This window comes from Acomys minous (genome assembly GCF_964271855.1).
Source record: "Acomys minous genome assembly, chromosome: 11".
Taxonomy (NCBI): domain Eukaryota; kingdom Metazoa; phylum Chordata; class Mammalia; order Rodentia; family Muridae; genus Acomys; species Acomys minous.
The window spans coordinates 26,427,011-26,499,099 of NC_140492.1; the positions used below are offsets into that span (position 1 = coordinate 26,427,011).

A 72,089-nucleotide genomic window follows, 5' to 3' on the forward strand; every position below is an offset into this window, starting at 1 on the left:
GAGTTTATACTAGGATGTTTATCAGGAGGCTAAGATCACACCTCCTAAAGAGGCGGTTCCTCTTCTAGAGTACACATACCATGTGTACTCTCACAAGTTTGTTTACAGTGAACAATTACCACATACCCTCACACAAGTCTGTTTCACATCCCACACTTGTGATCAAAACAAAAACATGTTTACATCCTCACTACAATGATAGGTCCATGTAAGTGCCACCTGAGAATATTCCCATGGTTTTAGCATCCCAAGATTCACTGACATCATGATAAGGAGAGATACAGTGCACTTGAGGGACAAAAATCTTAAAGGTCGTGGATTTAAGAGACAATTGCTGTAAGGGGGAAGAAAAATTTCTGTAAGAAGGAGAAAGAGATTTTTTACCTTGTTTTCAAGATGAAACATGAAACACACATTTTAGAACATGGGATGCTCTAAAAGGAGAGGTGAAAATGTAAGTTTCAGAAGGAGCAATTTTGGAAGTCGTCCTCAGGTAGGGTAGCACAGGGTGTCTATTGTACCTGTGGTGGCAAAAGCTTTAGTAATCAATGTTTAATAATCAACACATTCAAAAAAGTAAAGAATGTTAGGACTTAAAGATTTTGGCTTCTTGTAGATGTTGTATTCTATTTTGTTCCAGTTTGGATGTGATTCATGCCCCACACTCCTGAAGAGTCAGAAGGATTTTGAAATCTTACCCTTCAGTGGGTGACATTGTCCTTCGCTGGTGCCATAGTTTGAATAGGACCCTTGGGCCCAGATCTGCCCATCATAATGTTCTTCTTGTAGGTTTCTAGGACCCTCTGGATCCTTCTGTTTCCCCATTCTCCCATGCTTCTCTCACCTAGAGTCCCAATAGGATGTCCTCCCCTCTGTCCCACTTTCCTGGTAAGGGAAGACTTTCATGCGACATAGCCCTTGGTCTAGTGTCCAGATATAAGTGAGTATATACCATTTGAGTCTTTCTGCTTCTGGGTTAACTCACTCATTATGATAGTTTCTAGTTCAATCCATTTGTCCACAAATTGCGGGAATTCCTTGTTTTTAATAGTTGAGTAGTATTCCATACTGTAAATGTACCACAGTTTCTGTATCCATTCTTCTACTGAGGGACACTTAGGCTGTTTCCAGGCTCTGGCTATTATGAATAAGGCTGCTATGAACATGGTTGAGCAAATGTTCTTGTTGTGTGCTGGAGCATCTTCTGGGTATATTGCAAAGACTGGAATAGCTGGGTCTTGAGGAAGCCCTATTCCCAATTTTCTGAGATAGTGCCAGACAGATTTCCAAAGTGGCTGTACTAGTTTGCATTCCCACCAACAATGAAGGAGTGTTCCTCTCTCTCCACATCCTCACCAGCATGTGGTGTCACTTGAATTTTTTATCTTAGCCATTCTGATGGGTGTAAGATGGAATCTCAGATTTGTTTTGATTTGCATTTCCCTGATGACTAAAGAGGTTGAACATTGTTTCTCAGCCATTTGATATTCCTGTTGAGAATTCTCTGTTTAGTTCTGAGCCCCATTTCTCAATTGGATTATTTGGTTTGATGGTGTTTAATTTCTTGATTTCTTTATATATTTTGGATATTAGACCTTTGTCAGATGCAGCATTAGTGAAGATCTTTTCCCAGTCTGTAGGCTGTTGCTTTGTTCTCTTGACACTGTCTCCTGCCTTACAGAAGCTTTTCAGCCTCATGAGGTCCCATTTATTAATTGTTGGCCTTAAGGCCTGAGCTGTTGGTGTTCTTTTCAGCAAGTTGTCTCCTGTGCCAATGTGTTCCAGGATCTTCCCCACTTTTTCTTCTAACCAGTTTAGTGTCTATGGTTTTATGTTGAGGTCTTTGATCTACTTGGATTTGAGTTTTGTGCTTGGTGACAAATATGAGTCCAATCACATTTTTTAATACATAGACATCCAATTAGACCAGCACCATTTGTTGAAGATGCTATCCTTTTTCCATTGAATGGATTTGGCTTCTTTGTTAAAAATCAAGTGACCATATGTGTTTGGATTCATATCGGGGTCTTCGATTCAATTCCACTGATCAACCAGCCTATTGTTGTGCTAGTACCATGCTGTTTTAATTACTGTTGCTTTATAATACAGCTTGAGATCAGGTATGGAGATTCCTCTGAAGGATCTTTTATCATACAAGATTGTTTTAGTTATGGTGAGTTTTTTGTTTTTCCATATGAAGTTGAGAATTGACCTTTCAATGTCTTTAAAAAATTGTTTAGGTATTTTGATAGGGATTGCATTGAATCTGTAAATTGCTTTTGGTAAGATGGTCATTTTTACTGTGTTAATTCTCCAGATCCATGAGCAAGGAAGATCATTCCATCTTCTGATGTCATCTTCAATCTCTTTCTCCAGAGTTTTGAAATATTTTTCAAACAAGTTCTTCATTTGCTTGGTTAGAGTAACTCCTAAATATTTTATGTTGCTTGTGGCTATTGTGAAGGGTGTGGTTTTCCTAATTACTTCCTCTGCATGATTGTCATTTGTATGTAGGAAGGCTACTGACTTTATTGAGTTAACTTTGTATCCAGCCAATTTGCTGATGGTGTTTACGGGCTGCACTAGTTCTCTGGTAGAATTTTGGGGATCACTTATGTACACTATCATATCATCTGGAATATGGGATAATTTGATTTCTCCTTTCCCATTTGGATCCCCTTGATCTCCTTTTGTTGTCTTATTGCTCTGGCTAGAACTTCCAGTACTATATTGAAGAGATATGGAGAGAGTGGGCAGCCTTGCCTTGTTCCTTCCCAATTTTAGAGGAATTTCCTTGAGTATCTCACCATTTAACTTGATATTGGCTAATGGCCTACTGTCTCAAGGCCAGGATCGACCGCGAAGCTCAGCCAGGGACTCTGGACCCAAACTGCACACCAAATTCAGTTAGGGACTCTGGGCCCAATCCATGAACAGAGTCCAGCCAAAGTCTCAGGGCCGGGACCACGCATCAAGCTCAGCTAGAGTCTCTGAGCCCAACCTCCTGCCAAGTCTAGTTAGGTTCTCTGGGCCTAAACCACCTGCTGAGTTCAGCTAGGTTCTCTAGACCCAAATTGCCGCCCCCCCAAGCTCAGCCAAGGACTCTAGGCCCAAAACCAGGTGCTGAGCTCAGCTAGATTCTCAGGGGCTGAACTGTGCTCTGAGTCCAGTTTGGATCTTAGGGCATGAGCTGCATGCCGAGTTGAGCTTGGGTCACGGGGCCCAAACCATGTGCTGAGTTCAGCTAGGGTCGAGGCACCCAAATCTTGCACTGAGGCCCCTTTCCTGCAGCAATTCCCACTGGTTACCACACCAATCACCTCTGCTGGAGGGTTCCCAGCTGTAAACCTCAGCCACCGCTGTTCCAAGAAATCCGAGCTCCTCCCGTGTGCAGGGTTATGCAGGTTTTCTGTATTTTGGTCCTTTCAAACTGTGGAGTACTCCTGCTGTAGTGGGGTGGGGAGCTCGGTGTTTCTGGTTCAGAATTCTGTGCAATTCCCTGAATCATTTACTAGAGCTTCTAAACACGGTCCACGCTGCTCGCCACCATCTTGGATCTGCACTCTTTGCTTCTTAAATGCTATGAGCTGAGCAGGTTTTTTATGTCACACCCTTCTACCTTGATGTTTCTTCTTTGACACAGGCATGAAAGAAATGTAGTCAAACTATTTTGTTCTGAAGCATGAATACAAAGGTCAAAACAAAGTTTTCATCACTTGAGTTGATTTACTCAATTGTGTTCTCACAGTCACAAAGGTGAGCAGAATATAATCATTTAACTTTTATAATTTAAACAAGAAAGAACTGATGAAAAAGGTGAGGAGCGTTTTTAGAAATACTTAGAGTATTTAGGAATGTCAAGAATGACTTAATGTCCATTTGCTAGGCCTCTTCTCAAAGACCTATCACCTTGCAAATGTGACACAGGTTGGCAACAAAGCTTTTATGAATTCATGAGACTGGAGGATGGTTCATATCCAAACCACACTAAGAACTTCTTAGTGATACAAAAAATATGAAAAAGATGTCATAGGATGTGTGTTTGTGGTCTCAAGGCATATAGTAATGGTAATACCATGGAGGAGATGGGAGAAGGAGAGGGTAATTAAGAATACCAGTTTGCATTTGTGAAAGTTAGTAGCTAATACAGGCTACAGAAACTTTTATTTTGAGGTTGTAGGCATTGCTGTTGACCAGGCAGATGGTGGTTTGAAGAGAATATTATATCATGGAGTGTTTAAATTTTTAAGGCTCATTCTTGATACTTGTGGATTGGTAATGCTCTTAGTCTAAATGAGAAAGGCTTTTTCTTCCCTCAGCCTTAGGATATATTGAGTGAAAAGACTGAATGTGTTTGTATATTTTCTTTTTGTTTCTCTTTATTATATACGTATGTTTCTTTTTCTATAAAACATAGGCAGGGTAGCTCATGTCTATAATCCCAGCACACAGGGAGGCAGAGGCAGGGAGAGCGCTGTGAGTTCAAGGGAATTCTGGTTTACAAAATGGGTCCAGGACAGGACAGGCTACACAGGGAAACCCTGTCTCAAAACTAAAAAGGAAAAAACTCGTGTGTGTGTGTGTGTGTGTGTGTGTGTGTGTGTGTGTGTGTGTGTCTGTATACATACATATTTCATCAGGGTCATAGATATTGAAATCTTAAAAATGATATCACATGAGCTGATTTTATAGCTTAAACACATATACTTGAGTGCCTTTCATGTTTCCTAAAATAAATTCCTATAATTAGAAAGCCTTTTTATCTGAGGAAGATTCTAAGAAAGATTACATTTATTGTTTATATGGGTCTATAATTAATAAATACTTGTTGAACTAATAATAGCATTTTAATATTTATTATGGATGTTCCATAATTATGAGAAGTTGGGCTATTTATATTTCTCATTAGTGACAATACTTTTAAACAAGTTTTAGAAAAACAAGGAATTATTATTTTGTTTTTAAGGAATAGAAAGGATAGGTAAAGTTATCACAGCTGGTTTTCTGTTAAAATTTATAATGTGTAATTTAACTAGAAGAGAGTAATTTTAAATTTACTAGAGTGATTTAAATAATTACATGGAGACAGGCAGGTATTCCTCTGTAAGATAAGTGTGTGTTGTTAGAAAACAGTGAGAATGATTTAAAGAAAATTCACCAGTCCACAATAGGAAATTTAAATCAGCATTTCAATAATTGAAGAGGATTTAATGTAAAACAGTGAGCCTTTCTGAAATAAGCAATCAAAATAATTCATTAAAGCAGCAATCACGAGAAAGCTTGGCTGTTGCTCTACTGGATATGTAAACAAAAATGGTAAATATTGTTGAAATAAAACCTCAGGTACTTCAAGTTCCTTTATTATTGGAGGGGAAATGTAGTTTATTATCACCTTGAATTTGTATTCCCAAAATTGGAAAATTGAAGTAACAAATAGCTGACAAAGTTATAACTATAGACATGCTAAATCTCCCATCTATTATTCAAAGAAGACTCCCTAAACTTATTAAGACCCAACTTCTCAAAATTTCAAAAATTAATTAAATGAAAATCATAGTTTCTACAAGTTTAGAAAAATTCATTGAGGCATGTAAACTTATTTAAATTATTAATTGTATTGAATATGTTCTTTGATAACTTGATACATTTCAATTATTAACCTCTTTTAATGACTTCCTGAATCTACTGCCCCACTCTTCCAATCTACAAGTTCTTTTTTCTGTATTGGTTTATTTTGTTTGTGGATTGTTTTGAGACCCATTGAATTTAACCTGGAATGTGAAATCAATGCCTAGCCCAACCCAAGACCTACACTCATGGAAGGGAGCCAACCCCGACACTATTATTAATGATCCTCTGCTATGCTTGCAGATAAGAGCCTGTCAGAGTTGTTCTATGAGAGGCTCCATGCAGCAGTGGTTTGAAACAAATGCTGAGACTCACAGCCAAACATTGGGTGAAGCATAGGGAGTCTTGTGGGAAAGTGAGATGAAGGATAAAATGACGTAGAGGTAACAGGAGCTTCACCAACAAAGCCAACTAACCAGGGCTCAGAGGCCCTGTGGAGACTGAAACACCAACCAAGGACTATGTATGGACTGGACCTAGGTCCCTTAAATAGAGGTACCTGATGGGCAGCTCAGGTTTCATGTGGTTCCTCTAGTAAGGGACACAGGGGCTGTCTCTGACATGGACTCTGTTGTTTGGTCTTCGATCACTTGCTCCTGAATGGACTGCTTTGTCAGGCCACAGGAGAAAGGACAAGCTCAGTCCTGATGAAACTTCATGAGATGGGATGTGTAGTTATGGGGCTCCCCTTTTTGGAGGAATAGTGGGGGGGGGGAGGTAGAGGAAAAAGGAGAGATGGTGGGTCTGGGAGGAGAGGAGAGAAGGTGCTAAGACCTTGAACTTAAGTGAATAAATAAATAATAATAAAAAAGAGTTGATAATTGAAAAAATTGGAAAAAATGAAAACAACAAGAGCAAAAGCAAGGGATTAATTTAGGCTAGTAAACAGAGAGAAAGATGATAGTTTGTGGGGGCAGAGCTTCAAATACAAGATAGTTGATGTGGAAAATGAAGAAGACAGGAGAGGCAAAGTCAATCAGGTACAGTCTATGTTCCAGTTTATACAACCTAAATAGAGTGAACTCAATACTCCTCTGATACCTCAGGAGACTAGATGTTGCCTGCCCTCCCTGAGGAGGATCATCTGTTTATGTAATCCACCGATTCAAACTCTACTGTTTTCCAGAAATGCCTCTGTACACATACCCACAAGACACACTTCAGTAGCTGCCCGGCACCCTTTAGGTTAACCACATGGGCACCTAGTAATACATGTTTAAATTCTCTCCAGATTTTTGCCCCCCAAGATTAATTTACTTTCTTAATGGTGAATTATATTCTATTATGTGAAAAGGCTGTAGTCTACGTGTTCACCTAGTGAAGGACATATTCTTGTTTTCAATTCAAGTTAATAATAAAGCTGATATAAACAGGCATGCACAAGTTTTTGTATAAACATACATTTTCAATTCATTTTGTGTAAATACCACAAAGTACAATTACTGAGACATAGAGCAAAGGGCATGTTTAGTTTTTATAAGAAACTGCCAAATCATCTCTCAAAATGGATGTAACATTTTTCAGTAAAGAAGAGTTTTATTTCATATTCTCATTCATAATTTATGCTGTTGAGATTTTGGACTTTATATACTATGATAGGTATACAGTAGTGTCTCATGTTTTATTTGTATGTCCTAATTGCATGATTTTGATTATATAGTATGTTCTTACTGGCTAGGTGGGTCTTCTTTAGTGAGATATGTCTGTTTAGATATTTTGCACAATTTTAAATTCAGTTGTTCACATTTGTATTGTTGATGTGTAATAATTCTTTACATAAACAGATGGAAATCACTCATCAACTGAATATTTTGTAAATATTTTCCAAATCTAGGATTTATTTGCCTCCTAACTCTGTAATAATATATCTTTAAAGGAAATTTAATGCTCTCTAAAAACCACCCTCTTTCTCCCTGTCTCCTCTTTATCTTTGGTGATACTTTTGTGTATTTTAAATAGGAATTTAGGTAAATAGGCAATAATAAAAAATAGACTTTACCATATTATTTGATAATATTATCTTTTAACTGCAGAATAAGATAGAGTACAGTTATGTTACTTGGGCAAATGTTACATGATTTGGATCGTAGAAGTTGTATTATTAAGGCATAATACAATAAATAAAATGTTTTTGTAGAATGTCTGGATAATTCATATTTTAGTTACCTATTCACCTACTAAAGTATGTATTGTTAGCCTACAATTTTAAATAATTAAAATATATCTGATCTGGCACTCATCTTCTTTTTTGCTTTTAACTTTTCAAGTCCCTAAACACAAAGGTGAGAAAATGTTGTAGGAAAAGGAAACAACAGATATTTTGACAAATAACCATCGTTCCCCTCAACCTATGTAGAGGGACATGGCATGTGTATAAACTGCCCACTGAAGGAGCCTGAGTCATCATAAATCAGGGAGCAGTTTAGAAGCATAGCCCTACAGACACTAGAAAATGACTCAAGGAAATACTCGGAGGGTTTTGTTTTCCAATGTGTTTGGGAAACTCATAGAAACATTAGAAAACAATTACTTATTTTAACAATTGCTCAGCTGTAACCTCAGGACAGATCTATAGGGAATGGTTCCCTGGATAGTTCTTTGTTTCTTAAAATCTTTTACTAACTAGGATATGATTTGTTCATAGTAGTTTTAATGTTGTATCTTGACTATTTCTCTTTTTTTGATAAAAAGGTGTTGCAATTAAAAGATAACTTGAAACCAAAGCTTTAAAGAATTTTCCAGCTTCCCAATTGAACTTTTTTACCTGATGACCATTTAGAGTTTTTTAATTTAATCATCTTTTAAAATCAAGTTTTAACATTACCAAAGAGATTAAATTGAACTACTATTTCAATCATGGCTTGATTTTCCTGTCTTCAGTTTCTCAAAAGCCTATTCAATGTAATGTATGCTGTGTTATTACTGGCAATAATTAACTCTTCAAAAGCAATTAATTAACATTTTAAGTAGGTATAGAATAATTTTGAATTAGTTATTTAAATCCCATACTTTTTTATTATAATATGTAATTGGTGCCTTACTTGTATATGCCCTCTTGTTATAAAGAATTTTCACATAATATATCAAGAAATGTTAGGCTTGGTCACCTGTTGAAACATAACTTAGAAATTCCATTAACATACATTTTGAGAGATTATAATGCTAGGAGAGTAATTTTTCCAATCTGGGAATTATTAAATTTTTGTAATATATCTGGATTAGCAAGATAAGGAGCATGCCTTTGTGTCTTGAGAGTGTCTTTTCCTCTGTGTGCCTGAATATAATATATATCACGTGTGTGTGTGTGTGTGTGTGTGTGTGTGTATGTGTGTGTGTGTGTGTGTGTGTGTGTGTGTGTGTGCCATGCATGCATACATAAGTGTATGGAGGATAGTACTAAATGTTAGGCTTTTTTCTTAATTGTTTTCCACATTATTATTATTGTTATTGTTGTTGTTATCTTGATAGAGGCAGCTGATGATTTATTTTGAAAAATACAATTGAATTGGCTTTGGGCAGAAGGCAGGGGATAGAGGGGCACCTCAGATGGGAGATTCCTCCCAAGGTTGGCCAGAGGGTTAAGGCTGACCCTCCAGTTGGTCTCGTTCCCTGTACTCTGCCATGCAGCTGTCTCCCGTGAGCCCTGAGCAGGTGCAGGAGCACAGGCTGGCAATGGCTTCAGTGGATATTAACTTGGGCAGAACATTCAAAGACTGGGACAAACTCTATGTCGGGTTTCAATGGTCTTCACAACCACAGTCTTGGTGCAAGTAATAGTGCTCGGGCCGGACTGGAAGGAGCCCAGCAGGAATGAGCGCACTCCTTAGCTGGAGCCAGGGCAATTGAGCCCCCCACGGGTTGAGCTCAGTCCTGAGTAGTCACTGATGGTCTTTGTGTGGATGCTCAAGATCTGCATCCCAGGCTGCAGCCTGCTGTCCTCCATCTGCTCTCTCCAGCCTCTCCCTGCACCTCCCTTCTTCCCCAGAGCCACTCCCCTTCTTACCCTTCATTCACTTTTCAGAAAAGAGCAGGCCTCCAAGAGAAAGATTTGGATTATTTTTAAATTCATTATGTTACTTCTTAAATTCACTATGTCATTCTTCATTTTAGATACTTTCTGAGGTCCATTTATAGTCTTCTTCTTCTTCTTCTTCTTCTTCTTCTTCTTCTTCTTCTTCTTCTTCTTCTTCTTCTTTTTCTTCTTCATTTTTAAATATTTATGCCAGTTGTATGGAACATGTATCACTAAATAATAAAATTGATTAGTGAGAGACTTGACACAGAGATATCATGTAAATATCACCATATTGTCCCATGGATCTCAGTCTGCTGTCTTCCCCACATATCTCAGATAAGGTAATTTCTATTGAAAGAATAAAGACAATAATCCCAGCACTTGGGAGGCAGAGGCTGGTGGATCTCTGTGAGTTCGAGGCCAGCCTGTACTATGCAGGGAGTTCCAGGACAGCCAGAGCTGTTATACAGAGAAACCCTGTCTTTAAAAACAACAAAACAAAACAAAGAAAAAAAAAGACAAGACCCAAAGAGCATGGTATAGAAGACAGGCAGAGTTTATTTCAGTGTTGCAAAGGGAATGCACTTTCAAGGGGCAAGGACAGACAAGATCTGAGGAGACAGTCATTTTAATCCACACTTTCCACACAGCTCATATTTTCTAAGTTTTCTAGAAAGTACAGCTTTGATCCTTTCCAGGTGCTTGACAGGCCTGTTTGGGGTAACTCTTTCGGGAGCAAGCATGGTGGTGCACCACACAGGCTGTATGCTTTGCTCCTTTGCAGAAAGCATCTTGTCTATACTGCACCTGTGAAAAAGCCTAGAGCCAGATTTAGAGCTGCCTGCCAGTGGCCCCAGCAGCAGCCCAGAGCATTCTGACTCTTGCCAGAAATGTGGCTGAGGCTTCATTCTTCTGACCTGTAATTAACATCCTGCTGGGCCAGGACTTTGTTTTGTAGCTACTGATTATGAAGGAAATGTCTGGCTCCAATGTCCTCCAAACTTGCTAATATCTAAGAGCTACCTAATAGGATGCACTCAATATACTTAATTAAATCTGCTATTGAAATGTTATTATATTTCTAAGTTTCAGATCTAGAGGTTAACTTTTATTTGACTTTGTCCTCAAACTCTGAAAGACTTTATGCACTCAGGCACTTCCTCTAATGATATTTAAGAAGCTCTTCAAATCTAAGATTACATGAAATCGTTTACCTTATTTCACAAGGCAAAATATTGAGGAATTATCTTCTAAGAAACAAGTCATAAGTCATAGTTACAGTTAATGAGTTGATATTGAATTTGTACAGACAAATCAAAGGCCTTCTCTTTTACAGCTCAAAATGCTGATCTCATCTGCTGTGGTAGTTGGCCATTGATATCTTAATCTTATTGACAAAAATGTAAAAGAGCAAAACATCTTTTTAGCTCTGTGTTGAGTCCACTGAATGGTTGCAATGTGAAAGGGAAAGACTCTGTAGTTCTGCTCCTTTCTTTATACTGGTCACTTGCTGCTTTGGCTTTTAAAAAAAATTCTGCAAAATCTTGTTTAACTCTCTTAGGAAGAGTCAATCCTTTGTATGCTTAATGTGTTTACTGATGGGATTTTGTTTTGAATTTCTACTAAATAGAGAATATTGGTTTGGGTCTGCTTGATCAATTCCTTCAAGTAGGATTACCTTTTAATTGCAATATTGATTGTAGCAGGTATAACAGGGCCTGTGACTTCATGTAGCAGACATGACATCCTTGAGAGGGAGCACAAACTTCAAAAAACAAACATCTCAGGTTACTACTTATCTCCTGACCCCATGAAAGTTGACATGTGTTGTCAGTAGTGACAGGCCAAAGATTTAGATTTCTTTGGCATGGCTTCTGAAAGTTAAGAGAATTCTCTCCATCTTTATAGTCTTGAAATCTCTTCAAGCCTTGTTCTCTAGAGAACGTTAGTATTTTTTAGTTCAGCAAGGTCAGATGAAAAGCAGTTTTTTTTTGTTTTCTGTTTTTTGTTTTTTTTTTATTCTCCAGTCACAGGCTGACATTTATGTTTTAGATGACAATGCAAGAAAAAGAAGAAGGAAAAACAAAAACAACAACAACAACAACAACAGCAAACAAACAAACCAATTCTGTAAGGTTGCAATTTAATGAGTGAAATATAATGGCAGCCCAAAATGGTTGATAGGGACAAATCTGAGCTTGAAGCAATTGGAGAGAATAATAGTAGAGTGGCCACAGGAGGCTGATAGATCTGACTCACAGGGTTGATTAGCTCCCTCTTTAGTACTTATTAAATATAATTGACACAACCCTTAGCTTCTTCATCTACGGATACCATTTGCTTCATTAGAGTTTTTAGAGTAACACAATGTATATCTCCAGAAAATATAAAATGTTTTATATCTCATAAAATACAAAAGAAACATAATGCCTTTTGGAGAGGAAGGGATACTTTGCTTACTATAATATTTGTCAAGCAAGAGAGAGGATCTGGCTAAAGGATGGAAAGAATTTCAAAGGCCAACATGATGGGAGATGGTTCTCAAGCAGAGGACATTAGAAGCGTGATACTGAGGAAGAGCACCACAGGAGAATGGATAAACTAAAGATTCCTAAGGGCACAGGACATTGTGCCCTAGGGAAGGGGGCATCATACAATTCTCTATACCATAGTCACAGTAAAACTAAACATATATCACACATAATCTACCAAGCATGATTTTTACATTTGATATCACAGGTGTGTATTAACATAACTTACGGAGCTTTTTTATCACATACCATGGGAGTCATGCTTAATAGTTAGTGCATGGCACAGCTGAGTCTTAGGATTCCTCACTCAGAGCCCTCATTCTAATTTCCTCTTTATACCACTTCTGGTAATTTGGTCTTGTATGTGTCACACATCTGTTACATAACTTTTAAGTATCTATTATGATTATCATTTAAAGAAAGAAAATATTGAATCCAACTTTATTATAAATGTTATATGTATATATGCACATATATATTTATACATTTGTTTTAACAAAACTTATTTTGAGGTTATTCTTATTTTATTTCTTTAAATGACCATGTGCTTTTTATTAATAAAAAATAACAGTGCCAAATTAATCAAGCCTAACAATTAAAGTCTCTTTATAGTGCATAAAATATTACAGAAAATTTTATTTGTGTTTCAATTTCATTTTAGAACAGGCAGCTAAGGGCAACTGTGCAGTTAATGAGTTCTTGTGAGTAAATTTTTAGAGACTATTTCCTGTCTGTAAATTCATCTTTCTTTTTATAAAGTACTATTAAAAATGATTGATAAATTTTGAGTTAAAAAACTGTTAAAACATCATGATTAATTTCAACTTTATAATAGATTACAGGAAGATGATTATGAAACAAATACAGTAATTGTTTTAGTACATGTCTTTATGATAGAGTTATAAATATGTAAATAACTATATAATAAAACGTTTCCAAATGTAGCCTGTAAGAAATCAGGCAACTTTACCATAAGCAAACTTCCTAGACAGTTTCCATATCTGCACTAGCATGGAAGGAAACTTCTTCCAAACAAAAACAAACAAACCAGAAATATTACTTTGCAATTTGCTGCTGCAATAGAGAAAAAGTGTACAAACTTGATTGAATTATGACAGTCAATATGATTTAATGAAAAATAAAGTAATAATAACACATATGGTGCTTCATGTTTAAAAAGTAGAACTTTGCTACTCGCTTGCTTCTTTGGACACTGCATGATCAACAAATGGAAAAATTCATCCCAAAACCTGGCTATCCACCAATTGTGTGCTGGACGTCCAAGACAAGGTAGCATTTTATCATTGTCACTGGTGTGGATGCAGTGCAGTTTCATCAGCAAATTTGTTGAGGGGCAAAATAAACTTCAAACAAACAAACAAAAAAAAAAAAAGAAAGAAAGAAAGAAAGGAAAAAGAAAGAAAGGAAGGAAGGACTGAAGGAAGAAAGAAAGAAATAAAAAGAGGGAAAACACAAAACCCTAAAAAGTAAAAACAGGCGCTGTGTCAGCAAGCTGGCTTTAAAACACATGCACAGCACGGCTCAAACTTCGGGCACAATCCTTACTCGCGATGCACACCTAACTCCACAAATCATGGTTATCTTCTTGGGAGTAGGCCAAAAAGAACAGAAATCCCCACTGTAAAAGTTTCTCTTCTTTAGGCATTTTTTCCTGAAGCTGAACTTGACGGGGAGAAAGGAGTCTACAGGTTGAATAATCAATACTCTTCGTTGTTCTCCTTAACGTCATCATCATCATCCTAATCATCCTCTCCAAAGCAGGGAACAAGGGTCTCTACCCTGGAGCTGCTGTACTGAGATGCATTGGAGCTTGTGGCCAGCATTCCATCAGCACCATTGCTCAAATCACTAGCAGCAAGCCTTGCGCCACTGGAAACAGTACTTGTTCTCCTGAGAAATACTCCGCCAATGGATCCCTGAGCCGTTTCTGCCGCATGTGGTTCTAGAGCTTTTGGTACCAGACTTCTTGCCACCTTGAGCAGTTGCTCAATTCCAGCCCGCATGCCATACCCATGCTCTGGAGCACCTCAATATCATCATAGATTTCAAATGTGTTGTCAAAGTTAAACCGATACTCAGATTTGTCATTGGAGATGTGGCAGTCAATGATGGTCTTCCTGCTTGTGTTGACAATTATGAAGAGCAAGCAGATGATAGAGTTGGGGATAGGTGGCCTGCGGTCCTGCTGCTCGTCTTGGTACCAATTCTTGAAGGCAATTTGCTGTAGCATGAGCTCCTGGAGCTGTGACAGCTTCTGCTCGATCTTCTCCAGCTTCTGGCACTCCTAAGCTGAGTTGGTGGGCACGTCGATCCTCTTGATCTCCTTCTTCTCTTTGGAGATGATGTTCATGGTCATTAGCACGTTTAAGGCGCCGTAGTCACGCCACCGATGTTCTTCTGGCCATAAGCTGATTCATTTGGTAGGACATGGTTGTCAGCAGCACTGAATTCTGCAACCAGCTCATCAGCCACCTTGTTGGAGGAGGGGGTCCCTTTCCTCTGTACCCTCTCACACACCTTCCCAGAGAAATGCCGTGGGCCCGTGCCAGTCTTCTCTTCTATCCTGTTTCATTTTCCAGATGGCCAAGGCGAGGAGTCAGATGGCTGGTTCTGGGACACAAAGTTAGTGGTGGGTGGGTGTGGGCTTCCGATTACAGTAGTGTTGGTGTTGCAGGTCTTGAAGTGGGCCAACTGCCACTTGCTGTGTGACATTGACACACCTTTGAACTGTCCAAATGTTTTTGGCAAAAGCTGCTTTCCAAGAGTGTTCACTGTGGATGGACGTATAGAGATACCACACATCTCCCAGGACTAAACTTCTGATCTATAAAGACCTTTAGTTCTCCGTTGGCTTCAATTAGACTGTCATATTTTTTTATTATTAATTTATTCTTGTTACATCTCAATGGTTAGACTGGCATCTTTTGCCATGCTAACAGACCCAGGAAATCGAGGCTAAAACTAGTACCCTCCACAGAAGAAACCGGACTTGTCCTGGGCCAAGCATCGGACCGGTGTGTCTTATTTTATTTTTTTATGTACTATTTACTCAGTTAATAGTATAGCACAGATTATCAATTTCAGAAAACCCAAGATTTTCTATGTCTCTATTTAATGGATGTTAATATGTACCCTTAAAATTACTTATGTGATTTTAATTGCTTGCTCTATTTTTGCTTTTAATATAATCCTTAAAAGGCAGTTGTTTCTTACTACCTCCCTTGTAGGCTTAATACATACTGCTTCTTATTTTAATTGCAAATAACCTTTCAGTTTTTCTTCCTAAGCCAAGTTTGCTATTAGCAATCCCAAAAGATGCTTTAGCACATTGACATATCAATGGGGAGGTAGGGACCATAGCAGCAAGGTGAAGGGGATGGGGCTATGAAAGGAGTCCTAGGTTTTCATCGCCATTTTCTTTTCCACAGAATAGTGTAAGCCATCATGCAGTGTTCCTATAGGTCCATGAAGGCAATGTCTGAGAGTCAAGTGCTTGTTAGTAACTAACTGCAGCCTGGGTGGACAGTTCAAGAAAGGCTCCGTGATGGGCATGTCAAAACTTAGGGGAGACCATGGAAAGCAACAAATCCAGGGCTCACCTGCAGCTGTAAATGACATGCTGAAGTCTCCTGCCAGGAGCAGCTTAAGGCAGAGAGGGAGTCATGCCCAGTCCCTGGTTAGAAGATCCACACCAAATGGTGAGCTCCTAGCTAGGACCTAATTTAGACATTGAAGGGCTAAGGTGTGCTTTCAATACGATGGTGACTTTTAATAACGCGGCAGGAGAGACCAGGAAAGGAGGAGGTAAGCTTCAAATGGACAGAATAACAATGTTTGTATGAAGTGGAACAAGCATGAACACAGAAGCCTAGACTGAGCTGAAAAAAGTTCAGCTTTTGAACATATACATTTTATTGACTGGTATTACTGATATTAGAAATCCACTGCACATTGAAAATTAATAATGGCTATTCAATCGCCACATTTCCTTTCAGGACTGACCCTCGCTTCTCTTTGTTTACAGGATTCAAAGAAGAGACATGAAAGCAAAACATTTACATTTAAATTGTGCTCCTGCTGATTTAGAGATAGTTTTCTTACACACATCATAATAGTCTGTCACAATAAATTCAGTGATTAAACCATTCTGTGATTATTTCTTGACAGTTGGTTACAATAGAATTTATCTATGGACAGTTTTTTTTTGTAATACTATAAAACCCATGCCTAATTTAAATAAAAATCTCAGAAAAGAAGGAATCCATAAAAGACTGCATCATAGGGCCACATTAAGTTTTAAAAAGCTATAACTAAGAGCACAGTGCTATTAAATAATAAAATATAACAGATCCATGGGAAATTGGTAAATGAAACGTCTGTATAAACTTTCTGTCCACAGTAGTCACCATAAAAGCTTAGATGTTCTTTAAATGCATCCAGAAAAAGAAAAACATTTATGGGTGAGAAAATTTACTCTTTTCTCCAATCTCTCTCTTTAAATTTCCTTTTAAACAACCCCTTGCTTATGTTTAATAATTTCCTAGGTAAAGTCAAATGACCTTCTTAGCTCTCACTTCATGTTCCTTAAGAAGATGAAGGCTCTATATCGATTTTGGATCCCTACAGTAGTTACTGCTCCATTTCCTGCAATAGCTGAAGACTCTGCATTCCCTAGTAGGTACACTAAAGTCTCTCTCAGGTGGAGGTGTTAGGTCAAAAATTCTGAGAGACCACCCACATTCTATTGAGTTTTAATTAGCTGAATTTTATTTAAGCTGCAGCTATCTAAAGTCCCTATGGGAAGATTTGGGGCTACAGCCCAGCTAACAGGGAAGGGTTGATTCGAGAGCCTGCACTTTGGAAGGCCTTTTGCACCCCTAGCATTCCTGATATTGTCCTAACAGCATGAGGTAGCTTATAGGGCTGGCCTCAGGTGCAGCAGAGGCTGGAGGCTGATACTGGTGAGTTCCATAATTAGTTTCCACCTTAGCTTTTGAGATAGGGTCTCTCATGGTCCCTGATGCTCACTGTCTCATCTCTGATGAATGGCCAGCAAGCTTCAGGGATCCTCCTCTCTCCTTCCCAACACTGTGGTTATAGATGTGATACCGCTCCTGATTTTTATATTATATTTTATTTTTTTACATATACATTTATATTTTTATACATATATAAAATAAACTACATACAGCAAGAAGAACCATGAAACAATCAGGAATTATATTAATGTTGCATTCATAGTATCTTGGCTATTTATATTTGGCAACCTTGAAGAAAACATCTTTCCTGTCTTGGTGAGTTAAAATTCTGAATGTAAATCAATATATATTATATCTCATCTCCATCAACCTAAAACATCTATCTATAGGTTAACTCTTGGCAACACCAATCCTGGCACTACCCAGCTTAACTCAAAGAAGATGATGAGCATCAAAGAACCCCCTTATGGGGATGTCTTCAAATGTGCTAAATCAGCCACCGGAATAATGTCCTCATTTCTACCACAGACAGAATTCTGCCTAAATATGGACAAGCTTGGATATAGGCAGAGTAGGTGGTCAAACTCTGCGAAGACAGGGTAAGTAAATTGCAATAGTTCCTGCCTCACAAATATGTCTGTCAAATATATTGGGCCAGAAGGCTGAAGAAGATGCTCCAATATTATAGAAAGTTTTGGATGACTGTTAAGGCAACAAACTATCTCTGTCCTTCTTCTTTCTCAAAATTCTTTCAGAATGTAAAACCTAGGATATAAGACTGGACCTCTCATGCTTCCTGGTGGCCTTCCAACATCACCTCTGTGATCCGCTTACTGTGTGCTTGTGTTTTCTTTCCAGCTAATAAGAATTCTCTATTCTAAAAAAATCACAAGTATCCTCATGTGAATTTAAACTGCCAGGTACGTTATTACACACACACACACACACACACACACCAGATGTAACAAGGAAACAAGATACTTAACTGGCTAGAGGCAGACACAAGGTCATCTAAGAGAACATTGATGCATTGAGTGCCGTGGCTGTTACTGCTGCATACTGGGTTCTGCTACCAGCTCCCTTGACTCTGTAGTGTATAGTCTACTGCTGCCATCATCAATAAATCCAGGATTCTAAAACCACTCCATTTCCCAACCACAAATGCCTGCTAGATGAAACAAAGCTATTTTCATACCTTCTGCTTTGGAACATGGCATTTAAACGTTATCAAACATTGCAGGTCCCACCAAATACAAATAAAGGCAATGGGTTTAATTACTACAGTTCTTTTGCAGATCTACACCTCTTCCTTTTCCTTTATGCATGGTACCCTGAATTTCCAAGTTACCATAAGCAGTAATTGATAAAGCCTCTTATTTCTTGATGTTAGGAATGCCCTGTTAGAGTGTTCTCTCTCTCTGTCTCTCTCTCTTCTGTCTCTCTGTCTCTGTCTCTGTGTGTGTTTGAGAGAAAAACACACACACACACACACACACACACACACACACACAGAGAGAGAGAGAGAGAGAGAGAGAGAGAGAGAGAGAGAGAGAGAGAGAGAGAGAGAGAGAACAGACAGCAACAGAGAGACAGAAAGACAGAGAGCTAGGACAGTTCCTAACTGCCTTCCTGCAGTATCCCTATGATCTGGCCCCTTATCCCCTTTATTGAAGTATTAGCCCCTGTGGGCAGTTCTTTCTATCAGCTCTCTGGGCCACAGAGACACTGGGACTATTCCCTACCCACCTCCTTCAAGCCTATGGGTAGAGGTAATGACATGAGAGGCTGTACCATCCCTTGTGGTTTCTGTATGCACTACCCTCATTTTTGTAAATCGCCCTTTAATTAAATCCTCCTCAAATTATCCTAATTTGAGTGTACCATCTGTTTCTGGCAGGAACCCTGAATGATACAGGCAGCCTCAAAAGTAGCGAATGCCCCATATAGAGACTTCCCTCCCAGCACCCTAGGGCAAGCCGTCCCATGCTGAACACTGCACGCCTCCTTTATCTTTTCCCTGCTGTGGCCCTTTTGGGTAGACACCCTTCAAAAAGAAAAAGCAAGCTCAGAACTTGCACTAGAATGATTCAGTATAAAACCTAGAGAGAAGAGTTTTCCCAAACAATAACATGTAAACTAGAGGCAATAAAAATACTACAAATAAAACAGCAATATAAGAGATTTGTTTTTTTCTCTAACCTCTAGTTAAGGACAAAAATTAGCTTATCAAAATACTGAATTATGTTTTTACTTATAACACAGCATTTTATACTTGAGTCTCAAACTAGATATGTGAAGTGTGAGAAAAATGCACACCAGAGGTGAGGCTCACCCGTTTAGTATTTCAAACTGCACAATATGTGTTGTAGCCAGCTATAATGGAATTAGTAGTGTAGCCAGTTAGGTAGATTAACAGACTAATTGGGAACCAGGTCTAACATCCATTTTCTTTATTTATTTATAGACTTAGGGAGATCTTCAAATGTTAAACATTAGAGGATATTCCGTGGTTTTTATGATAGTAAAATTTACCTTCAACCTCTTTCTGTTTTACGCGTTACATTTTTATTGTAAATGATTATTCATTTATCTACCTATCTCTATATCTATATCTATGGTAGTTGTTTTGATTCTAGGTAAAAATAACTTTGGAAACAAGACTGTCGGTAGTTTAGGTCAAATGAATACAACTGAATTTAGAATGAACTAGAAGGGAAATTTCAAGCAGCACAACAGGAGGACTTGACATGATGTGTTTTGAAGATGCCATTCCTTAGCACTTAAAAAAAGTGACACCATACATATACTTTCCCATTTTGCCAAAGCAGAAATAGAAAAGTAGATTTCCCTTCTCACAGAAAAGGAAAGATGCTGTTTGTTGGAGGAGATGAAGGCAAAGCTGTTTCATATACTTTTGGCACACACACATACACACACACACACATACACACACACACTTACCACATAAACTTTCTGAAGGCAGCTCACTGTGAGAAACTGCATCAATACTTCAGGCTTTAATTTACTTGTAGGATCAAGCTCACCCCGCAAATAAGGCGAAGTCATAGGGCTGAGGATTGATGCTTTAACCACCAGCAGTAAATACCTCCAGCTGTCCTACTTCTTCAGTGGAATCATGTCATCTCTCCCACAAGACTGAGCCCAGAGTAAAGATTGTAGCTAATAAACTTGAGACATAAATAGTTTGTTATAAATGGTGAATTTTGAAAATTAAAAAAAATGCGCTGTATTTTACAATAGTTTTGGATTTTCAAGAAATTAAGGTAGTGCAGTTTACCTATATTCCAGACTCACTTTCCCCTATTGTTACTGTGATAGGTTGGAAAGTATATTGATGAAATAATTACCTATGCATTCAGTAAGTCAATTCTCTATCTTACCTGTATTTTCTTGGGTTTTACTCAGTATTCCTTTTCTGTTACTACACAGCAAGTTAGTATATTTCATTTAGTTATCGTGCCCATGTAGATTTCCATTGGCATTCTAGTTTCTCATGCTTTTCTTAGTTTTGATAGCCTTAGTGTGTGTGTGTGTGTGGCCTGTTTTACTTCTGATGCCAGTACTACTCAATTATCAGTTGGAGACATTAACTATAAAAATTATTTATAATGTGTTCAGCATTTACAAAATTGTAAAAGGAAATATTCTCTTAATTTTGTAAAAAATAAATTCTCTCACATGAACATGAAGTTTGGTGGGTAAAGGTCCGGATAAGGAAGATGTGGGAGACATAGGGGAGGAGAGAGAAAATGATCGATATATGTTATACATGAAAAATTATTTAAAAGTTTAAAAATCCTCTCAAACCATTGACCTTATCATTTAAAAAAGGTATCTCAAAATGCAAAAGGCAAGCATGTTAGCACCTTAGCCATTTGCCATTGTAGAGGTCAACAGCTGCACACACATTCACATGGTTGTGCATACACCACCGCCATCCACACTTATTGGTAAAACCAAAACACTGGCTGCTCATACTCTACCATTCTACACTCTATGACTGACTAACTTATGTATCTCACTTAGTATTTGATCTTTCATTGTTAGTTTATTTCATATAATGTCTTCTAGATTCAACTGTGTTTTATTATGTGCCTAAAACACTTTCTTTTTAAATGTGAGTGTTACTGTTTTTGGTACCCTTTCCTTATTCATTCCCTTATGGATATATATTGGCTCATTTCTGCCTTCATTGGTTATTTTCAATAGTATTACTATGAACATGATCATGTGATTTTCTGTTTCACTCCTGGATTTAATTTTAAAATTAAGACATTTTGAATTATGAATTTGTGTGTGTGGGGGGGTGAATATATGAGTACAAATGACTGCACAGGCCAGAAAATATGTCAGATGCTCTAGAACTGGAATTATAGGTAGTTGTGGGTGCTGGGAACCAAACTCAGGTCCTCTGAAAAGAAGAAAAATACTCTTGTAACTATGAAGCCTTCTCTTCAGCCCCTGCAGATGTTCTTGCTATCTTATCCTAGACAATTGTTATGGACATCTTCATCTGAGAGCTTTTTACTTTCACCTTGTGACTTCCACGTGAGATGATATTACTAGATACTGCTGCTGCTGCTGCTGCTGCTGCTGCTGCTGCTGCTGCTGCTACTGCTGCTACTGCTGCTGATGCAAATACTACTACTACTACTATTACTATTTCTACTTTCCAGGAAGCAATGAGTGCTCAAGAGGAACTGCCCTGAACATACAACCCAAAGGCTACTGCTAGATGATAAATGGTGAGGAAACCTTCCCTTCTTTGGGTATAAGCATTTTTTTTTTTTTGGAGTTCTCCGATGGGGTTATTGTGGCATGCCAATCCTACTGCACAATGCCACTCAATTTACTACCTTCTCTTTTCTATCTTTTACCCTAAAGTGACATTACCTAATACTGCATCAGAAATTCAACACTAGATTCTAAATTCTTTCCTGAGGATGAACATGTATATCTCTGTTTTTTGGAATTCCAAATCTAGTAGTATCTTATTAATGATAGATAACAAAATTTGTATGACACTGATAATTTAGGTTTAGCTTAAGCAGCAAGTAATAGAAACTGTACAAATATCCACTTAAATATAGTAGTCATATAAAATGTTTGCAGATCTGCAATATAAGGCTGACATAGACTCTCAGCTATGGCAACAGATATCAGAATCCTCATCAGTACTCAACAGACACCTCTACCACCTTACATTCCAACAAGGATGCTATATTCCTCATCCTCAAATATTTTTTAGGAAATAAGTGGGAAACATTAAATAAAAAGAGAACAGGCAGCCATCTATATAGATTTCACAGAAAGAAGAAGAAGAAGAAGAAGAAGAAGAAGAAGAAGAAGAAGAAGAAGAAGAAGAAGAAGAAGAGGAAGAAGAAGAAGAGGAAGAAGAAGAAGAAGAAGAAGAAGAAGAAGAAGAAGAAGAAGAAGAAGAAGAAGAAGAAGAAGAAGAAGAAGAGCAACAATAACAACAACAAAAATGTGTGCTGTAGAATCCATAGCTTCATGGGCTCTGTGGTTAGAGGCCAGGATAGGGATGATGATAAGGCGCTTAGCTGATCACTCCAGTGCTATAACATCAAGAGTTAAGCCAAAGATTTGTTCTAATAATCTGACCAAAATTTTAGTCTAAATAGATTTTTTACTTTTCCTACAGACCATTCAACAGAAATAGAAACCCTGCAGTATCAGGCTATAGTAATATAGTCATTTAAAACACTCCATTATGTATTTAGCTCATTCACAATGAAAAGACAATGGTACATCACCCTTTTATTCCTTTGGACTAGAAAAAGTAGAATAAATCATAAGGCTTTCTCATAAACATTGAATTCTGAACTGTAATGACATACTTATTTTATGCATAACTGGAAAAGATATAAAATTATTATTTTTATTCATAAGTATTATTAAAAAATTATAATTTCCACAAGTAGATTTCTACAATTCTAAAAATATATAATATTTAGCTTCAAAAATTTCAAACTTTTAAAATGTAATAAATTCTCAATATTTAACAGAGAAAATCAGGATGTAGCTATCCCCCATGACTGGAGTTACTGACATCTCCTTGCACAGTTCTTATACTTTAGCCTTTGTTGTCACTTGTGACCTTGCTGGGTAAATTTATCCATTGTATTCAAAAGCTCAGATAATCACTAAGAACTAAAATAGGAACCATCAATTATGCTTTTATTTTCTATGGCTGCACATGAATTTTTTTTCATGCCAGTTTCATCTCTAAGGCCAACAGTATTAGATATGTTTTAATTGCTGTTTCTATGTGCATGGGGACATTTTCCAACTTTGGAGTGGTAATAAACAGTAATATTTTATCATCAGAACTGGTGGGCACCTGCATCTCAACAGTGCATATTTAGAATATTTGGAGGATATTCTGGGACTGTAATAAAGTGATTTCTCTGTGCCCATTCATTCAAGGGAAATATCTTGGAGGATTTTGTTTCTGAATTTAAGAAAAAATTACCTAACTATTCTTGTGCTTAAATACTATAAGAATTTCAAGCCAAAATAATGGTAAGATGTAAATAAGATATAGCTTTTCAGTGCTTGTTATTTTACACACACACACACACACACACACACACACACACACAAATCTGTGAAAGCCGAAGTGTGTCACCCAGTATACCCTTTTGTCTCTCCAGCTCTGGCCCTACATAGGTCACCACACTCAGGAAAGCTATCTCCACCTTTCATGTCCATGGATTGTGTGAGCCAGGGAGATATGCCTTCCCTCCTCAATGCTCTGCACCTTTGCCAGGCAGGATGCCTGTGCCTGAGCTCATGAAAGCATGATACTTGTGATTTTAAGAAATATAACTTCATAATCCCAGGGCATATATGAACTGTCTACACAGTATATTACACAAACTGACTTTTCCTGGGCTGCAATTTTTACATACAACATCTAGAGTCTAAGTATATAGTATGCATGAACTGAATCTTATGGTCTCAATAATATAAACATACAACATATATGTTAACAGAAACAATGACAAAATAAATGTTTACATAGTAAAAAGTAAACAAAATTTTATACATTAAATTTTATACATTAAAGTATATTTTGATTTAAATGATGATGGAAACCATTTAATATGAATGAAATGATTCCAGAAATCTTGACAGGTTTTGTTTCTGTGTTCTTTTTTACTCTAAGGGGGATGGGGGGGGGAACAAATACCTTTCCAATCTTTTCAAAATGTGTTTTGAGGCTACAGTTCTTTGAAACGTGAAGAACACACACAACACGCAAATCAGCCACATTATTAGCTGAGGAATTTCCTAATGCTTGAACTGCCCTAGAAATTAACCTATTGTCAATGTGTATGCATCAGCCCAATCTAACTGAAATCTCCACTTTAGCTGATTAGCACCTGTTAAATGAGAACATCCATTTCATCTGCATTGGCAGGCACAGCATCCTATCATCTGGGTGACTGACAGACTTGTTTGGTAGGACAAGGACCTTATTGCTCCTCTTTAGCCTGAGGCATTTTCATCTTCACTCTTTATACGGTTTATTTTTAGGGAGAGAAGGGGCATACCTATCTCACTTCCCCAAAATGTTCCTCATATTCCCTAATAGTACCAGGAAAAGTTTGGAATCTCCCATACACAGACATGGAGGTCATGGGTGATTTATACACCTTATACTTTCAAGGGCTGAGTAAGCAAATGGAGTGCTTTTTTAAAATACTAAATTGTCATTAGTAAGGTAATTCTAGCTTTTCAGTCGCTGCAAAAAAACAGATATTGAGGTACTTTCAGGCATAGTACAGAGCCTGATAGCTAACAAGCAATTAAGAAATGTGATAAGAAATTGCAGACCAATCAGGATAAATTTAAAGTATCAATATACGTAAGAATCCTAATGAATAGATTTCTTAAACACTGACAATGCTTTAAAATTCCCTGGTATTAGACAATTCCGACAAAAGACCAGAGTTTACACACATCCTCCTAAAAGTGCGAGAAATGAGGCTTCAACAAGCGGCAGGCTTCCAAATCTCCATTAAGCTTGTGTGCCTGACTTGCCTTGTGATTGAGAGTTTGGAAACTTCAGTAGAGAAAGAAAAATGGTTCATGTTATTTCCATTGGCCTTACAACAGCCACATAGGCTGCCATCTAAATCAACCTGTGGTTGGCAGTCACTTAGACCAGCAAACAGAATGCTTGTATTCAGACTCATGCGTCACACTAAGGCAATGAAATTAAGAAACAATATAGCCCAGAAATCATAATAGGTTCCTGCCCTGAAGTAAAAAGCAAACACACAACACTCTGCTATGTCCCTGAAAGTATTTACAAATGATGTGAATTGGAACAGATGATCCTTTGCACAGAATGCAAAGAATGCTATTTCATCATGTCCTGTAAGTTTTTACAGCCTTCAAAAGAGTTAATGTCTTTTGGTTGATTGATCTTATGGTTTTTCTGGCCACCTCACATTTTTTAAGTGTAATAATTTTTAGGGGCACTGGCTGATATTTCAAAGTGTAAAGTGTTTTCAGATAAGAACAAAAAGATAAAGATCAGAAGAAAACTTTGCCAAAAACCATATATTGTGTGTTTGTCAAGAAAAACCAAGCTAGTGTGACACAGAGAGAAAATGTTCATGTGAGTGCTTTGTTTCAAGACCTAAATAATCACAATGTCACATCTAACTCCCTTTTCCCTGATCTTGACATGCTTGTGATGTTCCAGTCAATAACGTATTGAAGGGCCATTTCATCACCTGGCACCAGCAGCTCAAGTAGCAGACGGTACTACCTTTATTGAGAGAGGAACATAAGATAGATCCAAGGACATTAATTTGATGGAGAAATAGTCATCAAAGTTCTCCCAAAAAAGTAGACTACAAACAGGTAATGACCTGTTGCCTCAGAAAGAGATAAAATGTCACCAAAATGACCCATCTTCTACTTCAACATCCTAACTCCCAACAAATTGCACTGCTATAAAAAGAATGACTAATTACGCTTCTGCTAGGACTATAAAGTGTCCAATTATGGGTTTAATTAGAAAGGAAGGGCATAAAATAATGGGTCTTTATTTAGAAATGGTATTCTCGGGACACCCTTGAAAACGGTTTCTGTGTATTGTTTTATGTATTACAACTATTCTACATTTCTGTGACTTGCTCAGATTTATCTCAATAGGACAAACATCTGTCACATCTTGCATTTTGCTTTAATTTGATTGTCCCTGACCCCTTAGGCAAATACAGACAGGTGGAAAACATACTGGCTATTTCACATAACATCTGTAGTCACTTTAGCCAGTTTTTTTTTTAATGACTTGTCACAGCATGAGAGGACTGCAGAAACCAAACTGCTTCTCTCTCACTGTGCCTGGGAGAGAGAACCAGGTGGAGTTCATCCTCTGTTTGCTTGAATGGATCCATGCCACTTAGCATTTGCAAATGCAGGCTGGGGAGAACAGCTGTTGGGATGCACACTGGTGTTTGATATTTGGGGGAAAAAGTCAACAATGGGCAGAGTTTAATTAAGTCATTGTCTTTGTTCTTTAACTCCAAAGGTGTTTCATAAATGACCACACACACACATACACACACATACACACACACCTACACACACACCTACACACACACACACACACACAATTTGTCAGTGTCTTTAGCACCAATTTGATGTGATTAATGAGGCTGTTCCTGCACATCTTGAGGGTAGCGTATTAGTCACAGTTAATGACTCCTGCACAGCCTACTCAAAGAGCAATACATCCTTATTAAATATTCCTATCATCAAATTGAAAGAAACTACAATGGCCATATTTTCAACAGTGGTGAAGTGACATAGTGATAATAGTAAGGGTAATAGATTTTTTTTTAAAAAAGAAAATACTATTATTAATCACAACAAAATGAAACAAGTATTTAAAGTATTTAAAGTTGTTGAAAACTGTAGCCTATAATAATTTTAATACCAGAAATATTTCCCTCAAAATAAGTTTTTACTTTATTCCAAGCCGGTTTCTTCTTGTGTGGATAATAGAAATGGAAACATAGTGCTCAAATATATGATTACATACACAACAAATCACCCTCATAAACCATAAGTTAAACTTAATATTTTGTCTTTCTAGTTGGAATTAATTTCCACCCTTTAATGTGATTTTTTGTTTGTTTTGTTTATTGAAAGGAAACTGACTTTATTACCTGTCCTTAAAAGTGTGTGTGTGTGTGTGTGTGTGTGTGTGTGTGTGTGTGTGTATGCTGTAGTGTGCAAGTGAACACGAGTGTAGCAGTATGCACACATGTGTGACTGTAAAGATCAGAGGACTGTCTGAGTGTTATTCATCAAGTGCCAAACGCTGGGCTTTGGAGACAATGTCTCCCACTGGCCAGGTATTTTGATGTAGCTCTGTATCCTCTTCTGCCTCCCCAGTTCTGAAATGACAAGCATGTACCACCACACTGGCTTTCCTTTGTTCACATGGTGCTGGGATTCAATTCAGGCCCATACACCTTCAGTCAACCACTTCGCTCACAGAAGTGCGTCCTCAGCTGTTGTTGCTCTTTCCTACCTCGTCATATCATCACACAGGTCTCAGTTTAGCCAGAGTTGAAATATCTCCACGTTATAATCCCTCCAGATTTCCTTCAGCTGTCCATCATACTTTCTGGCAACTCTTTCGTTCCTGTCTAGAACATGCTATTAATTGAATCATCAAGTGTCTCTTGTTAGTCCCCTCTTTACACTAACTTTCATGAATCTTGCCCTCAAATCTTCTCTACTTCTCACTTTTCGCACTTTACCTTTACTGACTCTGGGATTCCTTCTTCCTTCGCTCTGCGTCCTGACTACACCTGCCCAGACTCAGGTCAGATCCACTTTCACCATAAGGTCCTTTAAATTGACATTTGAATATTTGGTGAACTCATCACACGTCCGTTTTACTTCATATGTGTTTCCATTTATCTCAATCTTTTAATAGCATATTTGCTTTTAGTTGACAATAAATGTAAGTATTTACAGGACAGAACATATTTTGATGTCAGTATTAAATTCCTGTTAAACTTATTTCTTTACTTCTTGACTAGAGTTCCTACCTCTTTTGCAAGTATCTTAACCAGAGGATGATCTTTTCTTCAAACATTGTATTTCACTTTTTACTCATCCAGTATGTGGCATTCGGCTGTGTAGATCCAGGGTATGCATATGAACAGTGACGAAACATGAATCAAATCAGACTCCTTTATTCATGAGTAAGATACAATTTTAATACTTCTGGTCCAAATTATTTTGTCATAATTTTTCTTTGTTCCTTCTTTATCATTTCTTATTTACTCAAATACTAAGTGATTTAAGTTGTTGTCGTGTTCTCAAATCTACTTTAACCCAAAGCACCAACAAGACAAGAATTCTGATACCAGATTACTGATCTTCACTTATTCTCAGCCAATTCTTATTTATTTCAGGTAATCAATGTCTTCTTAGAACTTTGGTCACCTGTTTTATTCTTTGCTCTCCTTCTGTAACTTGCATACTTGTTACTCTTCCTGCTTTCATCGTAGGATATTCTGAGTTCATATAAAATTGAGCATTTCCTTCCATTGTGTATCTTTTTTTGTTTCACTTCCTGAATGGAACATGATTTTTTTTCTAGAAATCCTATAAAATTTGTTTATTAAAGACTTTAGGTATGTTTTCAATATGGTGGCCTTTCTTCGGTAGCTCAGTCTTTCTTTCTGTCTTTCTTTTTTTTAATTCAATTTTATTGTGTTTTTAAGAATTGTATGAGTCACTATGTATTTAATTTTTTTCACCTCTGCTTTTCTCACCAACTTTTCCTGTGTCCTTCTCACTCCCTTTTTATATTTAAAACTTTTAAAATTAATTATTATTGTTACATGGATACACATATGTATATACAAATACAACAAATGAATCCATTTAGTGTTGCTCATATGTATATGTGTGGTATGTTGGTACATAAATTTTCTCCAGTGGCTTACTAAAACTGACATTTTTATTTCATGGATCTTGCTAAAAGAAATAAAATATAGAACATAAAATGCACTCTTTATCACTAGTACATATTATGTTATCCAATTTTAGGAATTTATTCAATAATGATCATAAAGTTTAAGCTGCATTATGAATATATATGTTCTATTCTAACACACAGAAACACATACACATAGGCACACAAATATATATTATATATATTATATATGATTTATATATATGTATAATTTAATCACATCACTATAATTCTTTCCTGCCTTTCCAAAAAAGTTTAGAGTTTGGAGAATATTCCTATAGGTTATTACACATTTGATGAGGGGAATTCAACCAGCATTCAACAGTTTAATGTGTTCTCTTGTTTGTTTGTTTTTCGGATTGGCATCTTCAGTTGGCGTAATGCTCTATTTGACCAGCTAATCAATACATCTTTTCCTGTACCTGCTTTCTTCCTAATCATAGGACCTCAGCAGTATCCTTCAAATTTGTTTCTTCATCTGCATTTCATGTACACCAGTCCTCCCGTTTTCATTTTATCACTGAAAGTTAAATCTCTAACTCTTTCCTGCTCAAACACAGTTGTGTTAATTTCAACACCTGGCCATTATTTGTGTTTCTCCCTCTGTTGGAATATCAACAAATATTTAAAGAGCAAATCATTAAGAATATGGCCTTTTGAATTCCAAAGGAAACAGGATGAATTCTCATCCTATTATGTCAGAACAGTTTGACCTTGCATTGGTAGTTTAATCACTCTAAAATTCTCTTTTCTTAGAGATTGTCCAGAAATAGTGTTGTTTCTTCTTTATGTACTTCTATATAAGAAAATTAAGTGCTTTCCATATTTACAGAATTCCTTTCATAAATATGTCCTCAGTAGTAATCAGGTCTGACTTACTAGTAGTGATAATGTGGTAGTGGTTATTGAGGAATCGTAATGGTGTGTACTGTATAGCATCATGTTAGATACAGGAAATACAGTGGGAAAGCACAAAGAAGATGCTATTGACTCTCTGGGAATCTGCAATCTATCAACAAAAAATAAACAGAAATCCTGCAGAAAATTAATTTAGTATGTAGAATAAAACTGGTGCTATACCATTTCACAGCAAGGAGCCAGAGTGAGATATCTTAAGAGACTTTCTTGATACAATGAGAAAGATAGGAAAACACAATAATAGGTGATCATGTTGAGTGAGGAAGAAGAGAAATGGAGATGTTTAGCTAAAAGGTGTGCAGGTATGAGGGCCTAGAGCCGTAGGAAAATGGGAAAGTAAATCATTCTGCTTGCTGAAGTGTGGCAAATTGTGAAAGTGAAATATATATATATATATATATATATATATATATATATATATATATATATGTATGTATATATATTTGTAATTTATTCAGATTACATCCTGATTGTTATCCTCTCACTTGTATCTTCCAGTTCCTACTCTCTCTCTCTGTTTCACCATGATTCCAATTTAGGCTGACCCAAATCACAGGGGCTTCTTTTAGGCTCTCTGAAAGAAAGAAAGAAAGAGAAAAAAAAAGAGAACTCTTTGGTGTTGTTCAAGACAGGCTTTCTCTGTGTAGCCTTGACTGTCCTTGACTCACTTTGTAGACCAGCCTGGCACCATCTGCCTGTTTCTGCCTCCCCAAGAGCTGATATTACAGGCATGTGCTACCATCCTCTGCTCTGAACTCAGTTTTAGGAAGATTATTAGAGAAACATGTTGAATTGCTGAAGATCTTCAATAAGATTTTGTTTTATGTATTACATCACATTCATAGGAATACTCCATCCAATAACTTCAAACTTGGAGTCCTAATACAATGGAAATCTATTCTATTCTGTCTATTTTGAGGTAGAAGTTTCAGATCAAGGTATGGTTGTCAGTTTTGGAAGTTTATTACCATAACTAATTCCTGAGATAAGTGCTTCTTGAGGCAAAAAAAAAATTGTTTTGTTTCACAGTCTTAGAAATTCTAGCTCATATCAGGTAGAATGTTGCTTTGGGTATGTGGTGGCCAATGACGGCTTGAGCGATTGGCAGAGCAAAACTATTACTTTTATAACTGGGAGTAAAGCAGAAAAGAAGGGGTTTATAGTTCTGTTACCCTCTTCAAGGAGCCATCATCAATTACTGGAAAATCTCCTTCTAGATGCCCACATCCCAATTGGACTACAGGCTTGGAACAAGCCTTTAAAACATGACACTTAAGGGGCTCAAGATTCAAAACAACACAACCTGCAGGTAGGTGTATATTCTTGCTAAGGCTCTATCTGAGAGCCTATACTCTCTAGCTTCTGAGGTGACAGGCAATCTTTCTTCATGTATTTTTTTTTCCTGTAAATGCCTCCCAACTCTACCTTCAGCACACAACATTCTCATATTTGTCTTCATTTGTAAATTTCTTATCACTCAGAGTGATACAAGTCTTAGGGTTAGGACCCACTCTAAACCAGTGTGGCCTCATATTAACCTAATTGTGTTCAAGTAAGTTCACATACACAGATATTATGAGTTAGAACCAGACAGTAGCGTTTTTTGAGAGATATAATTCAAAGCACAACACTTACTCATGTGGTTCTAATTTGAAGAATTTATTCTAGGAGAATAAGAGAAGCAGAGGGAATAATTTGCAGCAGTGCAAATGAATAATAACTCTGACCTGAACAAGCATTGTGGTAATGGGGAAAGTACATCAGTTCACAAAATTGAATTCTAGAAGTACATTCAGCAGAGTTGTTTATTAATGACCATGCTGGGAGAGTATTGGAGGGAGAGGGGTGGGATAGCTATTCATAATTTCTTGCCTGGGTAAGAGGATAAATGGTATAATGAAGAGGGAAACAGTGAAGAGAAGTTGATGTGGTTTGTTACGAAAACTTCTGTGCTCTGTGTCAAAAGTGCTCAGCTGCAGCTGCAACTGTGAGTGAGTCCCTCAGTCACAGGTCATCCCCCTGGAGTTTGCGGCCCCAGCTACCAATATAGGAGTCTTTCTTTCTGTTCATAGGCACTTTATAAATTTTAAGATAAAAATAAAATACCTACTAGAGTCATCACTATAAAATCCCTGCTCTTATAAACTTTTATATCTATGTAATCTTTTGCTCTGACTGGGATCCTTTTCCACGAATATGTTTATAAATAAAAGCATTTTTGATGTTGCAATCTGTATTTAGAATTCATCTAATTGTGAAATTACCTTTATATTCTTTTTTATTTATTGAAATTATCATACAATTATACTATTTCCTACTACACAACAATCGACATGCTAATATCGATAAGAGAAAGCCAATAAGGCCTCAGCCCTACATAAAGAACTACAGGGAACTAAGAAACATTGAGAGCCAGATAAATAGTGTCTCCTGGAGAAGAGCACACCAATTTGTTATCCTATACCAAATTATCAGCCTTGAAAATGCATACAGACTAAGCAGGTTATATTAGAAACATACACACACACACACACACACACACACACACACACACACACACACACACACACAAATACAGACAAAGGAGGTCATGGTTTTGAAAAAGAGCAGGAGCTGTGTATATGGAAGGGTTTTGATAAAAGGAAAGAGGAAAACTACCTTTTAAACTCAGCTGGCCTTTCATCCTTTTCAACCACATTTTGTGTAATTGGCATGGGTAAAGATCTCTTTGACATGTACATGTTGTCCAGTCTATTATTTACAGTTATATGACACTGTCCCTACATTTGGGTTCTTGAGCTGATTTTAATTTGTGTTTTTAGTCACTCTTTCAAAGCACTGGATAGTGATTTTAGGGCTTTTTCATGGGTCTAGTATATTTCTCAGCTTATGTTTCTTCTGGCACTTTTTAGATCTTTCTTCAGTATTCATCAATTCATTTGTTCACCTATCCAATAATTCATGGATTCTTCCCTTCCTTCCTCAGATGCAGAATAAGCTGCAGTGACACTCCAGCCACTCTACAACCCAACAGCTGAGATTCTCAAGGGAATAGAACAAAAATGCATGCAAATCCATCATGTATGTAAAAGTAGCACAAATGCTAAAGTTTAACCAACCAACCAACCACCCACCCACCCAACCAACCAACCAACCAATCAACCAACCACCCAAACAATGAAGCAAAAAACCCAGAGAAGAAACACATGTTCTTGATTAGCAGAATTTACCATTCAAGCAGTGGGACAAGTAGGCATGCTGAGTCAGGAGAGTAGATGTGGGGAATGGAGACGATGATACTGGGAACGAAGGGCACTGCAGAGGAAGGAAGCCAACTCAAAGGGCAAGAGGAAGAACAAGCACTTCCATTCTACACTTGCAGAAGTGTGTGTTCTGAAAAGGGGCTAGGAAGTCCAGGAACAGTAGTCTGTGCCTGTAACTCCAGCAATCAGAAAGCTGAGACAAGGAGATTGCCATCAACTGGAGAAGACTAGGTAGTATATAGTGAGCTTCAAGGTAGCCTGGTCTATAATGTCATATCCTCACACAAAACCAATAAACAAAGCATAATATATACATACCCAGTAGGCAAAGGAAGAGGAAGATAAGACAAAATCAGACAAATAAGCATAATCCAGATCAAGATAGTAATGATTCAGAAAGACAAACATCTTGTGTTTTTTCCCTCAACATTCAGAAAGTAAATTTAATGTACACATGTAATTAGTAACTTTTACTAGCCAGACATAACTGTTGTCTTGGAAGCTTACTGCTGAATAAGCTCACATAACTGTCATCTTGGAGGCTTACTGATGAGTAAGCTCACCCTTTCTAGCTCTTTCTGAACTCTTGCCGGTGGATCAACTTAGCTGTTCTGGCTCTAATTTCTCTCCCAGCTGACTTATGCAATTTGGCACCTCTAGGCTTCTGACTGAATTGCTCTGCTTGGTCTCATCTTTCTCTGACTTCTTTTGACCCTCAATTAAACATCACTTTTGTACATGGCTGCTTCCTTGTTCAAAGTAACCTTAGCTTCATTTTCTGGGATTAAAGGTGTGTACTAAGGATGTGTCTTTATTCCAGCCAGATCGTAATGCAACACAGGGCATGCCTGTCTGCCAGCCAGATCACATAGAGCTACCTGTCTTTGGAAGTGGATCCCTTCCCAGAGCAGCCAGGTTGCTTGATTAAAATTCCCCTACACACACACACACACACACACACACACACACACACACACACATACACACACACACACACACACACACATACACACACACACACACACACATATATATATATATATATATATATATATATATATATATATATATATATTTAAGTGAAACTAGATGGAAAATTATTTGTGAAGAGGAAGGGGATAAAGTAAAAAAAAACAAAACAAGTCACTTCTACTCTCTTACTGTTCTTTAACCTCACTGGTGTTTATTTTCTTAAAATATCTAAGGATATCAAAGTAGATTACTGGATCCTTCGAATGTCCTCTCTAATGGCTATGAGTCTGTTACTATGCAGATGGTTCTAGCACAAGTTTTGTTTTAGAGAAATTGGAATGCTGTAACTAATGGCCATGGATATAAAAAATTGGCATACAAAAACCATATTCAGTAGTAAGGGATGAATTCAGAGAACATAGTTCCATGAGGATCAGTAAGTCCAGGGGTGGATCAGTGGTAGAAGCAAATGAAGTAATGATTAAAGCTGGGTATGGGCGTTTTCACTTCTCATGTCATGTAGGGCTGAGTCAGCAAGATCACTGTGCGTTTCAAGACAGTGCTTTGTGCTACAGTACATGACTCTGTTTTAGCAAAAACAAAATGAATGTCTACACATCAATATGTAGTCATAGAGAATATAGTCGCTTTGAGTAATCTTTGTGTGTGTTTGGGTTGATGATTTGGATAAACTAAATTTTTTTTCTATGCTTAAAAATAGGGATTATAATTTCAAAGCACAATTCTGTGAATAAATTTGCTAAGGCAAGTAAAGTTAATAGTATTTTAATATTGGACAGTGGTAAATGTATTAGATACATAGAAATGCCCAATAAATGTTCACTAGTTGTATTACCAAAATAGTCCTGAAGGCAAAGATCCTTAGATAAAGAGAAGATTCTGTTAAAGTGTGTCTATGGACCTAGTTTTACACAGCCAGCACCCATGTTATACTAACTGACAAGTAAGATGACTGTTGGCTTTTCACTTGTCTTACTTTTCTAGGGCTTCCACAATAAAGAACTCAAAACTTGATAGCTTAGAATACAGGGAAGTGAATTCTTACATTTCTGTAAGCTGGAAGTTCAACATAAAGATGTCAACAGGGCACATTCTTGCTGAGAAAAAGGACAAGCTTCATTGCTTCTCTTGGTTTCTGATATTTACAGATGGCTCTTGGCTCATGGTATCCTGACACCAGTACCCATGCACCTTTCTCCCTGCGGCTTGGCACAGTCTTTTTTCCCACTACGTCTGACCCTTTGTCCAAGTTACCACCTTCTTTTTTGGGTATGTGTGTGTGTGTGTGTGTGTGTGTGTGTAAGAGACAGAGAGACAGACAGAGAGAGAGGTGTTTGTACACATATGTTTGTGTGTGTATCACTGAGGAGGTGTGCATGTACAAATCAAGGGAATAAATCAGTTGCCCCGAGGAAGGCTTGTTTTGTTATTTGCTGTCATACTGCATATACCAAGCTAGCTGGTTCCTCCTGTCTTTGCCCCCTATCTTGTCTTGGCAGCACTGGGATTGTAAACACATATTACCGTGCTTAGCTTTATGTGGGTTCTTTGAATTTAAAGTCAGGTCCTTATACTTATAAAGCAAGTCATTTCCCTGACTCCAAGTTTTTCTTTTGTATAAAGACACCCAACAAACATAGAAAAGATATAAGAAAGTAATGACTCACCTTTACTTGATTCTAACTTCAAATACCTTATTTTAAATAAGGTCAGATTTGCATGGATTGTGTTAGGATTTTAATTTTTCTGGTGGGGGGCGGCAGATATAATTCAACCAATAAGATCATTAAAACAATTATTCTATCTCTAAAATTCTTCCAGTGAAGTGAGATTTTAGTGAACAGACAACATTACTTAAACTCAAAATGAATATGTTCTCTGTATTAATTGAAAAGAAAAAGCCTAAATTATCAGACTGTTCCAATTTGTGTTGTCTAAGAAAGTTAATGAATTAATAAAAATTCACAAACTAATTTTCTTTTATGAAGAAACTTGATCTGTGATCTGGCACTCAAATATAAGCCAAACCAGAATGTGCCTATAGGATTTTTCAAATGCCAATTTGGCAAGAATTAAAAATGGTTTCTATTAAACTTTTTTGGTAGAGAAAATTATTAGATTTTAAGTGGTTCTGGGACTCTCCCATAAGAACTGGTGTTCTCAGAGAATGAACCTTATGAGCTGTACTGCCATCAGAAGCACGTTTCTAACATGCTGGTGGAGGATGAGCAGGACACTCTCCTCACATCCTTTCATACACAAATGGTACAGTGCTATCCAAACAGCAGCATCCGTCTCTGTTGATGAAAACTGGAGGAGGAAGACAGTGGCTGGAAATTAGAAAAATAAATTCATAATAATATTTAGCACATGTTTAATAATGTATTAGAAAAATGCCTCACTTTTTAATTTGGGAGGCTTATAAAACAAGAAGGGAAGTAATTGCGTTTTAGATATTTATTGAAGAATCCAAATAATGAGCAATAGAGTTATTGAAAAGTAATTTCAGAAGTGGGAGTTGCGAGCACTGAGTGTTTAAGTGAACCAAACGAAAGGGGATGTCGTTTCTGCTATGCATTACATTCACACTGTATTGATTTCATTTTTACACATGGGGAAAGGGAAGAAAACTTGAAAATGAAAATATTAATGACAATTTTATGAGATAAAAATCCAGTGTTGGTTCATATAAGGTAACCAAAATAAGAAAGCAAAAATGGTCAATAAATATTCAACATAATAAATATAATCTGACAAGTTGTTAAAATTTAGGCTGAAGATTATCTGAAGAATGATTGTGAAAATATTGAAAACAGTCATTTAAATAATTGGCTATAAGATACATGAAGAAAAAATATTGGGCCTTTTCTTTCAAAGAAGTTTATGACCAAAATATGCAGTCCTCATTACTTCTAGTAACTCATTGCTATTATCTTAAATATTGCATTACCATTGAACTGATACTATCAACAAAATAGTGTTATATAATGGGAACAAATAAAAAACAACAAAAAAAATAGATGGTGACAAAAATTTAATAGTTACCTACTATATGAGGCACTTCATAACTTATCACTCTGGATCTTTGTAAGAATTCTGAGAAGTTAGTGTTATTCCCATTGGGGGCATAAGACAATGATAACAAATAACTCACATACAGCCTATTCTGGTCACATTATGAGTGAGCAGGGAACTGTCATCAAAATAATTTCTCAGTTTCCAAGCCATTTCCACAATAACAGGAGGTATTATGAAGGAATACTTCCCCTCTAAAACTGATAGATAATAATTCCACATTTTATACCCAATTTAATTTATAAAAGGCTAGAGACCTTTTGACAATAATTCTCTAAGGCAACATTTACTTATTTTTTTTTAAATTTCTGTAGAACACAGTAGAGCAAGTTGGTAGTAAAATGACATGAAATGTTACTCTTTACTTAGGGATGCTTATAAGAAAGTCCAAATAGTTCCTATCAGCATTATGGGTGAATGGTTGAAGTCCACAGACATCACTATGGCTTTCTGAGACAGCAGGCAGGGCAGGACATCAACATTGCTGAGTGGGGATGTGGAGGGTCAGGAATATTTCAGAAATGATGCCCAGCATCAAAGTTATGAAGAAGAATAGAACGCATTAACATTTTTTTTATTACTGCACTTAAAGCGAAGAATAACATGTGCGGTGCTCTGCTTCACTGATATTTTCTGTATCAGACAAAACAAACAAACAAACAAACAAACAAACAAACAAACCAACAACAAAACAGAACAAAAACCTCTTCTCATTATCTTGAGAAAGAATAACTTGCAAAATAGTTGTTCTAATCTCAAGGGCTCCACTTCTGTCAATATCACCATGGATGAACCCTTGGGCTTTGATCTCAGTTGTGTAGGCCAAACCTCAAACCTATCTTGAACAGAGAAGGTTAAAGAATGATGCTGCATATCTTATAATCACAGTAAGGAACTGTGCGTCTGGGCCTGGCTTCTCAGAGAGTATTCTCGGCCTGGTCCACTGTTATAATTAAACCTAGGTACTTTCTCTAGCTCTTTGATGGGTGCTCAGTTCATAGAAGGTCTGATCAATGCAACAAAAGTTCTAAAGCATTCAAGTTCTGCCCGTGCCCCCACGCTCCTTTCTGAGGCTTCATCAACTCAATCCCAATAATGTTGGATTTTCTCTAGGGTTCATTCATTTCTCTCCTTCTCCTAACACTGGAATTTTCATTTCTATCAATGAGGTTAGCTAATGAACTTGGGCTAACTCGATTCCATGCCAGACCTTAAAGGAGACAGTCCGGCACAGGGCTGTCAAGGGAAGTGACCTCTACACTCAGAATGATACCAACAACAAAAATATTCTATGGCTTCATTTTGCTTCTGCCAATACAAACTTGCTTGAATCAAATAAATGAGAGATGAAATGATACAAACTACAATTAGCATATTGCCTATGATTAAATCGTTAGTTCCACATTATGATCCTGAACTGAACATTTAAGAAAATCTAACTGCAGCCCAGGGTCACCCTTAGTGAGACTATGGGATCACCAGAACTAATTTTATTTTATTTTTACTATATTTTATTAAACATTTTTGTTTTTTACATATACTTTTATATAATTACACATATATACAATAAACTACCTGTAGCAAGAAGAACCATGACACACCAGGAATTATATAAATATTACATTTTTAGTGTTTTGGCTATTTGTGTTTAACAGCCTTGAAGAAAAAAAATCTTTCCTATCTTGGTGCATCTAATATTCTGAATGTAAATCAATATCTACCATATCTCATCCTTATCAACTTAGAACTTCTATCTAGACCTAAAAACATCTTAACCCCTAAACAACTAAGCTAAATTATAAAACTAAACTATCTGGTCTTCAACTCCATCAAAGACTTGAGAAGAAATAAACTTGATTACTTGAGTATACCGGGAGTGCAGGTTAGTAGCTTTCCAAATGGGATGATGGCAGAGACAGTTTTATACCTGAATAGTCACCCAAACTCTCTAGACCATTGGAGCATCATCTTCAGGCTTCTGGCCCAAAATATATGACAGACATGCTTGTGAGGGAGGACCAGAACTAATTTTAAACAGACTTCAAGAACCTTAGTCACTTACATAATTTTATGTTGTGATTTAACATATAAAGTTGTCATGAACTGTTGCTAAGATGTCTCTCAAAGGTCCTTTCCTCTGAGTGTTCATTTCTTGTTTCATCTTGAAGGAGTAACAACCACAGACTTCCTTCGTGTGGCTGTGAAATTAAGAGAAACTATAGTTCTGATTATATTTTGTAATCTGAGTTCATTAGTTCACCCACTCCACATGTATTTTTCATGGAACGTCGACATAACTGCAATTATTTTTACATGTCTATCTTATTTTTTAAGAGAAAACACCTTCAAGAGAAACAACTGGGAGCTTTTGATGAGGTATTTTTTAATTTTTGTAAAAGGATAATTGGACAAATGAGATTAAAGCATCCCCAGGGTGGTTATCCCATGATGGCTTTTTGTTGAGGAGGACTGAAATCAAGGCCTCAGTTATGCATGGCAAGTGCTCTACCACTGAGCTCATCCACAGCTAGGTGAAGTGTTTTACAATAAATATTTTGTGTATGTGAAAGCAATTCACATTTATCTCCTACTAAAAATTATACATTGCCGTTAAAGCTGCTATTCTTTTTTATCTTGTCTTTATTTGTTTATGAGACACATTTGAAGCAAGTTTTATTAAATATTGGCCAGGATGATGGACACTAACCAGATTGATACCTGAGATTCCCAGAGGGTTGCCACAAATTACATTCATAAAGTACTTACTTATAATTGCAAAACTCACAAGGCCATCTACTTTATGCCTTCATCCAATCAAGGGCAAGTATACAGCCTGTCATACTTCCTGCCTCTGTACCTCTCACAACTAGTTCCCATTCTATGGTAACCATGATGCTTGACTTTGTTTTTCCTGCCTCACAAATATGTATGTTTTTTCTTTTAAATAAATGTTGGCATAGTAGGGTCTGGGATTTGTAGCTATGTTGTGCTTGGTTAACATTCATGGCACCATCCATAGCACTATATAAAAACTAGACATCATGGTGCACACCTATAATGCCAGCACTCAGTAAGTAAAGGCCAGGGAATTAAGAATTCAGAGTTTTTTGGAGCTAGAGAGATGGCTCAGAGGTTAAGAGCACTGGCTGCTCTTCCAGAGGTCCAGAGTTCAATTCCCAGCAACCACATGGTGGTTCACCACCATCTGTAATGTGATCTGATGCCCCCTTCTGGCCTTCAGGTGTACATGCGGACAAAGCACTGTATACATAATAAGTATTCTTAAAGAAAAGAAAGAAAGAAAGAAGGAAGGAAGGAAATAAATAAAGAAAGAATTCAAGGTCCCTTGGTCACAATAGAAATTTCAGGCCAGATTGGGCTTCAGAATTTCTGGGAAAAAAATGAAAATAAAGTGTTGCTATTATAGATTTATAACTGTGTTATACTCAGACATAGATTTTATTGTATATTTGAATCTAACTACATTTTAGGTACAAGATAAACTATCCAAAAAAGGTTTTGGTCTAAATATTCAACTGAATTTAAAGCAGTTCAAGCCCAAACAAAAGAACAATTCAGAATTCATTTTCAGAGCTACAGTTAATTAACGGTTTCAATAAAGAAACAGTTTATTAGGTGTCTCATCAAGTGCTTTAGGCTTACATTAGAAACTGAAAAGCTGAATCATAACGAAAGAGGAACGTTATTTCAAAAAGTTAAGGCCTGGATCTGTTTTCCCAGAAACCCTCAAATTGTTACTATGCAGCAAAGTGAACCTAATGACATGCTTTCTCTTTCCCTGGTGGCTCCTGATAGCTTCATTAGCTGATTCAGGTCAACTACCTGGTTCATCAGCTTTGAACATCTGAGACTTGGTCTTAAATTCCCTTTTGAGAAATGAATTCCCCTCACTAAGGCCTCGTGGGTGTGTATATGTGGGGAAATAATTTGGAGCAATTAGGAATTAATGATGACTTTGTGAGGGACAAAGGAGGACATAATCATAAAAGTTGAGCATATATCATCTAGAATGAAGGATTGGCTACTGTTAGCATAATTGGCTACCATCAAAACAAGAATATCTAAAGTTGTTAACGTTTAGAAGGGTCTTGAGTAATAGGGAAGTACTGGAAGGTGCAACCCAAGGCATTACACCTGAAATTTCTTTAGTAGTAATTTGGAATTGTATATAAATAAAATCTGCAGAGTGAGAACCTTGAAAATATTTCTAAAGAAACAAATAGAAAATATCATAATTCAAAGAAAAACTAATATAATTTGGTATCTTTAACACTCACAGTAAAGCACAAAAATGTAATGCAGTCTATTCACTATTTCTATGTCTCTGTCTACTTTTTCCTCTCTGCAATGCCATTCTTCAATATCTACAATTATAGGTACATGCTATTTGTAGGTTTGTGTTTTTAGACACCATCAGCATTAGGGTCACTGCTCTTCTCTCTTTTAACCATGATCCTTAGGTGGGGAGTGATTAATTCTACAACAGATTTATATAAATGTAATATGACTATATATTACTTCATAAGCACATTGCACAAAATAGTGCATTAGCTAAAATACTTACAATGCTTACCTGCTGTTGGCTAAGAAGCACACCAACCCTAATAGAGCAAAGATTTTGCTCTTTCTTCTGTTATGGTCAATTTCTGAGATCTGCAGGACGGTTCTGCTTTGTACCTCTCTTAGGCATGTACTCAGATGTTGACAGGGACTGCTGCCAACTAGCTGCTCAAGTGGCAGAATTTCCACAGTAGCTCACCCACAAGTTTGCTTGGGAATGCTGAGATCCTCAGTTTTCTTTCTTTCTCTGCTGGAGAAAGATTGGTTACATCATTAACAGGATCCAAGCGGTCCAAAATGAAAGCACCATCTGCTGTCTTGAACTTTCAAACACTAACAGCCCAAGCTGCATGCTCATCAGTGAGATGATGGTCTTGGAGTTCTTGGAGTGTAAGTTCTGTCCTCTGAGAGGCACCCGAAGAGTAAATATACTGACAGATCCAGGAAGAAGTGCAAAAGCTTCTTAAAATGTAGAATTGGGTTTGTCAAAAAGATATCACAAAGACATGCAGGTTCCCAGGACAGGGAATTAGACCTTCTTCTCTTTCCCTTCTCTTTGGATAGCAGTTCTCTGAGAATTTCACATGCAGTCTACTTAGATTATATCCACCATTTCTGCCTGTGTCCAGATCCACCTTTCCAAAGCTGCCTATGTATGCCCTAAATTTTGGCTTCTGTTTCTCTGTCTATTCCTCTGCCCTTCCCTCTCTAAGCCACCATCTTCTATTTCTGCTGCCCTTGTATTCTTGAACGTGTTGTCTTCCCCTGAAGAGGAGAACTTAACAAGGGGTACACTCTTTTTAAATTAAGTAATGAATTAACTTTACATCTCAACCAGCTCCCCCTTCCCCTCTCTTCCCAGTACTCCACTCCACCACATCCTCCCTGTCCACTTCTTTCTCTCTCTCTCTCTCTCTCTCTCTTTCAGAAAAGGGGAGGCTTCATGTATTTTAACCAGCCCTGGCATATCAAGTTGCAGGAAGACTAGGGCATCTTATCCTATTGAGGCTACATGAGGTAGCCCAGTAAGGGGAAAAGGTCCTAAAGGCAGGGAACAGAGTCAGAGACAGACCTTGCTTTCACTGTTAGGTGTCTCACATGAAGACCAAGCTACGCAACTGTTACATATGTGCAGAAGGCCTAGACCAGTCCCATGCATGCTCTATAGTTGATAGTTCAGTCTGTGTGAGCCCTATGGGCCCAGGTTTATGGATTCTGTGTGTGTGTGTGTATGTGTGTGTGTGTGTGTGTGTGTGTGTGTGTGTGTGTGTGTGTGTGTGTGTGTGTGTGCATGTACTGGCTCCTACTATCCTTACCCCCACCTCTCTTCCACAGGATTCGCCAAGCTCCATGTAATAGTTGGCTGTGGGTCTCTGCATTTGTTTTCATCAGTTGCTGGCTGATGCCGCTCTGATGTTGGTTATGCTAGGCTATTGTCTTCGAGTATGGCAGAATATCATTAACAATGCCAGAGGTGGGCTCCCTTTCATGGCATGGGTCTCAGGCTGGACCAGTCAGTAGTTGGCTTAGTGCAAACCAACTCCTCCTCTCTCAGAAACTATTGATTGCCAATAGCATCTCAGCTAGGGGTAGGACTTCATGCCAACTGCCCTCCCCTTGCTGGGATTTTTCTGGCTTGAGCTTGCATAGGTCTTGTGATCACTATCACAACTGCTGTGAGTTTGAATGTGCAGCTTCCGTGCTGTGTCCAATAGACACTTTTCCCTTGCGCACAGTCAACTGCCACTTCTGGCTCTCACACTCTTCATGTCTCCTCTTCTGCCATCACCTCTGAGCCTTGGGAGGAGTAAGTGCTACATAGATGACCCATTTAGGGTTGAGCATTCATTTGTCTTTTATTCTTTGCACTTGGTCAGTTGTGGGTCTCTGGGTTAATCACCATCTACTGAAAACAGAAGCTTCTTCAATGAAGGTCAAGATATTCATTAGATGCTATCTCTGAAGCAGGGAACAGCATGTATCTACAGGGAAAGGAAATTAAAAGCAGTTATTTGGAAATTACTTTCAGCATGACCTTGGGGTTTTCTTAAAATGAAGGGAGATAATCCATATTAGTAGAGAGTCTGTTCTGAGAAGAAAATGCTTATGGAATAACTGCTGTTATTATCATAGCTTGTCTATCTAGGAAGAAGCTTGAGGTAGTACACCTTAGTATTTATAATACATCTAGATTTAAAATGTCCATAGTTTTCCCCACACTTCTAGGGACTCTGTCTTGCAAAGTAATATTAGAAAAGAAATGGTTATTGCTTCTAGATTTTTCAAAGCTTACAACACAGTCTTGTGGTAAATATCAATGAGTTTCATGTTATTGTCAGTGACAATGGGCCTTCTCTTTTTACCTGAAACTATTTTGCATAAGTGCATAGTTTAGCTTTGACATTCTTACTTATTCAACAACCATCTGCCACCTGTAGTATATTGTCTTGTATTTATCACAGATGAGTGCAGAACAAAACATATGAAAATAAATTGCTTTAATACAGTGCTTCTTCCACGTTTTTTTTCCCCAGAAAGTACCACATTCCTGTGGATGTATCTTGGCTAGTGTTTAACTTGGGATTCCAGGTTATGAAAGCTTTTTGAAATCTTTAGTCACTTAACACTACCTACACATTATTTGATGGCTTTTCAGTTCATGCCAAAAGCAATATGGTTTTTCAATCAGGAGGGAAATGTGCTTTTTAAAATGAGATGCTGTTTTTGACATACAAATTTTCTTCATAGGCACCAATAATATTCTAGAAACCCTTGTGTATATAGATAATTAGAAAGGGAAAGAACTGTAAAATTATCACCAAGCGTACTATGGAACTGTTCATTCTGTTGCGATAAAGACAAAGGAATATGGCCATTTTCAAAAATATGTTTATTTGTTTGTGTGAGGCATCTGAACAAACTGAGAATAAGCGTTATTTATGTTACTATATACATAATTTCAAAGTGGGTTGAAGGATTCTGTAGAGCAGAGTAATTCTGTGACATAATTGTAAATAGTTTATATTTTCATAGTTTTTATAATTATATAATTTTTAAAATTTCCTAACCATATACACATTCAAATTCAGTTTGAATTCTTTTTTCTTTATATTTTTTGTATATATGTGTTTTGTCTGCATACATGTATGTGCAGTGTGTATATGTACTACCTAGAGAGCCCAGAAGAGGATCCTGGAACTGCAGTTACAGTTGATTGAGTTGAGAACCAAATGTTCAAAGATAGAAACCTATAGGAGACATTTCCTAATCAAAGCACAACAACCACCTAATAGCAAGTTTTATATTTTTTACATAGAAACATGGCACACATATTCCACTGCTTGAAGGAAGAAGAATACTGCACTGTAGCAGCTATTTCATTTATTTTCAATAAGTATAGTTTGGAAGTAGTAAAAATAGGAATAGTAAATAAGACAGCCTTCTGTCTTTTTGTTTTCATCTTATCTACAGCAGGATAAACAAATATACCAGTCTCAGTATGGGATGATACGCTATTTTTGCACAAGAAATACAAAGCATTTGGAATGTATGTGGAGATGGCGACATGTGAGCTGACTAAATTTGGGAGAATTCTCGGGAGACTCTATGGTCAGATACACTCGTGCAATTTACATGTTTCTGGGACAATAAAATTAAAAAACAACTGTAGAAACTTGGCAGGATTGATGAATATATAATTTTAAAAGATTTTCACCTGCCTTCTTGATTGAAATGAAGCAGAATCCCAAGGTAGTATCTTCTCATCCTCATGGGAAAGAGAAGGTTTCAATTGGAGTTCAAGAAAGAGAGCAGGAGAGATGGGGGTAGAGTTGGACAGTGGGGCTGCTGGAATGCATATTGTTTATAGATTACTTGTCTAAATTATTAGCACTGAAGTTAGGAGGAGTTTCAAAACAATAGAGCTCAAGGTCAATGGAAACAAGGAAAAGTAATTGCCAATTAGGAGTGTGATCATGTCTTCCAGGAAATGAAGCAATTCAGGACATCACAGACTACAAAATGGAAGAAAGTTAGACTCCCACTGCTAAGATCCACAGTGGAATAAACAGGGAGTGATTGTCAGGGGAGAGGGGAGGAAGGTATTCTTAATACCAGGAGTCTATCTGAGCATCACAATGCCTGAGTAATGGCCTGGAAGTGCAGTTGTAAAGCAAGAATGGTGATTTATTCATCCAGCAACTCTGAAGTGAGGATAATCTGTGATGGTGAATATTCAGACCACAGAGCTATGCAAGGAGTGCTGTCTACAGGAAGACCAGGTTTCTGTTAGGAAGGTGATAGGAGGGTACTGAGAATGGCTGGCTTTTTTATGTTTAGTAAATGGTTTGAGGGAAAAGCGTAACTGAAGTCATAGTCTTCTCGAGGAATACAGTGTAATATGGCATGCAGGAAGCACAAAGTGGGGCAAATAGAAGCCCATAAAAGTGTTTGAAAGGCATGTGGAATTAGAAGACTTCAGAATAATTCAATACTGACGTCCCATAAGGGAAGGATGCTGATTGACTTCTTAGATAGTCAAAGTGTGGTGAACAATACCCAGGTTAGAAGAATGCAGAAATTAATCCAGGAAGTTTTTTTATTGTAATATATATATTTTGTACAATATATTTATTGTAATATATATATATATATAATTGAAGAATATATGGACTGGATGAAGGGAAATTGATAATAGTAAAAATAAGCTAGAATAATAAATGGCAAGAAATTAGAGCTCTGGCTATAGCATGGAGCTCAGTGACAAAGTCCATGCTTAGAACTGTCCATGTTCATGAACTTGATTCTCAGCACCGAAAAAGTAAAATGCTTAGTAGTAGTACTCTAAATGAGAGAAGGCAATGGTGGTGATAGTTAGAATTGGATCCAGAGGCTGGATCACTCCAGAGGTAGACATAATTAGATTTATTCTTAGAAGTGGTGATGGGCAGTCAGTGACAGCCAGTAATTCTCTTTGAGGTTCGCATAACTGACATTTACCTGGTTTCTAGGCCACAAGCTGACTGGAAACCTGTTGGGTAAACGGTGGAAGACTGGGGAAGCTGCACAACACACTTAGCCTGGATGCCTTGGATGCCTCTCCAATGCCTGCCAAACACCCACTATCTTCTATCAGAGCACACTCTACATCCTTTGGAGGAGAGCCTGTCTGTCCCTTTTGACAACCCATGCTTTATATATAACTGCCTCGCTGCAAGTGTCCTACACACCTGTGCGGCACTGGCGTGCTTGGCATACATTTGCATGTATTCATGTATTGGTAGAGATAATTTCTCTGGATTTAGAGATTCTATAATAGGATAGTTTTGATGCTGCTAGTCATGGTAAAGAAAGGAGGCAAATGACCTTGTATATGAAAAAGGCAGGAGGTAATATGATAATGTTTTTGCAACTGCATAAAATCAGTTCTAAAGCTCATAGCATCCATGGAATTTTCGGAAACAGTCTCCCTCCCATCTTCTCATCCCTTTTCCTCCACACTCCCCCAGATTTCCTCTCTTCACATCTCGCTCATTTCCTTTTCTTTCATTTTCCCAGTACCCATCTTCTCCCTTCCATCTTCTCTTTCTTTCTTCTTCTGTCTCTCCATTGCCCACCCTCCTCTTCTTTTTTTCTTGTCCATTCTACTTAAAATTGTCATATTGTTCTTATGGATATTTTAATAACACAAATTATTGACAAATACAGTTGAAGAGGAGATTTAGGTGCAGTGTTTCTTTTATTAGAAATATTAGAATTATTAGAAGACTTTCGGCACTCAACTCTGGGCAATCACAGTCTGAAACTTTAATAGTTCAGAGGTAAATGAAGAGTATATGCAAAAAACAAGCAAAGTCATAAATAACTAAAATTGAATTACAAGGGACTAATGTAACAAGATCCAAGAGTGGAGTTTTAGTTCAAAGAAAGGATTGTGAAAGCACAAAGTTTTGTGATCTGGCTATTGAGCTGGCAAAAGAAAAAGGCTAGGGACAAGTAGAGAGAATAACAATTGAACACATTCTGACTCTAAAAACTGTGGGGCTGGATGCCAGTTTTTAGAGTTTTTAGAGTTTTTAGAGTTCTGCAGTATCTGAGACAACAAAGCTTCCTAGCAAACTGTAAAGCACCAACAGCAAGAGCAACGCTGAAAAGAGCTAAACTGAAAGCAAACCGAGAAAGCATTTTTTTTTTGTTTTGTTTTCATTTTGCTTTGTAATTGGATGTGACAGGCAGTTTGCAGATTTGCATGCAGGCACTGGATCTTGTCTTAGACCCAGTTAAGTGTCTGCTGGTCAGGCTTGAGCAGTGGCATCTATACTAAACTCCCCAAGGCAGTGATGTTCCTGTAGCATAATCAGGTCAGTTCACATCACAGACCACAGGGAGTGCAGGCAGGTTTCAGTGGAAACTGTTGTATACAGTGAAAAATAAGACTTAGGCGGGTGTAACTTATCTGCTACTGAGTGCATCTTAGTAATAACAATACTTCTTTGGTACAAAATAACCACGAAACAGTTTTGTTGAAACAAATCTCATTTGTCATACTGCTTAGTGTTGTTTGCAGAAGCAGAAGTGAGTGTAGAACAGTGGTGGTTGGGCACATTTTCTAAAAAACACAATTTTTTAGTTTTCTGAAATTACAATGTAATTAAATTATTTTCCCTCTTTCTTTCTTGACTGTAACCACTACCATGAGAAGTATAAAGATAGCCCATAACAGGTCCAGTGTCTTCTCTCTGCTTGCCTGATAGAGCTTATGGGCTCCTGTGAAGACTAAAAGAATAACACACCCTCTTCCTCTGAGGCCTGGCAAGGCTGCCCCACCAGGGCAAAGTGATCGCTGAACAGACACAGAGTTCACACCAGAGGTAACCTCTTCTCCCTATATTATGAGACCCACAAGGATACTGGGCTGCCCAACTACTACAGCTGAGCAGATGGTCCAGGTCAGAGGAGACTTGTTAGGCTGAGGTCAGATGATAGGGGAGGAGGGCTCCTTTCATCTGAGGAGGACTAGGGGTGGAGGAGCGGGATGAGGGAGGGAGGGTGGAACGGAGAGGAGACAAGGGAGGGGGCTACAATCGGTATGTAAAGTGAACAAATTAAAATTTTAAAAAGAGAAGGGAAAGAAAAGAATAACACAGATATAAGAAGGAAAATCCTGCTCCCTCTAAGATTTGTGATCTCTTTTCCTTTAGTTAATACAAATATATTAAATGAAACTCTCTTGTTCTGTATAATGGGACTTGGCATGGGTTTCATTTAAGGGATGACCATTCAGTACTGAGTAACCAACAGGATGGCTCTTAAATGAGAATCAGTATCTATCATATCTCATCTCTGTCAACTTAAAACATCTATCAAGACCTAAAAACATCTTAACCCCTAAACAACTAAGCTTAATTGTAGAACTAAACTATCAGGTCCTCAACCCCATCAGAGACTTGAGAAGGAAAAAAAAATTAATGACCTGAGTATACAGGGAGTGCAGGTTAGCAGCTTCCCAAATGAGAAGATGACAGAGATGGTTTGCTGCTTGAACAGTCACCCAAAAGTCCCTGTAACATTGGTGCATCATCTTCAGCCTCCTGGCCCAATATATCTGACAGACATATTTGTGAGGCAGGAACTATTGAGGGCTTGCTTACCTTGTCATCAGCAGATATTAGCCACATTATACAGGATAACTACACTACTACACAGAGTCTGGTCACCAACTAAGAACCATATATGATGTGAACCTAGACCCTCTGCTCAGATGTAGTAGATAGGCAGGACAGTCTCCTTATGGGTCCCATATATGGGGCATAGGGTCTACTTCTGGCATATAACATATTTTTAAAGTTTAGAAAATCATTCATGTTTCCTGTTTTGGTTTAAACTATGTTACTTCATTTGTTTTCTTTCCTTATTCTCTTTTCTGCAGTTGACATTATATTTCAGAGGGGAAAAATGAGTTCAAACCTCGAAAACAAAAGTTGCAAAGTTCCCAAGAAAATGCATAGGACAGTGAGTCATCTTTCAAATGCAATCTTCAAAAAAAAAAAAAAAAAAAAAAAGCTAAAAACGTACTTTGAGTCCTGGGACCACAGTAAGTAGCAATTCTAAGAGCCTACATTAATTAAGCACTAACCCATCTCTTCAGCATCTACCAGCCCCTTTATATCATACATGGTAATTCTCAGAATACCCCAGTGAAAGAGCTCTGCCATCGTCCCTAGCTTACGGAAGCACAGAAGGACTGAGTAAATTTCTCAGTGCCAAACTGTTAGAAAATAAGGAGCTGCCTTGATGGCTTTTCTCTCTCATGAAGTTCAAATTCCTCAGATGCTTTGTGAATAGTGCTCTTTTTACATAGGCAAGGGCCAGAAAGATACAGATTAGAAGACAACTTTATACCATGTTGACCCCACAGTAATTTTGTGAAATAAAATAAAACAGGGGATGCAATTTTATTGATTTCTATCCTCTTGGATATTCAACAGCAGAAGGCACTGGAGCACTCAACAGATTGCTCCTTAATCATCCAGATCTAGGCAATTTCTCATGAATAAAAGTTTGTAATGTTTTCAAACTATTTAGAGATTGGCAGCTGCATGTCTCTCAATTCCTTTTGGAGCATGCCACTTAAGATGGGCCTTAATGCATGCAGCGTTTTATTTTTAATTAAAATACTTAGTTCAGGGAGTATTTATTAATAATTTGAGCAGCAACAGATGGCCTGCTTATGTGTTGTAACAATCTTTACCCCAAATCAGTCAAAATAATTAACAAAATGTAAATTATTAAGCACTTAAATATGTATTATGCATCATTACAATTCCCGTAACATATTTTAATCTTTTATGAGAGAAATATGACGGCCATACAGTAGTATATAGAATATTCCATTCCAAGTGCTTTGAAAATTAGATGGTCTTGCTTTGATACATTAGAAAATTAGTTTGTAAATATTCTGGCAGTACTTTTCAAATTCTTGCAGCCTAGAAATGGTGAAAAGTCAAACTAGATGACTACAGTGGTAAGAACATTCCACAAAGCGCTTCTCAATATTAGGCAGCAACCAGAGAACCTGAATTCCTCACTGGCTTACTTTGTGGGCCGTACCTTTCTCTCATTGCATCTGTGGCATGATGCTCACATGCTGGTTACTTCCAGGCAACTTTGAGGTTCTGTGGCTTAGCAGGCATCATTGTTTGAGGTTTTTTCCCCCCTTCTGATCCCCTTTCCATCTCTTTACAACACTGTTCCACACACTTTGTGCTTGTCTCTCTAAGTTCTTAGATCAGCACCACAGTTTTACAGGTCTATATGTTGGTGATCTTCCAGCGTGTTGTATAGGTAGGGATAGTTTTTAACTAGGTGATGGCATTTGAAATTTCTGAGCTGAGAATCAGTTCATAGTCCATGCATTGTTCAACATGTAGCAGTTTGATGTAGCATTTGGCGTACGATAAATCTGTCTGGGAGTTACAGAAACTATTATTTTCACAGTACAAGTCCTGAAAACCAAAATTTGCTGTGGAAACAGTGTTTGTATTCACAGGAACTAAATGGACCTTGCTTCTATTTAAGTTGTATTTAAACCTACACTTTTAGGTTTAATTCAAGGGCCTGAAATATGGGTAAGCAGGTAAAAGCTCTCATATTAAACTTGATGATCTGAGTTCTAATCCACAAGGTGAAAGAAGGAAAGCAATTCCTATTGGTTGTCCTCAGCATCCCTGCAAATAAGTAGATAAATATAAAATGATGACATAATTTGACATTTTATTTTATATTATATTTAAATGTAATTTTTAACCTTAAAGCAAAAGAAGTAGGGAGCTTAAATGGCCCTTCACTTGTACAACTTCATATTTTGTCATCATAGGTAATTTGTTTGAATTATTTTACTTGTAGTTTCAAACATGAATAAGAAAGGTTGGACCTACCTGATACATTTTGTGACTTAAGTGGGTTAATGAAAAGCCTGAATATTGTGACTGTCCTGTCATATTATCTCTTGGATCATCAAACGTCTGCAAATCTACAACATAGAAATGACACAAAAGTTCCAGGCCCCAGCTCATTTAATTAGTCATTGACTATTTCTGGGAAAGAACATTTATATCATATTTTTTAGGTCATACTTTAACATAAATAATCATACTTGGGAGTTTTGCATACATAAATTAAATTTTGAGACTTTTCAATAACTATTATTAAAAAGTTAAAGTCTTTTGTAGTGAGAAATTTATAATTTTGGTTTCTTTAAAAAAACATAGAAAAGTTGCAAGAATATATTTTCATTTTAACCTTAGTTATGAAGTTGAGGGGCTGCTTCCCAGTAGTTGATTATGATTTGTCCTGTGCTCTGGCAGAGGCCTGGTTTTGCCAGCTGCAGATAGTTACTGCAATTGTGTGATGTTTGTAATTTTGAGGACTTTTCAGAGAATATATAAATTCTGGAGTCCCAAGAGGTGGGTGGCTGGTTGGTGGTTAGATGCTACTAGTTGCTGTTCATCTAGGTTGGTTATGGTTTGTTAAGTATTCATTGTCAAGGAAAGGAAGGAAGGAAGGAAGGAAGGAAGGAAGGAAGGAAGAAAGAAAAGTAATTCGATATGTTGATGGTGAAGATCAAACTTGCCCCAAGGAACTTGATGCCCGTAATCAGCAGGAAGTAGTTTAACTATACCGATGCTCCCTTTCTTCTCTATCCATTTTCTGTCCTATTTAGTGTTAAGGGTTGAAAGATAAAAAGAGAATTGCTGGAGCAGGGTGGAAGAGAGAAAGAAGAACCCACAAAGTAACACATGCCGGTTACAATCTTTATTCCATTTTAAGTGATTTTTTTTTTTAAAGCTAAAAGGTATGAATTTAATTTTCTTTTTCTATAGGTTGCAATCCAGGTATTATAGCACCAAGTCTTGATATTTTTCAAAAATGTATTTTTGCTTCCTTTGTGAAAAATTAAGTGGATATAGCTTTGCCATTGTTCCCAGTTCTATTTGATTACATCGATCTTATTTTTCTGCCAGCACCAGGTTGTCTTCATTACTATAGCTTTATATTTCTAATACCTCCAGTATCATTTATACTCTTTAGAATTGATTTTTAATATTTGTGTTATTTTTGTGGTTTCATATGAATTCTTGTTTTTTTCTGTAAACATATAAAATACACACGGGAATTTGATATACATTAAATTTATATTGTAATCTTTTGGTAGTATGTAAATATAATATATCCAATAAATATTCTGTATATTCAAGAATAAGGATTATTTTTCATCTTCTAGTATTTTTTGTTTTCAATATTTGAAAATTTTGTTGTAGAAGTGCTTCATTTCTTTGGACAGACATATTCTTAAACATTTAATTTTGGGGGAATTTATTTTTAGTGAAATATTTCTTATAATTTCTTTCCTTGAGAGCAGAGTGTAAAAATGAGGTCTACATCTTTTAAATATCAATTTTATATTCTTAAATATTACTGTAAGTGTGTATCTAGGTCCAAGAGTTTTCTCATAGACTTGCTAGGGTCTTTTAAAGTAAATTTCCTGTCATCTGCAAATAGGCATAGTTGACATTGTTGCTTCCTATCATTATCCCTCTTATAATTTTCTCTTGCATACTTTCTACAGCTACACTAAGAATTCTAAAATGTAAATGAATAAGTATCATGTGTTTACAAAATACAAAAATTAAACCTATTATTAATAATCCTTTTCAGGTCGCATCTAATACTGTGGAATGTTTTATGCTAAATGATAGTTTCATCACTAACTCCACTATTATAAATTATATTATACTTAACAGAAAAGTATCAAATAATCATATTAAACAGTTACTCTGTACTTTGTAACATATTCATAATTTTGGTAAACTGAAGAAACAGGCATTCTTGCAGTTAGAGAAAATGTATCGGCCAGCCAATCCAGGTGCTATCTCTAGGAGCAATTTTGTTCATTATTTTGAAAACTAATGTTTTGCAGACCAGCTACTGCCTTCTATCAGAAGGGCTACTGATACTTTTGAATAACATCCGTCCTGTTCTTTTATAGTTATGCAAATTTCATAAACTACTTTCAGGATGTTTCAAGGTCTGTATGACTCAATCAATTAGGTTTTGAGGGTTTTTTTTGTTATATCTGATAGAGCCTTTGCATAATTGTTTTTATATACTTCACTACTGGTCATTTAGGTTGCCTTAAAATTCTCTTCATTTGTGTTTTTAAAAAAACCCACACTATCTATGATATGATTTAGCCTCAATGCCGTTATCCACTAAATAAACTTGCTAAAAGATAAGGCATTAACAAGTCGTTTAATGCCAGGATTTTAGCCACTGGAAACAAAACATGTATCCTAAAGATGTCAATTTAGCACTAGTAATGCGCTGCCAGTATTTAGTGAGTTCTGTCCTTTTATTTCTCCCCCTCAGTTAAGCAGAAACACCTGTAGTCCATTCAGAACTGTTCTGCTATCCTGATTGTAATCAATCTTTGCCTTTCAAGCATCATCTTAGGAGAGCTTGAGACTGTGCACTCCCTGTTACATTTGAAGTCAGCTCTTCATCTGCATTTCCTTCATGGGCCACCCAGGATGGTTGCTCATCTTTGTAAAATGCATGTGAACTTACCTTGGGGTTTCCCAGGCAGCATGTGTCTAGAGAGGAGCAGACATTAATTATAAACCTCTTCTGCTGCACATGGTGGCAAAGTAGAGAATTGGGGATTAAGTGTACAACATAGAACTTGAAGAGAAAAAAATGTCTTGTGCTCTATCTGCAAGTTTAGCATTCTGCCAGCCTCCTGGTCAACATGTCTTATGCAGAGCTGCCTAAAATGCACAAGTAAAGCAAAGATGCAGATGCTTGGGGTTTGGCAAGGAAAATTTGGGAATATCTTTAGGGCAGGACTTTGGGTTCATTAACGATCATCAAATGTCTATGTTCTTAAAATCCTTATATGGCTTGAAGTTGTACATAAATAAAGCGGTGGCTCTTAGGATCAGAACTGAAGGGTCAGGGGTGTTTAAACCATAAGAGTTAAATCCACTTGTTTGAACCTGTCCAAACTCTGACAACTCGATCAACTTTTTGGAAAATAGTTTAAGGAATTTCAATATTTTTGTCAACTGGTTTTAGCAATGTAAATGTATCTCTTTATAACCAGGTCATTTTACTTAGCATGACTCCATTAAGATCAATAACAATTGCTGCTCTCAAAGAGAACTCCAGTTTTATTTTCAGCACCCACATGGCAACTAACAAGCATGTGGGACTCTATTCCAGGCATGAGATGCCTTCTTCAATAGGTTCCAGCTGTGTGTATACACACAGGTAGGCCGAATACTCATACACAAGAAATAAAAGTAAAGTAAATAAAATCTTTTTAAAATGCTCATGCTTACATACACCTTCACCTATGTTTTAAACATAATTACATCTGTTCCAGAAATTCCCAACTTGGAAACGTCTTCGTCTCTTATTTCTTCTGTTTGTTGAATCACTTTCTACTGCTTGAGGCCCCCCAATTTAGGTTGCTTTGGCTTGCTTGTTTGCTGATCTTTGTTTTCTTGAGATAAGGACTCACTGAGTAGCCTTTGTTATTCTATCACTCATTGTACAGTCTGCCTCAGCGCCCCAGGTATTGGGATTATAGTCATATGCCACAGAACCAAGCTTTCCATGCTTTTTTATTAGTTTAGTTGGTTTTTGTATGAATTGATTTATTAGAATATATTCATTTGTGCTAATATGCAATGTAGGTCTCCTTAATGACATTTTATATACATATGTTATATACATTTCTCATACTCACTTCTTCCTCATTTAAATGTTTTTAATTTATTTACAAACATTAGTAAATCCTGGGATTTTCTTGTTTTTAATAGCTGAGTAGTATTCCGTAGTGTAAATGCACCACAGTTTCTTTATCCATTCGTCAACTGAGGAACATACAGACTCTTTCCAGGTTCTGGCTATTATAAATAAGCAGCTATGAACATGGTTTAGAATATGTCCTTGTTGTGTGGTGGAGCATCTTCTGAGTATATTCCAAGAGTGGAATAGCTGGATCTTGAGGAAGCCCGGTTCCCAGTTTTCTGAGATAGCACCAGATAGATTTCCAAAGTGGTTGTACAAGTTTGCATTCCCACCAGCAGTGAAGGAGTGTTCCCCTTTCTCCACATCCTCACCAGTATGTGGTGTCATTTGAGTTTTTTTATCTTAGCCGTTCTGATGAGTGTAAAATTTGTTGACAAATGGATGGAACTAGAAATGATCATAATGAATGAGTTAACCCAGAAGCAGAAAGACTCACATGGTATATACTCACTTATAATTGGGCACTAGCCCAAAATGCATGTCCCATGAAAGTCTTCACTTACTATGAGGTTGGGATAGATATGAGAACATCCTAATGGGAGCCTAGGTGACAGAAATATGGGAGATGATGAAATAGAAGGATCCAGATGGTCCTAGAAACATACAAGAAGAACATCAGGGTGGGCAGATCTTGGCCCAGGGGTTCTGCTCAAACTACTGCATCAACCAAGGACAATACATGCAGCAAACATTAAACCCCTACTCAGATATAGCCAGTGGATAGGACATTCTCCACAGTTGAGTGGAGAGTGGGGACTGAGTCGGCCACGAACTTCTGGTGCCCCATATTCGACCACTTCCCCTTGATGGGGAGGCCTGGTGGCACTCAGAGGAAGGATAAGTAGGCTACCAAGATGAAACTTGATAGCCTATGAGCATATAGTGGGGTAGAAAATCCTCCATTGTCACAGACATATGGGAGGGGAATAGGGTGGGAGCAGGATAGAGGGAGGGTCGGGAGGATACAAGGGATGGGATAACAATTTAGATGTAATCTGAATAAATTAACTAAAAAAATCCCAGCACTGGGGAGACAGACACAGGCAAATCAATGTGAGTTCAAAGCCAGCCTGCTCTACAAAGCAAGTTCAGGACACCCAAGTCTACACAGAGAAACTCTGTCTTGAAAATTAAAAAATAAAAAGATTTATTTATTTAAAAAAACAAACATTAGTAAATTCACTACATTTTAATAAGTACAATACTTTGAAAAAATAACTTTTTAAACACATGAATCATGGAATTGTAACAGTTTGGGAAGTTCTCTAGGATATGACTTCTTAAACAGCAGCTGGATTTTTTTTTTAAGGTGGTGGGTGCTCCCCTTTTCTGAGGAGAGGGGGATAGGAAGAGGAAGAGAGGACCAGGTGCAAAAAAGGGAGGGGGCTATCATCAGGATATTAAAATGTTAAATAAATACATTTAAGACTTTTAAAAAGAGAATAAAATCTAATATAATATGCTTCTTCAAATAGGAAGAGAAGAACTTTAAAAGCCTTTACAACTAGGCATGGTCATTTCACCTTGAATCCTAGCACTTTGGAGGCACAGACAGGCAGATCTCTCAATGTGAGGGAAGCCTAGTCTAGATAGTCAGTTCAAATCCCTTTAGAGCTACATGCTAAGACTCTACCTCAAACGAACAAAAAATAAACAAACAAAACAACAAGAAGAAACCCTTTCCAGATTTTTTGACATTCCATTTATATGGAAGTTGCTGTGATATGAATTATAGTATCATTATAAAAATGTATATAGAGATGCTAACACATGAAGATCACATGGAAGAGGAGATTTTAAATTGAATTGAATTCAATTTAAATTCAATTGAAATTTTCAATATTTGTGAAAAACTTACTGTCTCTCCTCCTTTTTATATTTAAGATATCAATTTTCATTTTTCCCTTTTCTTTTTGATTATCTGGGACCTTCATATCATGCATCCAATCACACTCATTTCCCAGTCCTTCCATGTCCACCCCGACCCTTGTGACTTCACTCCCCAAAAGAAAATTTAAAAAGTCTAATTTATGTTATCTATATATTTACTGGAGCAGCATCAAACACTCAGTGGCCTTCCACTTAGACAGAACTGAGACAGTCCCCTCCCACACCCCAGCCACAAGCCATCAATTGTGGAGAGCTAACTGCAACATCCTTATCACACCTTTAAGAGTGATGAGTTTGATGGATTCCTGCCTTCTTTGTTCCTTTTTAGGGGTGGGGGTGGGCATGGGGCTAGGGGTAAGAGTTGTACCGGACACCTTCCATATTTCTCTTTATCAATTACATACTGCTACCTGAGGCCATGGTGATGTCCACATCCATGTTGGCATCAGGGGCCATGTCTGGGTCTGTGGTCCTACTGCAGCTGGAGTCTATGTTGATGTCTGGGGCCCATGTTACCACCAAGGGTAATGTTAATCTCAGCGGTCTGTGTTTTAGCCAGAAGCCATGTTGATGTTCATGGGCTATGCTGCCTCTGGGGGCCATATAGATATGAGTGGCCTGTCTTACCAACTGAGCTCATGATGATGTCTGCCATGCAAGCTGTGTTAGAGGACCATGTTTGGGTCTATGGTGCCACTACATCCAGGAACCATAGCCTTGTTCTGTGCTGTTGCTATAAACCATGTAGAAGTCTATTATTCGTGTCCCCACTAACTGTAAAGAGCAAAGGAAACTACTTTCTACAGTGATATCGATAACTGTAGATGCATAGTTGAGAAGGAGGGACAAATTTTCTTTTTTTAAAAAACATTGTTCACAAATTTTCTTCAATATGTTTTCATGTAGTCTATCCACATTTCCTCTTCCAATTCTTTCTCTATGGCCCACCCCCAACTCTGTTCCCACCAAAAGCAGTAGCAATAGGCTGTGACAGTATTTAGAGGCCCATGGGAAGCCACTGACTGACTATGTTAAAAGAAGCAGCTTTGCAGAGCACTGAGGTCTTTATGTGTTGTCCTGTGTTGTCTAACAGGGGCATTGTTGCCTTATTATGAGGCAATTCCATTTAAACTCTTTTACATATGCATATATATATGTGTGTGTATGTGTGTGAGCTTTTACAGTAGCAAGTTTCCATATGACTTTTGCAAAGATATATAGTATGAGTTTTTACTGTATATATTCACAATTCAAAAATAGAATTTAATAAAGAGAATTAATTTTTGAGGAATGCCAAACTGAGCTAAAATTTAAAATGGAGAATTCAATAAGACAAATAAGATCAGTGGAAAGCTTCATTAATAGAACAGATTGAAAGAAAAAGAGTATCCTGGCTTGAAAAGAAAGTGGATGAGTCAGATTACTGAAGCATAGAAAACCTTAAATCTAAGACAACAAGAAAGTCATGAGTGGAAAATTTGAGAATTCTGAAATAATATAAAGATCAGAATTATAAATAATATTTATAGAAAAATGATAGGAAAATTTCTTCTATGTTGGTTTTTAAATTCATTTACAAATATTGTGTCAAAGGCACAGAAAATATGTTCAACAAAATCAAAGAGGAGAATTTGCAGTTATAGAGGAATGAGATACCTACTGTTGTACAAGGGGCATTCAGAACACCAGAGAGAAGTGATGACAAAAGAAACTCCTAACAGCATATAATCTTTCTTAACTTTTAAAGTAAATTATGAATTTAATATTTCTTCTACATATGAAAAAATGTAAGTGCTAATTTAGACTCATTGTTTTCTATCCTGACACTTCTTAGACAATCAAAATCATATAATTATTTGTTTAACATACTCAAACTTCTAGATTGACAACTTGTTTTATACGGTTTGAATATTATAAATTGCTTTTTGCTTTTTTGTCGACTTCAGAGTATTTTTTTTAAAAAGGCTAAGCTCTTTTTAATTACCTATTCTGCAATACGCCCAGAGTGAGATCTCTCGTACCTCTTGAATGCTAACACCATTCTTTAGAGTGAAAAACCAGTGATCATGTAAGAACAAGAGGCTGTAATTCTTTCTACTATTCCAATTCAAGTCAAGACAAAAGAATAAAGGCATCAAATCTCAGAATGTGTAAGTTACCAAGTAGAAAACAACTAAATGAGAAAAATGCTTGAAATACTAGTAGGACATGGAATCCAGTTAGAGAAAACTTTAGACTCTCAACCCTGAAGAAAGAATGGCCAAATATTGATGTTATACATACATTTTTCAGAGTGATGTTTTCAATTTACCCAGTACACCATTTAGTTGCTCAGCTCTTTATGGATAAATTTGCCCTGATTTTCTCATGGGTACTAATTCACTAATGTGAGGCTTAGCATCAGATTGATGCCTTATGACCTTGTAAGCTAAATATGTGACTCAGCTGGCCAGCGCTAATTTCAAATTACTGAGGTCTCTCTGACAGTTAAATACAAGCAGAGGCCATGAATTTTTATTCCAAATAAAAAGCGTAGGGCCAGGAGGAAGCGTCAGTGGAATTTGTAAGGATGCGGTGGGCAAAGAATGCACCATTTGTGATAACATTGATGTATCACCCCTGATTACTAATTTTTATCAGTCATGGAACAAAACAAAACACAACTTTATGATAAAACATACATAAGTAGATTGTGTTTGCCACAGGAATGTTGGCAATATCCATCTTAGAAAAATTATGGGAAACTATATGGAGATGTCAGCAATATAGGCAACACTAGGTTAGTTAGAAGTTTTTAAAGTTTACAAAGAACACCATAGCCCTCACAGTAAACTATGGTTGAAATATGTGATGTTATTTAGTTATCATCTCTATAGTTATTTACAGAATCAAATATATGGTATTCATATATTGACAATAAAGTTATTTTATTTGTTTAACATTATTATGTTAATAAAGTTAGCTATTGCTAAACTATTATTTTAAGATATTATATGAAATAAAGTATTCTGACTCTGGCAGCACGGACTCTACTGTACTTTTGTTATGTCTCATGACGTTTTTATTCACTAATTAGGAAAAATCTTCTTTTGAACATTTATTTCCTTCTGATCTGAGATAAGGAATAAGGGAAATCCACCAAAGTATAAATGCTAGAGAAGAAAAAAAAGCAGCCGCTAAAAGGACAGAACAACAGATTTAAAAAATTCACTTTCAGCAATAGCATCATTAAATCACAGAGGAGATACTTATCCTCAAATTACTTACTGTGGGAAATAATTATGTGTCTATATTTGAACCACTGAAATTTGTCCATTAGGATATTTGCTATCAAATGAATTGTAACCAATACAACTTCAGCTCTGTTTGCAAATGTCTCTGTATGATTGACGCAAACATGATTCGGATACACATACAATATATATGCATATTTTATAATCACTTTTAGAGGGAGAGATTGTGGTCAATTATATTTCTTAGTTTAGTCTCCACTAAGATTGAACATTTCTAATATTTGCTTGAATTAAATAAAATCTTACCCCATGTGAAATAAATAATGGGCATGACAGTAATACACTCAGAAGAGTACTTACTTGAATCTGAACTAAAATGTGAACCACTGTTGACTATATTGACAAATTATGCCAAAGCCGATTCATTCTATCATGACCTCCAATGCCATCTATTATCACGAACAAATAAAACATACGATATTTGTTAAGCAACCATCAAAAGACAACAATTCACCACTAGGAATCCTTAACCCACACTTTATGTGATTCTGTTTTGTTTTCTAGATCTCAGCATCAATAGCTTTGTACTTACATCTTTCTTTCTCTCCCTCTCTCTTAGACAACAAACGTCTATTTATTTTGAACATTCTGTGTTTCAAGGATGCCCAAGTGAGCCATGGGGACTGGCCCAGTTTAAATGGGGAGATGCCCTCCAATTTCCCCATCCTATCTTTGCTTACTCTTGTTCTAGACGTGTACATGAAGAAGTCTTCATATAACTTCAGGTTTATTCATCATCTGACTACAGCCACATGAATCACCTGATTGGGAGCCTCTTACCATATACCACCTATTAGAAAATTGAGAAACTACAATCCACTTTAAATAACATAATGTGTTAGGATATTTTAAAATGTACCAATATATAACTAGCATATTATATCTGGAGCAGAAGATTCCATAAATTTTGAAACATTAACATTAATTACTATATATATACTATATATGTATATCAAATACATAAATATATAATGTATAAATTAGTATAGCTTATATAATTAATATATTTATTGTATATCATATTTAATATGCTAATAATGTATAAATATATACATATTAAATGGGCTGAACCAAAACACTAAATTTTCTGCGCACCTGCTAGTTTTCTATATATATGAACTCACATGAAAGAAAATCACATCATATCATGTCTACTAATACAAATACGAAGAGCTGTCTGAGGTGGGTGGCCATGTCTTGAACATGCCTCTAGTCCATTTTTTCCAAGTCCAGGATTTAGAAGGGTTTGTCCTTGCTTTTAGAACATTCAGTCTTCTTTCTCGAATCCTGATCACTGATGCAGGCTGAAATGTGAACATCGATATAAAGATTTCCTTTTCCTCTTCCAGAAGGTTCTTGCCTTTGAGCAGGATTCAGTAGAAACCTGCAATATTTGAAGCAGTCACCTTGCAATTCTTTAACGTGGCTGACTATGCCCTGCAGTCTAATACAGAAGGAGATGGAGCGAGGTGTCAATTATTTCTTCACTCAGGGCTATAGACTAACAATACACTTGAGTGAGGCAGAGGTTACACATCAGCTGCAAAGCCACAGGCAACTCAAACCTTCCATTAATGGAAAAGAACGAAGAGTTTCTACAAGCCTGGGTTTCCTTGGTTATAAGTTCCTAGTGACGCAAACTTGGGTGAGGATATACTAGTCCTTGCTAAAATACATTGGTACATCAGCTGGAAGATGAACAGAGAAGGTATGGCAGCAACGTCTCACAAAATTTTAGCTCCAACTCTAAGGCATCAATGTTGGGAGGTTTTGTGAGTAAGACCTGTTTCTTGCCGACAGCCAGTGCATTCTGAGACGCCCTGAAGACATTGCTTTCTCCAGAAGAACAAGAAAGCGTGAATTGACCTTATGGGGATCTCCTAACAAGGCCATTTTGTTAGGTTTATACTGCAAAAGTATAGTACAGTGCCAACTAATGAGAAGTATTGGTATCAAACTTTAACACAGTGTAGAGTAATCTATAATAAGTCTGTGTGTGTGTGTGTGTGTGTGTGTGTGTGTGTGTGTGTGTGTGTGTGTTAGGAAGTGCATGGCACAGAGGCCAGTTTTATCTCTTAAATAAACTCTTTGTAGTTAATCTAACAACTTTTGAGGTTAAATTAGTTCCAGGTCAAGACACACTGAAACAATTTGAAGACAACACCATTTCTCACCAGTTCCACTTCGTTTCTTTAACCAACGTCTCTTCATGGTGATGTGATCAATTATAGGCCTTTATAGGGATGGCATTATCCCTCTTACTCCAGGCCGAGGAGGCTGCAGCTTGTTTATCTAACATTTTAATGTTGACTCTGATGCATAAAGGTTCGGTTCCCTTGTTAATACTCCCTGTGACTACTCCGATATGTGGCCAGAGCTGCCTAATGAAGACCAGCTCCTTTTCTTTTCACCTGACATCCACTGTTTGTCACTTCTTTTTTGAGACAGGGCTCCCATAAAATAGGTTGGAGTGTTAACCAAAGTCCTACCAAGGATCTAAATATCAAATTTTACCTCCTCTTTTCTGTTTTCTGCCTGTCCCTCAGACTCCTAAAGTAAAATTTAATTCACCTAGGAGTTTGCCAGCAGGTGGTAGGAATCCTTACCTGAAAGATAGTCATTTAAACTTCTCCTGGAAGCCTTGGGTTCTGAAAGTAACGGGGGTTGAATTTGATAGCTTTTCCTCAAGGCAATGGATATCTCTGAGTTTCATGTGAATGAAGGAAGGGATTGGAAGTAAAAGAACCAGAGGAGACGAAGTTCACAGGGAACAAAACTGCACATTTAATACTGCTTTTCTTCATCCTCAGTTAAAGGGATTCCACTTCAGATTCTGAAGTTTTTTTTTTGGTTTTCTCCTACTTTTCACTCCTGCTCCTCACATGTCCTTAATGGTTAGTTCTTACTTTTGCTTAGGGCCCCAGCAAGCTCCACCTCACATGGGATAACTTCATCTTTGTTATCAATGTAGGAAGCTAATGCAGTGAGCTATAGTTTTATATGTGTGAGCCTGTCATGATTAGTTCCCTCACCTTCTGATTGGCTTAATAAAGAGCTGACAGCCTATTGCTGAGGCAGGAGAAGAAAGGCAAGACTTCAGTGCAGAGATATGAACTGTGAGAGAAAGAGAGAGGCTTGAGATTTGCCAGCCAGACATGGATTGGAGCTGAGGAGAGGTAATAGGCTACATGTGAAACATGGACAATTATAGATGGGGTTAATTAAGGTATATGAGCTCACTGGGATCAAGGCTAAGCTACAAGGCTTAAACTTTCATAAATAAATATGTTTCTGTGTCATTATAGTGAGCTGGTGAGTCGAAATAATCTGACCTTCGTTCCTCCCTTCCTCCCTTCCTCCCTTCTTTCCTTCCTCCCTTCCTCCTTTCCTCCCCTCCTTCCTTCCTTCAATCCCTCCCTCCTTCTTTCCTACCTTTCTCTTTCTCTTTGTTTTTTTTTTTCCTTTTCCTTTTTGGTTACTGTGGGAAGTCATAGTTCACTTTGAAGCTTAGGCAAGCCTTGAACCAGTGCCATAATCCTTAGTATCGGGATCACAGACAAGATGCATCGTACCTGGGAACTAGATTTCTCATCCTTTTCTTGAAGACTACAGTGGCATCCTGCTTAGAATGGTCAGTGGTCTAATTAGCATTTTAACCATTGTCAAGGAGAACTGTTCTTTCTGGAGTCTTTCTAGGTTACTTTTCCCTCAGAGGTGATATATCATATTTCCTAAAAGAACATATGAATATTTTTTTCTTTTTTACACCTAACTTTTTGTATGTATTCCTTTCTTTCGGTTAGTTATGTTTAGATTATTTGGGAAGGAATTCAAAGCTCTGTTTAATTATTCCTTCAACATATTTAAATTTAATTGCTTTTATTTGTATGGTTGCTTTGTCTGCATGTATATTCGTGTACCATGTGTGTACCATGTGTGTGCATCATGACTGCCAAGGCCAAAGGAGGGTATTGGATTTTAAAGATGGTTATGAGCACCTGTGGGTGCTGAGAATTGAGCTTAGATCCTCTAGAAGAACAATGAGTGTTGTTAACCACTGAGCCTCTACTCCAGCCTCTACTGATTTATTCTTATAAAAATGAGAGTGGTATAAATTTTTGAAAAAAATACATAAAAATAAAAGAGAGAATGGTTGTTTTTCAAATAAGTATTTCTACTTTATCACTTTCTTTATCAAGTCCCTGAAAGAAGCTGTAGCTAATGTGCTTTAATGAGCACAGCCCACTGCACTGCCTGGAAGCACTGAATTTGCCAAAATAATTTTGTGAACTCCTTCAGCCTTTAAATTCTATCTAGCAACTGTCAGTATTGCAATGCCGGATCAGCCAGCAACACATGTGTGACCCTGTGGAATGCTGTCTTTTTTAAAAGCTTGCACTGTTTCTATATGCCCAGTCGTTTTCTCCATCTGCTTGCTGACCCACATGGTGGTTTTAACATCCGCCTCTTAGAGGCCTCCCACCTGCCTGGGCAGCAGAAACTAACACAGTGACAGCAGTTTTTCGGGGACTGAAGAGGAAACCTTGGATGCCCTGTCTTTTCTTTCCGGACAGCTAAAATTAAGATAGGGAAAGTCGTGCCCTGGAATTTTCAATCAGTGTGCATCAGTTTAGAGAATGGATGAATAAATGGGCAATCTATTTCAGGGAAGTTTCCCTTCTGGAAGAAGGGGCAATTTGTTTGAGGGTCACATGCTGGGCAACTATCTGCATAAGAAACCCAAACAAGAGATTCACCAGAGGACCTTGTGCAGACTTTCTCAGGAAGGTTGGTCTGCACGAATATGAGCCTGTCAACACACTTATCAGGATTGTGTTCACCCCAGTAGTCATGACAGTGTGTTTGGGGTGGTAATTGCTTCCTTTGAGAATATTCAAACTTCTGTACAGTTTAATTTTCATCTGAATTTCCTCTGCATTTCCCAACATGACATTTAACTAGTGAAATTTCTTCAAATGACCATCTAATGCTGAAGAGGAAAACTGTTTACTGAATTACCTCCCAAAGCAAAGTAAAAATTTTAAAATAGTGGCAACTTTAGTTTTTTTCCCATGCCTCCCAAATGACTTTCCGTTTTACATTAAAGGGAAATAATTAATCATGGAGAAAAAGAAAATCATCTTTCGATCATCAAATTGGACTTAGTCAGTGCTAATTAGTGAGTATATAAAATCTAAAAAAGCTCATCTGAGGAGTATCACTGACAAAATTAAAATGCATTGGTTATCTTTGAAAATATTTAAATAAACGTTACGTAAGTTAATTGATGATTGTGGGCTATGCTAAATGAAATGAAAGCAACTGGATATTTCTCTGAAGATTCCTGCAGTTAGAATTTGTTTGGGGTGTGGTTTAAAATTTAAGAAAAATTAAGGGTAAAGGTATTGTGTCTGGGAAAAAAAATTGTATCGGCCTCTGTGAGCTGAAAGAGCTGACTCTCGTGTATGTAGCTCAGAGGACTTCTGTGGAAAGCAGAGTGCTGTGTTCCTGATAGCCTTTGTGGTTTTCTGCTTCCCCAGCTCCCTCCCTTCACTTAACTCTGGCTGGTGACTCCCACCTCTCCTCAGGTAGCTCAGAAGATCTGTCCAAGGTAGCATCTTTGAAAGCACCAATCTTGTTCAGATTATCAGTTAATGTCAGAAATGTCTCTTCTGCCAAAACAAGAATAGGCCTAAAGAAAAGAAAGAAAGAAAGAAAGAAAGAAAGAAAGAAAGAAAGAAAGAAAGAAAAAGACAACCCATCCGTATCTGTGTTTCTAAAAACTCCAAAACTATTTGTTCACTGATGACTCAAGGATTATTCTGAAAACAGGGAGTTTGTCTAAGGCAATCAAGGACACCTCATTATTTTTGAGAGAATTCAAACTTTGAGGTAGCTGACTACGTAGTTCAATAACAGCATTTTCTTTCATCACAGTAAGATCAATATTGAAATATTTACTGTGGATGCTTCCAGAATGATTTGAAGCCAGCTAGCTCTCTGGAGTGCCCTGAGAATCTTTAGGTAATCTGAGCCATCCTTACATAAGATGTCAATTGCTGGACAGAACAATGTCTCTGATAGAGACCTATAGGTCATAAATAACAAAATGCCATTTAAGTGGATTCATAGCCCTAGTATAAAATTATCTCTAACTAAAGCCATGGCAGCACAGGTGTCAGTCAGGTGGAGGAGAAATGTGAGGTTTTATAATAATACCAGCGAGGATCAGAACATAGGAATAGTTCAATTACATGAAATTTGAAGTACCTGTGAAAGTGTTAATGGTATTATTTTTCAAAAGTAGCCTGGAGGGTTTTGGTTTTGTTTTGTATTTCTATTAGTATATAGTGCTGGAACACATGCTTTGTCTTTTGTTAACTAGGAGTGTTGTGATTTTTTTTCCCTTCAGAGGATTTAAAGTGGGTTTCAGTCCTCCAAGGAAAAAATTACTGTATTTTAAAAATATTTTTTAAATTTCAATTTGTAAATGCACAATAATTAAATGTCTAGAAAGATGCATTGCTGAAAACAAGTGATGGGCCAGTTATGACTACAATGCTGCATAAATTATTGATATATATCTTCAGACTACACGCTTAATAGTCTGTTATGAGCCTGATTTGAATGAAAAGACAAAAACAGTCACTCAGAGAAATTGTCTAGCACTATTTCACAGACAATTGCACAAATTATCCGAAAGCAGCCGTGACATGAGCTCCATCCCATTTTGTAATATGACATAGCAGATATGGCCCACTGCTTGCAGGACCATATCTCAATTATTTTAAATAGAAAACTTTAACAAGTGTATTCAATTATAGCCCAGTTTTAATCAACTGCAACTCTGTTTAGGCAATGCCACATCTTAAAGAAACAAAAACCTTCCTTTAAACAGTTATAGGACTTGAAAGGAGTATACATAGAACTAAGGTATAATTCTAAAATTCTGAGGTCCTTTTGAAGAAATATTTGATGGCATACTGGCCTGTTCTGTACAGTATTGTCAAGAAAAAACTTGGGTAGGTAAGAATGTACATTATTACCCCCTGGTCATTTAGAAAAATCTTGCTTGGTTGTGGATACAGTTCAGTTCTACAGCACTGCCTATCATATATAAGGGCCTATGTTATGAATAGATAAATAATGGTCTTACAAATATGTTTACAAATTTCATTTTCAAAATTTAAAAATATAGCTTAGCAAATTATTATGAAGAAATCCTTCATACGTTCTATGATTCAGATTAAAAGATGAATGTTTTATAACTAGCAGAGAATCAAGATAGAAATAAACAAACTGGGGAATTTTGATAAATGAATTAAGGCTTTGAAGTAATTATTAGAAGTGAGCATTAAGGAGAGTATGTTCACATCAATTTAATTTCTTACACTTTAAGTATAATCTGGATACAAATGCTTCATAGGGTTTTAAAGACCCACAGATCACATTATTAAATGCATTAGTTAAATTAATATAGAAAACATCTTTCTTTTTTTCTAATTTTTAAAAATAATTAATTTATTTATTCACTTTACATCCTGATCATAGGCCCATCTCTTCTCGCAGTACCACCCTCCTTCACTCTTCCCTCAACTCTCTTCCCCTATTCTTTGAAAAGGGGATTCCCCCACCCACCGCAGCTCATCAAGTTGCATCAGGACTGAGCATGAGCTCTTCCTCTGTGGCCAGTGGAGGCAGCCCTACAGGGGCTGGTGGCGGGGGTTGGGGTGGGGGGGCAGTCATCAAAAAGCAGGCAACAGAGTCTATGGCAGAGATAGCTCCTGCTTCCCTTACTAGGAGACCCAAAAGAACCCTGAGCTGCCCATCCATAGGAGGCCTATGTCCAGTCTATGCACAGTCCTTTATTGGTGCCTCAGTCTCTGCAAGCTCCTCTGGGCCGTGGTTAGTTGGCTCTGTTGGTCTTTTTTGGAGTTCCTGCCAACTCTAGGGCTTTCTATCCATCTCTCCGCTCTCCACCAAGAGTCTGTAAATGTAGCCCAGTGTTTGGCTGTGAGTCTCCATGTCTGTTTGGATTGGCTGCTGGATGTGGCCTCTCAGAGGACAGCTATGCTAGGCTCCAGGCTAGAAGCATAGCAGAGTATACTTAATAGTGTTGGGGTTGATTGCCTCCTATGGGGTGGGTCTCTGGTTGGGCCAGACATTGGTTGGACAATCCCTCAAACTCTCCTCTTTCTTTATGCCTGCACATCTTGTAGGCGGGGTATATTTTGGGTCCGAGGTTTTTGTGGGTGGATTGGTGTTCCCCTCCCTCCACTAGAAGTTCTGTCTGGTTAGAGGCTGGCCACTTCAGTCTCTATGACCACTGCTGCTAGAAGTCTTAGCTGGATTCACTCTGTATCCTCCCAGAGGCCTACCCTGTCCTAGGTCTCCAGCTTCTCATAGGGATGTCTCAGCTCAACGTTTCTCTTTTCTCTTCATGTCCTCTCTCCTCCTACCCACCCCTCCCCAGGCCTAACCTCCACCCTAATTTCTTTCTGTGTTTCCTCTCCTACCCTGTTCCCTCTCTTCAACCACTTCCCCTGTCTATTCTACTTCCCCTTCTGAGTGAGATTTAATCCTTCCTTGGTTCCTCCTTATTACTTATCTTCTTTCAGTCTGTGCATTGTAGTATGTTTATCCTGTACTTTGTGGCTAATATTCACTTATAAGTGAGTCTATACCATGAGTGTCTTTCTGGATCTGGATTACATCATTCAGGATGATCTTTTCTAGTTGCATCCATTTGCCTAAAAATTACGTGTTTTCCTTGTTATTTATAGTTGAGTAGATTCCATTGTGTAAATGTACCACAATTTCTTTACCGATTTTTTTTTTTTGGCTGAAAGGCATCTAGTTTGTTTCTAGACTCTGCCTATTACAAATAAAGCTGGTTGAGCAAGAGTCTTTTTTGTATGGCAGAGCATCTTTTGGGTATACTGCCAGGAGTAATATAGCTGGGTCTTGAGGTAGCTCTATTCCCAATTTCTGAGAAAGTGCCAGGTTGATTTCCAAAGTGGTTGTACAAGTTTGACCTCCAACCAGCAATTTACAAAGCATCTTTCTATGACTAAAGAAGCATCCTACAAATATGCACACAGTCATGGCTAACAATGAAAGTTTTGACCCAATCTTTTTAAGAAGATGGTTGGTTTAGCTGAAGTCCTTCCTGAGAGAAGATTTATTTACAGTGTACATTTCATAAAATAGTTACATGATGCTACACAAATTGTATATATATATATATATATATATATATATATATATATATATATATAAAGATCTATCTATCTACATCTATCTATCTAATATGTATGTTTATGTTTATGCTAAGATCACTTTCTACATTCTTACACATATCTGAATACATTGCCTAGGTTATAGTGCCACTCATGATGGACCTGGTTTCTCACCTTAATGGAATCAAGAAAATCTCCATAGAGACACCTACAGGCCAACTATCCAAGCAATTCCTCATGAGCAGTTCTGAGGCAATTCTAAATTATGTTAAGTTTTATATATATGACAGGAATCATTGTTTTGTTATGGAAGTGAAGTAAGTGAATGCCTAAATTCCAGCCTTTTTGTATGCATTCTTATTCTTATTCCTATTTGGAAACTGGTCCTACCCAAGGGAAAGCTTTGTCTGAGCAAGGCAGCTGCCATACATGCATGGATATGATCTCTCACAACATTTATTGGCCCTGCCATCAGCAGAGATAAGAGCTGTGTTCAGAAGATCTGGACCTGGCCTCTGTTGACAAAGCTAGAAGAACTGTCTGGACTTCATAAACTTCTCAAAACATTTTTTAAAGAAAAAAAATGTTTTCTAGATTAACAAATATATATTAAACATAATTTTCCAGTCCCATTGGATCTATAGCCTTTCTGATTCTCTGTAATTTTAGTATTTCTAACTTCTGGCTATCATACTATGAATATTAATTGGTTTCAACTCTCTTCTTTCTACTAAGCTAGATAATCTATTTATCTTATCTTGCTAGAGTTGTTTTAACTTTCTTCATACTCAATAATACATAAATATTTTGATCAGGATATATGATCATATAAACAGTGAATTTTGTTCATGCATACCCGAGCTTTGGTAGAAACAAAGCTTTTTTTAAAAATCAACACTTGACCTTGTTTTACATAATAATATTAATACTTAAAGTGTAGTTCAGTATTAGAGTACTTGTCTAGCCTAAGTGAGGCTTTGGGTTCAACAGATTTCTAGACAAGGAGAATGTGGATTTGATGTCTATTATGATAATCACATTCCTACAGATACCAGTCCAAATCAGATTGTGGTAATTAGTTATAATTGACAAGTACAATTTAGATTCACCTTGAAAGAGTGTCTCAATGAGGGATTGCTTAGATTAAGTTGCCCTGTGCGCATATATGTGGTGATTTTCTTGATTACATTAATTGGGGTGAGAAAACAAGTCCATCATGGGTATTACTATTCCCTAGGCAGGGGATCCTAAACTGTATAAGTGTGTAGAATATGATCTTAGCACAAGCATATGTGGATTGTTTTCTTTCTTTTTGTCTACAGATCCAAGGTAGCTAGCTTCCTCAAGCTTCTGTCTCTGTGATCTTGACACTCTGATGGACCATAACCTGGGACTCTGAGACAAAACAAACCCTTCTCCACTTACCATCACTATCAGGATTTTTTTTCACAGCAAAAAAAAAAAAAAAACAAAAAACAAACAAACAAAAAAAAACCAAGACATAGGTGAAATGTGAATAATTTTTCCCTAATTTTCCCATTTTATATCATTTTGAAAAATAAGAGAAAACCATTTTCCATTTCCACAAAAAAGTTAGGAAATAATTCTATTGGAGATCAGTTCTGATTGAATAGGTGCTGGAAACTCTTAACACCGTTCTCAACTTTTTGATTACAATTTGTTTTTGTAAAGTTAGCTATGAGTCTAAAATGAGCTACTTTATTGCAAAA

General features: G+C 37.2%; 1 pseudogene across 1 annotated transcript; it reads right to left on the reverse strand.

Moving 5' to 3' along the window:
• Positions 1 to 13,934: 13,934 nt before the first annotated feature.
• LOC311608864 (transcription factor Dp-1-like) lies at positions 13,935 to 32,894 on the reverse strand (annotated as a pseudogene). Its single transcript has 2 exons — positions 32,812 to 32,894; positions 13,935 to 15,057 (listed from the first exon to the last, which is right to left on the reverse strand). The product of its transcript is annotated as a transcription factor Dp-1-like (transcript).
• Between the last annotated feature and the right edge of the window lie 39,195 nt (positions 32,895 to 72,089).